The 72,089-nt window shown below is 40.6% G+C and overlaps 1 protein-coding gene across 1 annotated transcript; it reads left to right on the top strand.

The window, feature by feature from the left end:
- The first annotated feature begins 24,302 nt into the window (after positions 1-24,302).
- Positions 24,303-43,050, top strand: LOC113070359 (fibroin heavy chain). Its single transcript, XM_026243639.1, has 3 exons — positions 24,303-24,327; positions 33,622-33,654; positions 41,174-43,050. The coding sequence occupies exons 2-3, from the start codon at positions 33,648-33,650 to the stop codon at positions 43,048-43,050; spliced, it is 1,884 nt and encodes a 627-aa protein (XP_026099424.1). The 5' UTR covers positions 24,303-24,327; positions 33,622-33,647.
- The last annotated feature ends 29,039 nt before the right edge of the window (positions 43,051-72,089 follow it).

The raw sequence follows: 72,089 nt of genomic DNA, 5'->3' as shown, positions 1-72,089 counted from the left end.
GATAAACACAGGAGGACAGGAAAGCCCTCGTTTATTTTCCATTGTTACAAATGTACATTGTCCATGAAATAACTTAATAACCGGTACAGACCAATCCAATCAATCATGTTGAAGCAACGGTTTGCTCAGGTGGTTAATGGGTTAACCTAAAGGACCATGGAGGGAGTGGGGGGTTAGAGCAGGATAAGATTCTCCCCTGGTAAACCATTTACCCATTATTAAACATCAGGAACAGTTCCTACATTTTAAATAAATAGTTTATTGTAAATTATAAATTGCATACCACCTAACTGCCCATTCATTTTATTCTTTATTTTACTTTATTTTTTAAAAGGGACAATGCACATTTTCCCTTATTAGTCTTCAGATAGGTCTTTAAAATAAAATTTTCATAATTTTTAGCAAAATGATCTTATCTAAAGTCTAAGATCATATTGTAATGAGATATGTTTTACACAGTTTATTTTAAAGTATAAAAATATTTAATTGCTTTTCTTTTAAAGTTATTTTGTAGGTTTATATGTGTTCAGTTTAGTATTTGTGTGTGGATAAACAACCAGAGCCTGCAAACATATACCTGTCCACCGTATGGCGATGTGGATCTAGACTCCTGTGTTCGTGTGTGTGTGTGTGTGTGTGTGTGTGTGTGTGTGTGAAAGAGAGATTAAGTTTTTTAAAGGTCAAGGCTCAAAATACATCTATTTAACTTTACAGTTGTATAATAGACCAAGTGCTACTAAAGCAGAGGATAATTGCAATGGTAGGCTAGTAATAAAAGAAAACAATGAAATTATTAGGTTAAGAGAAATTGCATTTTATTAACAAGATTAATCAAAGGTTATGTTACAAAACATGGAGAACTATATACAAAACTAAAGCACAAATAGCAAATACATGCTTAAACAAAGGATTATTTTAGAGTTCAAACATATTCATTCAACCTGTTTCTCAAAGGCGGTGGAAAAATCGAATACCAGTATAAAAGTGTTAAATATACATTCAAGTTGATAAAGTTAGTGTTTTGACAGTGATCTCTGCCACCTTAGGGTGCCCAATATAACAAACAAGGAGCAATGTTACAACATGTGTCAATATACAAAACGAGAACGATGTCCTAAAGGTTTTTTTAATTTCTTTATTTAGCAAATACATGGTACACACGCACATGAATATGTATAGCCACTTGTGAGACACTGTGAACATCCACACTGGACAACGAGACAATTCTTGCGTTCTTGAGTTTTTCCTACATGAATGATCTCAGGCCTGATTGTTGAGAAGTACAGCTCCAAGCACTATGAAAAAAGACCAAAGAGATATTAAATGTAAGTCAATGTTGGTAGGCAATCATCAGTTTGTATGATGGTAAAACTCGAGGCACACTTGAGGTTGTATCCCTTTGTCTGCAGACCGCTGCTCTGTCACCCAGCTCAGTCATGTTCAGCCACTCTGCATCCTGGAAAATATAGAAAAGATGTTATTAACTAATGCATAGGTGTGCAAATATTAAAGTATATCACAAGTGTAAATCGTTAAAATAGATGGACGTACTATCAAACCTAAATACATTTTGCAAACACTTTATTTAAGGGTCTTTGTTACATACGTTACATGTACTTAGAACCTAGTAATGACAGTAAATAAAGCACAATTAAATGCAAAGAACCATCAACCAAATCCTACCCAAAAATGACTGATTTGTTTCTCTGTGTGTGTGTGTGTGTTTGTGTGTGAGAGAAATTTAATGTATCTTTTCTCTTCTCTCAAAATCATCGTCCAATCTCTGCATATGCTTTCTGTGAAGAAAGACGTGATACTTTATCTGTAATAGGACTCACCAGAGCACTTTCCAGATGCTGACTGTGTTTCTGGCTCAAAATGTGGCTAGTTGTCAGCATCTCGAGGAGCTCTGAGGAACAGAAGATGAGTGGAGGTATGTTCCTCACCACCAAGCCCATCCTAATCATTTCCACTAACAACATAAGAAAAGAAACAGTGAATACACACACATTTGATGGAATTTTGAGTATTGTACTGCAACAGGAAATGACAAAGCAGTGAGGCACACACCTGACACTTGGACCAGCATCTCCAAACATGTCCAGAATCTTCTTCCACACATGCACAGACGCAGAGAAGGGTAGTAACGGATTACATGTAATCTGGATTACGTAACCAGATTCCAAAACTCAAGTACTTGTAATTAGAGTAAACTACTTTTTAAAATACTCGTAATCAGACTAGTTACTTTTTATGGATTACATGAGTACATATTATTCACACAATGGTAATAAGTCGTTCACAAATCATTGATTCTCCTAAGTTTTTTTTTTTTAATGTTTATATTTTTTCCTAACAAACCTGCTGCTTATAAACGTTTGTAATTCTTCGAGTTTTCCCGTCGGAGAGGGTGAGGGGTGTCAGAATCGCGCACAGAAGAAATCGGCAACAAGATTAAAGGGAAATGTGATATTGATTTTATACATCAGTTAAATAAACAAGTAATATTAACTGACTTACATTTAAGAGACATTGTGGATTTTTACTTCATTTCAAACTAAAATAGTTCTAAGCAAAGCCAAAGCAGAACAGTCGCGCATCTCCAAGCAACCGTCTTTCGTTACTAAATGATTCATTTTTAAATGAGTCAATGCTTCAGTGAGCCATTTATAAAAACGTTCACTTGCTTCATTTATTGAATGAATCAGCTGTTTGAATGAATCGGTTGAATCAGTGATTCACTCATTAAGACAGTGACTTGTCACCACCTACTGGTGGTTTAATATCATATTTAAAAGTATCATTGTACTTTCCCAACATTTCATATTTTGTATGTCAAAAAAGTAAAACATTAATCTTATAACATAATTTATTCATTTGGACAGATGGAGTTTGTTGATACTGATTTCATTTTAATAACAATAACAACCATAATGTCTTATTATTATAACATAATGTATTGATCACATGTGAGAATTCAACGTAAATGTAGACATCTACATTTAATCAGTTTAGGAAAATATTTTCCTTTATAAAGTGAAAAGTGTAACAGCAATCAATTTAAGACCAATATCAAAAATATACTTAATAAAGTAACACCTGATAGAGCACTGATTAGACTGATTCAGAATAAATTACATTTGTGCCCAAAAAAAAAAAAAGAAAAAAAAAAAAAAATTCCTGGAAAAGTAACTTTTTTACTTGGACAAGTGAATTATTTTTTTACTTGTCCAAAGGACAAGCTTGTGTAAAAGCTTAATATTGAGTCCTGTATTAGCAATGTTATTGCTATGAGTTTCATCCGCTTTATTATAAATTTTTGTAATGTTGTTTTTGTTTTCCTCATTGTTACTTTGCACTTAAAATGGTTTGAGGTGTATAGAAATGTCATCGCTGTGTGAGTTTAGTCTTTTTCAAAATTCATGTTCGCAGTGTAGCTATATTGTTTGATGCTTTTCATTGATACAGTCTTATTCACTTCTAGTGTTTTTTTTTTTTTTTTTTTTTTTTTAGATTAAATATTTTACCTAGTAATGATATTGCTGTGAGTTTCATGTTTTTCTATATTGATTTTCTAAATTTACTTAATTATAAGTAAATATGCTTTAAAATCATAAGATGTGATTTTTTTTCAGTGTTACTAGCAAACTCTAACAGCAAGGTAACTTAGTGTTAGTATTTTGTAAGTATTAACTGTCCATATTGAACTTGAAAAATACCCTCTCTTTGCTGAATTACTGATGTTAAAGATAATATAATGAAAATATATTAAAATATGGTTAATGTACATACTTTGCAAAAAAAAAAAAAAAACACAAAACACAAAAATGTTTTACAAACTATTAGCTCCTGTATGAAATTTTACTAAATGGTGCAGGCAGTTTGGATACACACACAAACACTAACTAGGACTATCATATTAAAAAGCTTATTTTGAGCTAAATGGCAATGACGTCAGCACAAATAATAAATATTGTATGTATATACATATGATTCTCTATATATATGTGTGACGGAGTTAAAAAGAACATTAATTATGTTATTAATGGATGTTGAATTCCATGAAATTAGAGGATAAATTTAAATCTAAAGGTATTTTAGTGCCCCCTAGTGGTTAATGCCTTGCAGACATTCTTTATTTTGTCCTTGCATGCTTACCGTAGTTCAGCAGAAAATGGTTCACACTGCTGCAGGTAAGCGTGTTTCTCTTCTCTCCTGTTTATGGTGCTTTAAAAAAGTGATAAAAGTGTGTTTAATAAGAGTTTTTCAGATGTAAACGTTTGTAGTGATTATATCAACAAATGTGCATTGAGTTGGATGGGTTTATATGTCCGATGGATACTTCGTTGGGTACTTATCGTTGTGCCTCATTACTCATGCGGTGAAATTAACGTGCTACTGCTGATGCAACATCAGATAGCTTAATGGAATACACACAGTTATCCTCATTTTATGTTTTTCTTATTTCAGTGGTTTATGTCTGCAGTGTTATCACCCTGTCTAATAATACATTTTGATGTATTTCTCAGACACAAATATCATTGCTGCGGAGAATAAAAGAAAGAACAGACAACCAGAGTCTTGTGTGCGTCGTCCATTCAAAATTTGTGATGGTTGTGTGGGATGTGCTAAGGCCACATTGGGGACAACAATCGTTACACATGCATGTCTCTTCAGGTCTGTTCTCCTTGGCTACCTGCCATCATGAGTCTTCTTTACTGTTATTATCATCACTCTCTGTATCACCTAGATGTTTTCAGTTATTAATGTTCATTACAAAAATGAAAACAAAGGGACTCACCTTCTCCCTAAACAAACAATCCCTTGTGTTAGGCATTGAAAGCAGGCCTCTTGATCGGCCTGGACGTGACAGTAACCCGCGGCGAAATCCATCGTTTGCTTAGGTCTTTGTAAACGTCTAATCTAGCTGAAAAGAACGCTACATTGTTCATGGTTTTTGGTGCTGTTTTCGTTGAGATATTTGCCGAGAACCAGCGGGCCCAATTAAAAATGGTGGCCGCGCTTCAGAACGCGAGAGTGCTGCGTCTGTGTAATATTTCTAATACAACAGAAATAGTACATAGAATGCCGCATGCCTGAACGCAGGTTTCCCAGCATGCTTTGCATATGAATCTTCTTTCTGGAGTTTTTCTTGGCGTTTGTCACACAACGAAAAGGTGCATTACAGCGACCAACTGGTATGGAGTGTGGATCTGAATGACTACTTATTTTATTACAAACAAAATAAAACTAAACCGATTAAGACTCAAATATTCTCAATCATATTGATTATTCTAAGATAACGAAAAACGATTCCATAGCCCTTATCTCTTGAGTTTTTTCTAAGATTGACCACTGTGTGTGGTGTACAGCAGAATTTACTTGAAATACAGATGTACATTATAGTTTGTTTAGAATTTTTAGATTTTTAGAAGGTTTTAAAGTATATTTGTGTACCCAAGTTAATTATTATGTTTGCTCCAAAATTATATTGAACCGTACTTATTTTGATAATTACCATTTAGTATGTTTATTGTATATAGGTTTGTTTATTTGCATATCTGTTATAACAGCAGCTTTAGCAGGGCCTGACTCATTATCATTTCAATGGACTCTCTCTCTCTGCGTGTGTGTGTGAGAGAGAGAGAGAGAGAGAGAGAGTTTGGGGATGTATGCCTGCAGCAATAAAAATGAATTTCTGTATGCCTATATTTGAAAATGCTAGGCAGAAATACATACATAGACCTTTAAGAGGTCTGACCTCTGACCCCAGCACACAGGCCTGCCAAATTGATACACTATGGGGTTGGCCTGAATTGTTGAGCCTGGACTTGTGGAGCAGATGAAATTGTACTGTTAATTATGGTATTTATGCCCTTGTATTTTTGGTTGATCCCAGGGTAAAATTCCCCCGGCAATTGTTTACCTGGTTTTACCGAAGAGGGCAGATTTGCTGCTGACTCATAGGCCTGGATAAAGTGTATTTATTTACATTATGTTGTTATTGCACTACCTGTGTATGTAAATGTCTATTTGTTCCTTTTCATATGTAGCACATAATCAGTATGATGTTTGAAAAATCTATTTTCTACAACCTAATGTTGATCTGTTGGACAACATCGCTACACAAGTGCAGCAGTCGGACAGTGGAGCTCTTTGACTGAAGAAGATCTGACCAAGAAGGTTCTGGAGCTCTCTGAGGAGCTGAACAGAGGAACGCTGTGTCAGATTGTCACCTTTTTGGGCTAATGAAGCAGATGATAGTGAGATTAATATAGGCATGGAATAAATAAAAAACCCTGGGGAGAAGCTCTGGCCTCCTGGATACAGACACCCGGCCCTGCGGAGAGAAAAGCAGCGCAACCACGCTGTCATTGCTTCATTTTTGACATTGACAGCCATGATTGAGGGTGATGTGATTGTGAGGGATGGCCGGGGCATTTATATTGTGAGGAAATTCTTGGACTGGTGCAAGACGTGCGAAGGGCGAAAGCTTTTGCCAAAAAGAACGAATGTCATGAAGGCAAAGCAAGGCTTTGGAGGCTGTGATGATGATGGATGGCCTAACTCTTTCATTAATTGTAAAGATTTTTAAATATTTAAACATTAACATATAGTTAGTACAAGAGATTAGTTCAATAGTGTCATAGTTCCGACCGTAAACGATGCCGACCCGCGATCTGGCGGCGTTATTCCCATGACCCGCCGGGCAGCGTGCGGGAAACCACGAGTCTTTGGGTTCCTGGGGGAGTATGGTTGCAAAGCTGAAACTTAAAGGAATTGATGGAAGGGCACTACCCTAATTTGAATCAACACGGGAAACCTCACCCGGCCCGGACATGGAGAGGATTGACAGATTGATAGCTCTTTCTCGATTCTGTGGGTGGTGGTGCATGGGCGTTCTTAGTTGGTGGAGCGATTTGTCTGGTTCATTCTGATAACTAACGAGACTCTGGCTTGTTAAATAGTTACGCGGCCCCGTGCGGCCGGCGTTCAACTTCTTAAAGGGACAAGTAATACGCGAGATGGAGCAATAACAGGTCTGTGATACCCTTAGATGTCCAGGGCTGCACGTGTGCCACAATAGGCGGATCAGCGTGTGTCTACCCTGCGCCGAGAGGCCCGGGTAACCTGCTGAACCCCGCTCGTGATCGGGACTGGGGATTGAAACTATTTCCCATCAATGAGGAATTCCCAGTAAGCGCGGGTCATAAGCTCGCGTTGATTCAGTCCCTGCCTTTGTACACAACGGCCATCACTACTACCGATTGGATGGCAGTTCAAATTGATCATCAAACCCATCAAACCCAATAATAATCATTACAATAAACCCAATTCAGCCAGTATTTTCAGCGTTTAGCTCGGTAAGTATGCTCAACGGCTCTCAACCCTCCCTCCCTCCTCATTATAAGCATGAGCACATTACTGCGCACCTTCTGGTTGTCGTCTTCTTTGTTTCAGATCACTAAGGCTTTCTAATCTTAGCTGGCATGGACCTTACTGCTGAGAGACACTCATCTTCATAACCAGGCTACAGGATAGACGTACCACTGCCTCATCTACATGATTATTACTGTTTGCTTTAAAAACATTATTAAGAGTATTAATTGTCATGTATTTTTAGTCTGATGGTTCTGGGGGGTTAATGTTAAAGCTCTTGTATGTTCAATTATTCTGGGAGCAAGAACCCTCATAAGGAACCATACAGCCAAACATAAATTGTGTTCAATGAACTCAAGTAAACTTGCCAAACTTCCTGTCAGAACTAACCCTAGGGTTGTGGGTTTTTAGTCTTGGGCTGGCAATACCATGAACCCTTGAGCAAGGCACTGAACCCCCAACTGCTCCCCAGGTGCCGCAGCATAAATGATGACCACTGCTCCGGGTGTGTGTTCACGGTGTGTGTGTGATCATCACTCAGATCACTAGGATCAAGTCAGTTAGAAATACCAAGGGTTCACACAAAACAAGGGGAGTCCTCCTTTAGTTACTTTGCTGCCCGCAGTTGAATTCAGCTTCCAGAAGAGATCAGATGTGCTAAAACACTAGTCACATTTAAATCTAGACTAAAAACTCATCTGTTTAGCTGTGCTTTTATTGAATGAGCACTGTGCAATGTCAGAACTGATTGCACTGTATTTTATGTCAAATTTTAACTGCTTTAAATGAACTTTTAAAATTATTCAGAAATGTACTTAAAATTAAGTTCCCTGTTTTATTGTTGTGATTTTATTATGGTTATTTACTTCCTTTTATGTAAAGCACATTGAATTACCATTGTGTATGAAAAGTGCTATATAAATAATCTTACCTAGCCTTGCCTTGGTGTGTCTGGGACTGCCTTAAGGTGGCTAAGGTCTTATTTTACTGACTGCTCCCAGCAGACCCGGCTCCAGATATGAGATGAAAGGTGGGCCAAATTATATTCCAGGTGGGCCGGTCGGATTGGGGGGGGGGGGGGGGGTTCTTTAATGCTTTAATCTCACATGTCTATTTATATAGTTTTAATTTCATATATTTAAGGCAATTGTTAGGGTTGTTTGTTATTGTTGTGTTTGTTTTCTTCATTTTTTATGTTTTGTACATATTTTGGAACTATTTAGTAGTTCAGAACCTTGGATGCCAAAATTTCAATCACTTCATTCTGGATGGTTTTGGAAGTTTACTTCACATTTTGTGGGATACCTGATGTAATGTCAGCCAGGTATTTATCTTTTTCCAACGTGTATTAAAACAACTTGGCAAAAAGCCCCACAGCTATGCAATCTTACTCATTGTCACCAACCCTGCATTTATTTGATCCCACGTACTACAAACAGATGCAGGTAACAGAGTTTATTAGCCCACACTGGGCAAACAGGAAAAACAGAAGAATGGCTACTCCTCAGAGCAGAGCAAAAGAAACCTCTCAGCGGGGACCAGTCCAAGCGTCTTCTGTGACGCAACGTCAGATCTCATCCACCAGAGCATCGTTGGGGGACGCAGCGTCAAGTCACACCAAAATCCCTGAAGGAAAAGACAGAGTGCAGAGAGGAGCTGGGGGTCAGGTCTCAGAAGATCCAAAAGAGAGGTGAGGCAGGGACCGGAGGCAGAACCAGTCTAGACTGACAAGAGCAGTACCCGGGGAAAGAACACAAATCCAAAAACCCGACAAGGCAGGACTAGGCAGACAGGTTGAAACAATCACACTCGAAGCACAAAACAACCACAACGGTCTGACAAAAGACAGAGCACGAGAGGAACTAAAATAGAGGAGAGCTAATGAGGAAGGAGTGGCTACAGGTGTGACGGAACACAGGGAATTAAGGGTAATGAGTGGGAGGGGGAAGAAACACTGACAGCAGAACACATAAGCTGTCAAAACAAAACCCATGTGTTCTGAGACTAGACACACAGACAACAAGACAAAAATATAGCAACACAGACCTAAGTCATGACAGTACCCCCCCCTCCAGTAGCGCCACCAGGCGCAACCCGGAGGGTCTCACTTCGTCGCCGGCGGAAGTCCTCAATCAGAGTCTGGTCCAGAATATCCCGATCCGGAATCCAACTCCTCTCCTCAGGACCGTAGCCCTCCCAGTCCACTAGATACTGGAAACCCCGACCACGACGTCTAGCATCCAAAAGCTTTCTCACAGTGTAAACAGGAGTACCATCCACTAGACGAAGGGGGGGAGGGGGTATGGGGGAAGAGACAATGGGATTAAGGGGGGATCTAAACACAGGCCAACAGAACATTGATAGCCAACAGAACATTGAAAAGGAGACATACCCGTAGACGCCACCGGGAGGGAATTGTGGGCATATTCAACCCACGACAACTGCTGACTCCAGGAGCTCGGACTCTGTGATGCTAGGCAGCGGAGAGCACGCTCAAGATCCTGGTTGGCTCGCTCGGCCTGCCCATTGGTCTGGGGGTGGAAACCTGAAGACAGACTCGTAGAGGCCCTGATCTGTCTACAGAACTCTCTCCAAAACCGGGAGACGAATTGTGGTCCTCTGTCGGAGACCACATCAACCGGAAGACCATGGATCCGGAAGACGTGGTCCACGACCACCTGAGCTGTCTCCTTGGCGGAGGGGAGTTTGGGTAAGGGGATAAAATGGGCCGCCTTGGAGAAGCGGTCCACCACCGTCAGAATAACAGTGTTACCCCTCGACGGGGGAATGCCAGTGACGAAATCAAGGGCCAGATGTGCCAATGGACGAGAGGGAATGGGTAGAGGCTGTAACAGACCAACAGGAGACTGGTTAGAAGTCTTATTCTGAGCACAAACTGAGCAAGCCAACACAAACTGCCTGACATCTTGGGCCATGGATGGCCACCAAAATCGCTGACGGATGGGAGCCAGCGATCTCCGAACCCCTGGATGACAAGCAACTCTGGACTCATGACCCCACCGAAGGACCTCAGGACGCAGCGCAGCCGGTACAAACAACCGACCCCCCGGACACCCCCCTGGGACCTCCCCCTCCCGCACGGCCTCTCTTACCCGTCGTTCGACATCCCAAGAAAGGGACCCCACCACCACCTCTCTGGAGAGAATGGTACTGGGGCTCACCTCCTCACCGGGATTCTCGAAAAAACGAGAAAGGGCATCAGGTTTAACATTCTTTGATCCTGGCCGATACGAGAGGGAGAAATTAAACCACCCAAAAAAAAGTGCCCAGCGGGCCTGGCGGGCTTTCAACCTCTTGGCCGAACGGATATACTCCAAATTCTTGTGATCCGTCCAGACCAAGAAGGGCAACGCTGCGCCCTCCAACCAGTGGCGCCACTCCCCCAGGGCCAGCCTGACTGCCAGCAGCTCCCTGTTACCTATGTCATAGTTTCGCTCGGCTGGGCTCAGACGGTGAGAAAAGAAGGCGTAAGGATGCACCTTCCCATCCTTGGGGGACCGCTGGGACAGGACCGCGCCTACCCCGACATCAGAAGCATCCACCTCAACAATGAATTGCCGTTCCGGATCTGGGAGACAAAGAACAGGAGCAGAGATGAAACGGGACTTGAGAGCACCAAAGGCCTCCTGAGCTTGTACATTCCATATGAACGATACCTTAGGAGAGGTGAGTGCAGTTAAGGGTGCAGCAACCAGGCTAAAGTTCCTGATAAATCGCCTATAGAAGTTGGCGAACCCCAAGAACCGCTGCAACGCCTTCCGTGAGTCAGGGGTTGGCCAATCGGCCACGGCCCTTACCTTAGCGGAATCGGCCTTGATCCCCTCCGTCGAGATAATATGCCCCAGGAACGAAACCGACTTGGCATGGAACACGCACTTCTCCGCCTTGACGTACAGCTGGTTCTCCAGCAGCCGTTGTAGCACCTGACGGACATGTTGAGTGTGGACCTGCAATGAGGGAGAGAAGATGAGAATATCATCAAGGTACACAAAGACAAATCTGTTCACCATGTCTCTCAACACATCGTTCACCAGGGCCTGGAAGACAGCTGGGGCATTAGTAAGCCCAAAGGGTAGGACCCGGTATTCAAAGTGTCCCGTCGGGGTGTTAAATGCTGTCTTCCACTCATCCCCCTCACGTATACGGATCAAGTGGTAGGCATTACGGAGGTCTAGCTTGGTAAAGACCTTGGCTCCCTGTAACAACTCAAAGGCTGATGACATCAAAGGCAGAGGATACCGGTTTTTTACAGTGATGTCATTGAGGCCACGGTAGTCAATGCAGGGTCGCAGGGAGCCATCCTTCTTCTTAACAAAGAAGAACCCAGCCCCAGCAGGTGAGGAAGAGGGCCGGATGAGGCCGGCATTTAAGGAGTCCTGAATATACTTGTCCATGGCCTCCCTCTCAGGACTAGACAGGGAATACAAACGACCCTTGGGCGGAGAAGTGCCTGGGAGGAGGTTGATGGCACAGTCATACGGCCGATGAGGAGGCAGGGATGTGGCCCGGGACTTGCTGAAGACCTGACAAAGATCACGGTACCCCTCCGGGACCCCGGCAAGATCACCCTCCTCAACCTGAAAAACAGGAGACACAGAGCCAGGAGACAAAGCAGAACCAAGACAAGACACAAGACATGACTGACTCCAAGAGAACACAGAATTGCCGGACCAATCCACATGAGGGTTGTGCTGCACCAGCCACGGGTGCCCAAGGACAACAGGAGCACCCGGGGAATCTAGGAGGTACAACTCAATTACCTCACAGTGATTGCCGGACACAGTCAAACTTACAGGGGTAGTGGAATGGGTGATGGAAGAGATGAGGAGACCTTTTAGGGAGCGAACAGAAATAGGAGAAGGAAGAGGAATAGTAGGAATACCCCACCGTGCTGCAACAGAGGCATCCAGGAAGTTGCCCTCAGCACCAGAGTCAACAAGTGCAGAACAGGAATGAAAGGAGTCCTTGTGCTGTATCGAGACCTTTAACATGGTACGAGAGATGGGGGAGTCGACATGAGGAGTAGCACCCACCAGGATCCCCCGGACTACTGATGGGCTCTGGCTTTTAACGGGCACTGGATAGCTCGATGGCCCGGCTTCCCGCAGTACAGACACAGGCCCCGAATCAGACGATCCTGCTTCTCTTTAGGGGTGAGGCGAAGACGCCCCACTTGCATAGGCTCAGGGTCTGTTGACGGTGACAAGGAGGTGGAAGCACTACTAGGAACGCCCTCCACCAGCATCCAGGGGGACTGAGCACCACGCCGCTGATGTCTACGCTGAAGGCGCCCCTCCACACGGAGGGCCAGATCCACAAGGATGTCAAGACTCTGCGGTAGATCTTGAGTGGCGATCTCATCCTGGATGTCATCATCCAAACCTTCTGGAAACCTTGCACGCAACGCTGCCTCATTCCAGTCACAGGAGGCTGCCAGAGTTCTGAACTGGATGGAGTAATCGGTGACTGATTGCCTGCCCTGGCTCAACCGCGCTAACTGGGCAGCTGCCTCATCGCCCTGAGCAGAGCGGTCAAACAGTTTGATCATCTCTGCCCTGAAGTCCTGGAAAGTGGCACAGAATGGAGCACGGGCATCCCACACAGCTGTTGCCCAGTCCCGGGCCTTTCCTTTCAAGAGGGTGATCACGAATGCGACTTGGGACTCCTCAGTAACATAGCGCCGAGGCTGGAGGGCGAAGACCAGAGAACATTGGGACAGAAAGGCACGGCAGGAGTTAGGGTCCCCATCATATGGCGGTGGACAATTGGCATGGGGTTCAGGCTCAGCACGAGTAGCCGATCTGCTGGCCAAGGCTTCAAGCTGGAGCCTCTGAATCTGGAGATTGAGGTCCGCTACCTGGGCTGTGAGGCCCTCAACCTCCCTTGAGGTGGTGGTCAACTGGCTGGAATGCTGTCCCAGAAGAATGCCTTGTTGACTGACTGCGACTCTTACTTGGTCTGCACCTGCTGAATCCATCGTGGTCAGACCGTTCTATCAGGTATACGCGGGACTCAGATGCAGGTAACAGAGTTTATTAGCCCACACTGGGCAAACAGGAAAAACAGAAGAATGGCTACTCCTCAGAGCAGAGCAAAAGAAACCTCTCAGCGGGGACCAGTCCAAGCGTCTTCTGTGACGCAACGTCAGATCTCATCCACCAGAGCGTCGTTGGGGGACGCAGCGTCAAGTCACACCAAAATCCCTGAAGGAAAAAACAGAGAGTGCAGAGAGGAGCTGGGGGTCAGGTCTCAGAAGATCCAAAAGAGAGGTGAGGCAGGGACCGGAGGCAGAACCAGTCTAGACTGACAAGAGCAGTACCCGGGGAAAGAACACAAATCCAAAAACACGACAAGGCAGGACTAGGCAGACAGGTTGAAACAATCACACTCGAAGCACAAAACAATCACAACGGTCTGACAAAAGACAGAGCACGAGAGGAACTAAAATAGAGGAGAGCTAATGAGGAAGGAGTGGCTACAGGTGTGACGGAACACAGGGAATTAAGGGTAATGAGTGGGAGGGGGAAGAAACACTGACAGCAGAACACATGAGCTGTCAAAACAAAACCCATGTGTTCTGAGACTAGACACACAGACAACAAGACAAAAATATAGCAACACAGACCTAAGTCATGACAGTGTTTCCAAAAGTTTCAGTTCTTCTGTCAAAACAACTGTTTTCATATAGCGATAGCTGGACGGTGTTGTCCATATTAGGAGTTTCCTGATATGACTTTTTTTTTTTGTGCGAGAGTGCGCTCCGGCTTCGAGGATGAATGAAACACACACTGCAGGAGAGTTTAGCGCTTCTGGGTCCGAATAAAATATCAGGTCATGCGCAGACTATCCTGTCTCTTTGAGTTTAAATCTATATTTATTTACACCAGCTCTTTAAAACATCTATGCGAACACATTTGACTGAAGAGGTGCGGGGGACAAATTTCCATGATATTAAAAGTGGGGGGGACGCGTCCCCCTCGTAATCTACGCCCCGAACAAAAGAATGCATCGCGATCCACAGAATATTCAAGCCACTTATTGGGGTACTATAATGTGCTACCACTAACAGTTATAATACAATTAATTGGCTGTTACTGTCGTTTATTGCTTTATAATTCAGCACGTCCGTTTACCTCAAAGGTTGCGAAGCCTTGAGCTAAAATTGTCTGTCTCGTAGTGTTGCCAACTTCTTTCAATGGAAAGTAGCTAAACCGTGCTTGAAAAGTCACTAAATGCCGCTAGTTGACGTCATATGCGAATTAGCATATTCATGACGTAAGTGCGTCATATTATTTTGCCCTTTCTGTGCTCATGTACTGCATTTTAATGCAGCCAAAATTCTCAATAAAACGTTTTTCATTATTATATGTTAATGTTTCTGTTGTCCAACAATGGAATTAATATTATAATGACTGAAACGCGGTCCATTAGTACATACCAGGTCTCAAAGATGTTAATCTCTGCACTAAAATCCTATTCACGACATTGTCTAATGAAATCACATACACATAAGATTAAGACAATGGTAGTACTGTGATTTTGGCTATACTTGTATGAGTTGGAAGCAACAGAATATCTTTTTTTAACTGAAAGTGCTGCTCCTCTCTCCTCATTGAATAGAGCAGATGCAGAGAGAGAGAGAGGCGTGTGCGCACACTGGGAGAGAAAGAGAGAGAGAGAGAGAAAGCTCGTGCTGCAGTACCGGAGAGTCTCAGAGACTAAATAAGGTCTGTCAAAAAAAGTCGCTAGATTTGTCGCTAGTCGCTTTTTTGGAAAAAAGTCGCTGAGAGGGTCTGAAAAGTCACTAAATATAGCGACAAAGTCGCTAAGTTGGCAACACTGCTGTCTCGGAGGGAAAAAAAGAGGGGATTGGGCAGAAATTAGAAAAAAACGTATCTGGAGCTGAATTGAATATCGTGTGCTGCATTTTGAATGTTGTTGTTGCACTAGTATGTGTATGTGTTTGACCTGTAAATTTTTTTTAGTTTTCTCCCTTTTAACAAAACATCTGTATATCTGTTTAATTACTTTACTTTTTTAATACTTGAGTACAATTTAAAGTTTTACTTTTTTACCTTTACTCAAGTATGTTTTTGGCCAGATACTTGTACTTTTAATTGAGTAAAATTTTTCAGTAATTTACACTTTTGCTAGTAACTTTATAATCATGCTAACAACATGCTAGTAACATGCATATTCATACAGATTTTATGTATTATGAATCACCTTATTAAGTTATTTTTATGAGTTTTCACTCATTCATTCATCTGTTAATTACACATGTATTAATCATGTATTCTCCACATATATTATTGATTGTGTGACACAGCTGTATGAGACATGTATACGTGAGGACAGTATTAAGTCAGTCTCCTCTAGTGTGTTAGCTTGAGAGTACATCCCTGACCCCTTTCTGTGAATTTGTTCTTTACATGTTTTCTTAGTAATCAGAGTGCATCAATATTTGAAGACACATTGCTTTTGTATGCTTTGCAGACTGCAGAATGCTTCGTAGGCTTTGCAGGGGTTTTAGTAATGTGCAGGGTTACAGTTTTTCTCAAATGCTAAAACACATTTCACACATTTCGTTTCCTCCATGTTCCCCTATGTCTAAACACAACACCCTTTTCTAAAGCTACATAAACACAACCACACCTTCTCACTTCAAAACTCAAACTTTCACACCAAAAGAGCAGCTTGAAGCTTTCCAAAATGTAAACACTATACACATCATTTCACACTACAGCAAAACAATTGAAAAAACAATGCTCAATTTGTGAGAAGATTCTTTGTTTCATACAGTATTGTTCAAAATAATAGCAGTACAATGTGACTAACCAGAATAATCAAGGTTTTTCGTATATTTTTTTATTGCTACGTGGCAAACAAGTTACCAGTAGGTTCAGTAGATTCTCAGAAAACAAATGAGACCCAGCATTCATGATATGCACGCTCTTAAGGCTCCAATGTCTCCAATGCCTTAAAATGGAGAGCAAAACCAGAGAGACGTGGAAGAAAACGGGACAACCATCAAAATGGATAGAAGAATAACCAGAATGGCAAAGGCTCAGCCAATGATCACCTCCAGGATGATCAAAGACAGTCTGGAGTTACCTGTAAGTACTGTGACAGTTAGAAGACGTCTGTGTGAAGCTAATCTATTTTCAAGAATCCCCCGCAAAATCCCTCTGTTAAAAAAAAGGCATGTGCAGAAGAGGTTACAATTTGCCAAAGAACACATCAACTGGCCTAAAGAGAAATGGAGGAACATTTTGTGGACTGATGAGAGTAAAATTGTTCTTTTTGGGTCCAAGGGCCACAGGCAGTTTGTGAGACGACCCCCAAACTCTGAATTCAAGCCACAGTACACAGTGAAGACAGTGAAGCATGGAGGTGCAAGCATCATGATATGGGCATGTTTCTCCTACTATGGTGTTGGGCCTATTTATCGCATACCAGGGATCATGGATCAGTTTGCATATGTTAAAATACTTGAAGAGGTCATGTTGCCCTATGCTGAAGAGGACATGCCCTTGAAATGGTTGTTTCAACAAGACAATGACCCAAAACACACTAGTAAACGGGCAAAGTCTTGGTTTCAAACCAACAAAATTAATGTTATGGAGTGGCCAGCCCAATCTCCAGACCTTAATCCAATTGAGAACTTGTGGGGTGATATCAAAAATGCTGTTTCTGAAGCAAAACCAAGAAATGTGAATGAATTGTGGAATGTTGTTAAAGAATCATGGAGTGGAATAACAGCTGAGAGGTGCCACAAGTTGGTTGACTCCATGCCACACAGATGTCAAGCAGTTTTAAAAAACTGTGGTCATACAACTAAATATTAGTTTAGTGATTCACAGGATTGCTAAATCCCAGAAAAAAAAAATGTTTGTACAAAATAGTTTTGAGTTTGTACAGTCAAAGGTAGACACTGCTATTTTTTTGAACACACCCCTTTCAACTAATTGCCCAATTGCACAGCCTTAAGAGCGTGCATATCATGAATGCTGGGTCTTGTTTGTTTTCTGACAATCTACTGAACCTACTGGTAACTTGTTTGCCACGTAGCAATAAAAAATATACTAAAAACCTTGATTATTCTGGTTAGTCACATTGTACTGCTATTATTTTGAACAATACTGTAACTGCCAATACACATTTTTAGAAACTTTACATTAATGGATGTTCTTAGATCTCTGCAGAGGATTAGGCATTTAGATTTGTGAGTTTCATATGAAGAGTATAAATCTATAGTAAATTCTGCATTTACACTACTCTAACACAACTCAATGCAAAAACAGAATCTATTGAAAACAACAGTAGTCTTGAAAACATGATCAGGGTGTGAAGTTTTTTTTATTTACTTTATTCACACCACAATCACTGTGCGGCATCATGTCGCTGAGCTGCATCGGGCCACATCACCTCATCCACATCACAGGCTATATTGTCTCTTGCCAGGCACCACGGGAAAAACGCCCTGGAATGGCGAATCCATCCTTGGAAGGCCTCCACTGGGATGTCAACACAGGCCAGCTCCATTGCCCTTAGGAAGTTCTCTCTAGTGTATGGTTGTCTGGCAAACCTTCCATCTCCACGATGAGAAGAACTCCTCTATAGGGTTCAGGAAAGGGGAGTAGGGTGGCAGACAGATGTTTAAAAGGTGTTACTGTTGGTGGTTAACCACTCTCTGATTTGGTTTGTTTTGTGGAAGAGTACATTGTATGTATACTTACTTGCACATACTCGTAACGTAGGTCTTTGTGTCTCGCAGAGTTGCACTCAAAGGGAACCCTATAGACCTGTTTCATCCGCATCTTTTGGCACCGGAGAACTCGGTCTATTGTGGCCAAACTGACATCAATGCTCTCAAAGTTGACATTATCGGCAATGACTTTGTCTCTGATCTCCCGGAGTCTGATGAGGTTGTTCTCACAAACCATATCCACAATGAGGGTTTCTTGTGCCGCTGTAAATATGGCAACCCTCCCACCTCTATGTGGCATTCTTTCAACTCTAAAGAAAGAAACATGTTTTGTCAATTGACATGTTTTACAATACAGTAACAACTGATTTGAAACCAATAGACTACTTTCACAGGCTTGTAAAATTGTATTGTGACAAAGAAAGCAATAGAGTAAAATTCCTGTTGTGTTGTCTGAATGCCCTGATAATGGTGGCCACGGTGAACCTACTCAGTTTTGGACGGACTCGTAGTCCTGCTTCATGCCATGGACAATGACATGATCAATGACTGTTGCTCGCATATCGTCCATAATGATGGTGCAAGGTTGTCTTGTTCTCCCTCCTGGACCTTTTGCTCTTCCTCATTGGCCTGCTCCTCTTCCTCCACTGATTTAAACTCCTCTTCCTCGTTGGCCTGCTCCAACTTCTTCCATGGCCAGCTCTTCTCCCTCCTCTGACTCAAATTCCTTTTCCCCTGACTCTGCCTTCATCCATTGTGTTTGTTTGGAATCTTTAGCAAACTGTGTACTCTGAACTTGCTTTTATACATGTGGACACAGCATTAGCAACAAGTGTCTTCAATTTTGAGTTGTTGTGTGCAATGAATGACGCCAGGTGTGTTCATTGTGTTCAAATATTGCTGACTGTGGCAAGCATTTTGCATCACATGAGCTTTCATTTGAGAATATGAGCAGAGTTCTTTTGCAACTTGTGTTTTAGTAAAAGAAAATGTGTTAAGATTTATGAGAATGGAGGATTGTGTTTTGTGAATTGTGTCTTCATGTGAAATGTGTTTATGATATTGGAAAATGACGGCTAGATTTAGTAAATGTGTTTAGACAACTGGTCATTTGGTTTAGAGGATTGACTTTTGTGTTTTAGCATTTGAGAAAAACTGTAGTAATATCCTCATAATACCCTATGCATGGTTAGACATGACTAAACACAATTTGTAGAGGGCTTACTTTTCTATTATCTGATGTAGACTTCCTGACTTGGAGCTTCTTTACTTTCACACTACTCTTCACGTCTACTTCTCTTTCTCAAATCTTGCATTAACTATTTGGGGAAGTCGTGGCCTAGTGGTTAGAGAGTTTGACTCCTAACCATAGAGTTGTGGGTTCGAGTCTCCGGCTGACAATACCACGACTTAGGTGCCCTTGAGCAAGGCACTGAACCCCAAACTGCTTCCTGGGCGCCGCAGCATAAATGATGCTCACTGCTCCGTGTGTGTGTTCACTGCTGTGTGTGTGTGTGTTCACTGCTGTGTGTGTGTGCACTTTGGATGGGTTAAATGCAGAGCACAAATTCTGAGTATGGGTCACCATATGCTGTATGTCATGTTACTCACTTAGGTACCTCTCTATCCTATTGATTATTTGTATTTTAAAAATGTAGATATATCACTCTGACAGAGATTGGTATTCTAAATAGATCATTATTTTGAAATTAAGTAAATAGGTAAATAAACATCCTGGCATTTCCATTCTTAAAATTGCAAGTAAGGGTTGCCATGAGTTTGAAGCTCAAAAAAGTATATTCATCGAACACGGTTTTTCAGAAACTAGATAATTTACTTTATAAAGTATTAAATATAGATATATAGATAAGTTAAAACTGCTCACCTGAAGCTCTTATAACTTCCTTTTTTGCTGCTTCCTCTTTCCACATAAAAACTTGGGCTGCTGAAGTGTGATTAATCACACTCTTTTCGTTTAACACTATTGCACGCTGATGAAAAAAAGAGGAAGAATGTTAAGTCACAGACAATTCTGTCTCTAGAAAGGTAAGGAGGCTTATGTTCTTTTCTGTGATATCTATTGCATCTTTTTAGTTATATTGGCCATCCATGCTGGTTAAAGAAATATACTGTTGTTAATATGATTATTTATGTGTGTGATTATTTTTGATGGATGTTAGATTACAATATTTGTAATATTATTCAGTGTTTTGTGAATTCCATGTGGCAGAGCATTTGTAAGTGGCTGGGGTATATTTGTAGCGATAGTCAAAAATTCAATGTATGGGTCAAAATTATTGTTTTTCTTTTTGCCAAAAATCATTAGGGTATTAAGTAAAGATCATGTTCCATGAAGATATTTTGTAAATTTCCTAATGTAAATATATTAAAACGTTACTGAGAACTTAATTTGTACAACTTTAAAGGTGATTTTCTCAGTATTTTTTTGCACCCTCAGATTTTCAAATAGTTGTATCCAAATATTGTCTGATCCTAACAAACCATACAACCAGAGGTGTAAAATACTTGATTAATTTTACTTGATTACTGTTCTTCGGTATTATTTTGGGGGATTTGTACTTAACTCAAAGTATCTTTGAAACAATATGTAAAAAAAAAAAAAAAAAAAGCGCGTGTTCAGCTCACATTTATTTACATGTCCCCTCTGGTTTAATCATTTCTGACGCACCTACTGTAGTTACTGTAACTACACTATATTTGCTCTCACAGACACATTCACAATGGACCCGTATATCTTCTCCTCTTCTCTTTGTGCAGTCTGAATCAAAACATCGTCATGCGCTGGCGAACGTAAAGTTAGCCTACTGTTACCGGAAGATTACGGAATCAATTCGAAGTTGAATGGTTAACGTTAGTGTCATGAACACACCGCTGTCAATTTTAAGAAGAACCACCTTCAAACAAGTTAATATACGCTGTACATAACTTCATAACTTCCTTTCATTGACTGATTACACACTCCCCCCTGCCAAAGTTACGCGGTCATTATGTGGGAAACACTGCAGATATATTTAGAATAAAATAAACGCTAAAGTTATAGTTTGACCTCTTATTAACGTTAGCGCTCTTCCACTGATAAACATGGTATTAGCTTTGAGGCTAATCTAATATAGCAATGCATTAGTGGCTGTAAGTGATGTCATAGAATATTTAGAAGTGATAATGATAGGACCGTTAGCTAGAACTACCACACCGTTTTTATATATAGTGTATGAACTAAATTATTTCACATGACGAACTACAGACTCACCGTCAAAACTGTACAGTACATCTCCGTGGCTTGGCTGATCGCTTTCTTCCAGGCACGTCCAGGGGGGGGGGGCGTTGGGTGCTTGGGCACCTGCCGCTTTGCCCCTTGGTGCCCAAAGTGCCCTTTTGTCAAAGCAAAATTTTCTAAATTTTTTTTTTTTTTTGTCATTACATACCCTTTTGTGAATGCCTGCCTATGCCCAATCTAAATATTAGTAAAATTTCTGAATAATAATTTAGCTGACAATAAGATGACCCACATGATGACCTTTCACCTGACGACGACTGGGAAGATTTGTCATGCCGCGCGCGCATTTTTTAATTGCCAGAGGATATTTTCAACACCACGGAAGCTGGTAAGTGGTGTTTCATTCCCAGCGAAGTGATTTTTATTTTTATTTACTTATTATTATTTTACAAGAACGATTTAATGTGAGAACATGCAGATATGTTGTTTATATTGCGGTGTGTAGCCTGTAGTGTAGAAGTAACGTAAGCGTGCTGTTTGAGGGAGAATCGTTTCACAGGCATCAAGGGCAGAGCCGTCATGCCCAATCAAAGATTTCTGAGCAAAGTGGATTTTAAATGCAGCTTCCAAATTCAATGCTAAATTCAAATCTGTGTTCGCTGGCTGGCGCTGAGCCAAAGACAGACGCGTTCGTTTAACGCTTCATGATAACCAATCAGAAACGATTCTGTTGCGCTTATGAATGCAATGGCCAATCAGAGTCGTGCAGAAGAGTCGTCACTGAAATGCTGTGTTTTGTTCACTTGCTCGCTGACTGAATTATTTAGTGAATTCTCTCATCAGAAACAACAAAAGTGCAGATGTGCATAATGTAATGTAAAGTGCTTCAGTGATTTTAATGGGAGTTTTTGAGAGTGCCTGAACTCTGGCTAGACTGAATGAAAATGTTCTTTGATAATGTAAATTTTCTTTACTCTTTGTAAAATGAAAGTGTTAAAATAAGTAACTTACAATATTGTTATTAAAATTTACATTAAATGCAAATTCAGTCATATTGAAAATATTATATGGCACTTAAGTAAAAAGTCGGGGTATTATGTGTAGTTAATAGATTACACTACTTTCAAATAACAATCTATAAAGGTGCAAAACGCGTTTACTTACACGTTTGAGGATCGAGATATTTCCTGATATATTAAGCATGTTTAGAATTGTTTTGAATAAAAAGGAAAAATAAATAAAACATAATCCTATATCAGTTATACAGTGCTTTCGTTGCATGACTTATACCCCCCAATGTGCCCCCTCAAAAATCATGAATGCATGACGAGGGGTCTGGTCTTTTTTTGTTATTTGACTAAACTTTTATTATATTACAGTATTTTTTTTATTTCTTTACATGCAGAGTGCCTTAAAAATAATTATCACAACACCAGCCAACACCAGCAGCTGACATGGCACCCCAGACCATCACTGACTGTGGGTACTTGACACTGGACTTCAGGCATTTTGGCATTTCCTTCTCCCCAGTCTTCCTCCAGACTCTGGCACCTTGATTTCCGAATGACATGCAAAATTTGCTTTCATCCAAAAAAAGTACTTTGGACCACTGAGCAACAGTCCAGTGCTGCTTCTCTGTAGCCCATTTCCTGCACACGCCTGTGCACGGTGGCTCTGGATGTTTCTACTCCAGACTCAGTTCACTGCTTCCGCAGGTTCCCCAAGGTCTGGAATCGGTCCTTCTCCACAATCTTCCTCAGGGTCCGGTCACCTCTTCTTGTTGTGCAGCGTTTTTTGCCACACTTTTTCCTTCCCACAGACTTCCCACTGAGGTGCCTTGATACAGCACTCTGGGAACAGCCTATTCGTTCAGAAATCTCTTTCTGTGTCTTACCCTCTCACTTGAGGGTGTCAATGATGGCCTTCTGGACAGCCGTCAGGTCGGCAGTCTTACCCATGATTGCGGTTTTGAGTAATGAACCAGGCTGGGAGTTTTTATAAGCCTCAGGAATCTTTTGCAGGTGTTTAGAGTTAATTAGTTGATTCAGATGATTAGGTTAATAGCTCGTTTAGAGAACCTTTTCATGGTATGCTAATTTTTTGAGATTTTTTGAGATTTTTGGGTTTTCATGAGCTGTATGCCAAAATCATCAGTATTAAAACAATAAAAGACCTGAAATACTTCAGTTTGTCTGCAATGAATCTAAAATTTATGAAAGTTAAATTTTTATCATTACATTATGGAAAATAATGAACTTTATCACAATATGCTGATTTTTTGAGAAGGACCTGTAGATTACTGTAGCTATATGGGGGAAAAAAGTGTTCCACGTAGGAGACTAATTCAACATAGACCCACATGTAACAGTTATTTTACATTATTTTAGCTTTGATTTGAACAAAAACAATGTATCTTTGTGACGCAGTGGATATTCTCCAAAATGACACCAGGGTGATGTGGAGGAGACAAATGGTTGAAAAAATGTCAATTTTTGTTTTCTTTGCATACAAAAAATATTCTAGTGAAGAAACAAATCACTTTGACCAAGGAAAGCAATAACTTTGCCATATTATTCTTTCCAGTTGCCACAGCCATTCCATGTGCTGCACTTTATTTGTACTTTTTGTTTTATTAGTTTATTTATTAGAATTTGAAAGATAATAAGGATATTGTGATCTCTGATTTTAGTCCTTGAAATTAAAAGTAATGCTTGAAAAGTCCTTGAAAGTCCTGGAATTTCATTTTCCAGTTTCTGTACGAACCCTGTAATAATTCTGTTAAGAGAGGAAAAGCTATAAGGGGGAAAGACAGAGGTCCAAAAAAAAGTACTTACATTTTGCTAAGATGTTCATTTTAATGGTAGATATTCTGTCCATCAAACAGACGTGGAGGTTGCTCCAACATAACCAGGCATCCAACCAATCACCAGGAGGGTTTTCCCAAAAGACTTCATCCAAACGACAGATCTGCAACCAATCAGTGAGTGAGTGAGGTGACATTCAGCCAAGTATGGTGACCCATACTCAGAATTTGTGCTCTACATTTAACCCATCCGAAGTGCACACACACAGAGCAGTGAACACACACACACACTGTGAACACACACCCAGAGCAGTGGACAGCCATTTATGCTGCTGTGCCCGGGGAGCAGTTGGGGGTTCGATGCCTTGCTCAAGGGCACCTAAGTCGTGGTATTGAGGGTAAAGAGAGAACTGTACATGCACTCCCCCCACCCACAATTCCTGCTAGCCCATGACTCTAACTCACAACCCTTTGATTGGGAGTCCGACTCTCTAACCATTAGGCCACGACTTCCCCAATCAGAGGCACCGGGATTCACTGAGACAAGACAACAAGCAAAGCTACAACTCTTCTCAACCCCAGCTTTTCAGCACAAATGCAAGTAAAAAAAAAAAACTTAATTTCTTGCTGTAAAAGGTGCGAATTGATCTTAAGAATCAATTTATTGCCAAGTATGCTTACGCATACAAGGAATTTGTTTTAGTGACATAAGCTTCCAGTACACAGAGACAACAACACACAGAAAAAAAAAAAAAAAAAAAGATTTACAAATTGGCAAATAAATAAGTGTATAAACAATTGTGCTATAAATGATAATGGAATAGGATTGAGTGAGATGCAGGAATGTTCTAGGATGGAGGGTTAACAAATAAATATAAGGATATTGCACGTTTATAAGCATAAGTAGAGAACATTTAACTGTTCATGAGGTAGATTGACTGGGGGAAGAAACTGTTCTTGTGCCTTGCTGTTCTGGTGTTTGCGGCTCTGAGGCGCCGGCCAGATGGCAAAAGTTCAAAGATGGTGTGACTTGGATGTGAGGGATCCAGAGTGATTTTCTGAGCCCTTTTCCTCACTCTGGATGTATACAGTTCTTGAAGGGTGGGCAGGGGAGCACCAATAATCCTTTCAGCAGTCTGAACAGTTCTCTGTAGTCTTCTGATGTCTGATTTTGTTGCTGAACCAAACCAGACAGTTATTGAAGTACAGAGGACAGACTCAATGACGGCCAAGTAGAACTGTTTTAGCAGCTCCTGTGGCAGGTTAAACTTCCTCAGCTGGCGAAGGAAGTACAACCTTTGCTGGGCCTTTTTAACAATGGAGTCAATGTGATTGTCCCACTTCAGGTCCTGAGAGATGGTGGTTCCCAGGAATCTGAATGACTCCACTGCAGTCACAGTGCTGTTCATGATGGTGAGTGGGGAAAGTGCAGGTGGGTTTCTCCTAAAGTCCATGATCATCTCCACTGTTTTGAGCATGTTCAGCTCCAGGTTGTTAAGACTGCACCAGACAGCCAGCTGCTCAACCTCTTGTCTGTAAGCAGACTCATCACCGTCCTGGATGAGGCCGATGACTGTAGTGTCGTCTGCAAACTTTAGGAGCTTGACAGAGGGGTCTTTAGAGGTGCAGTCGTTGGTGTACAGGGAGAAGAGCAGAGAGGAGAGACCACATCCCTGAGGGGCACCAGTGTTGGTGGAGCAGCTGTTTGATGTGTATTTCCCCAGTCTCACTAACTGTTGCCTATCTGTCAGAAAGCTGGTGATCCACTGACAGATAGAGCTAGGAACAGAGAGGTGGGTCAGTTTGGTCTGAAGGGCTGTTGGGATGATGGTGTTGAATGCCGAACTAAAGTCCACAAATAGAATCCTCACATAAGTCCCTGTTTTGTCCAGATGTTGCAGGATGAAGTGCAATCCCATGTTGATTGCATCATCCACGGACCTGTTTGCTCAGTAAGCAAACTGCAGGGGGTCCAGTAAGGGTCCAGTGATGTCCTTCAGATAAGCCAGAACCAGTTTTTCAAACGACTTGATGACGACAGACGTTAGAGCCACAGGTCTGTAGTCGTTAAGTTCTGCTATCTTGGGTTTCTTTGGGATGGGGATGATGGTGGAGCGTTTGAAGCAGGAAGGCACTTCACACAACTCCAGGGATCTGTTGAAGATCTGTGAAAAGATGGGGGCCAGCTGGTCAGCACAGATTTTCAGACAGGCTGGTGTAACGCCATCTGGGCCTGGTGCTTTTCTTCTTTTGTTCTTCTTGAAGACCTGGCGCACATCATCTTCACAGATTTGAAGAGCAGTAGGTGTGGAACGGGGGATTGCAGGATGTGTTAATGGTTGTGCAGGGAGATGGTCAGAATGGGTGATGGGGGTTTCAAATCTGCAATTAAACTCATTCAGGTCGTTAGCAAGTCGTTGATTAGCCTCAGTGCAAGGGGATGGTGTCTTGTAGTTCGTGATGGCTCTTAGACCTCTCCACACTGAAGTTGAGTCGTTGGAAGTAAACTGGTCTTCCAACTTTTTAGCGTAGGTCTTTTTAGCCGCTTTGAACTCTTTGTTTAGTGTGTTCCTGGCCTGATTGTACAAGACCCTGTCCCCATTTCTGTAGGCATCCTCTTTGGCCTGACGAAGATGTCTGAGTTTTACTGTAAACCATGGCTTATCGTTGTTGAATGTTAAATAAGTCCTGGTAGGAATGCATATATCCTCACAGAAACTAATATAGGATGTTACTGTCTCTGTGAGTTCATCCAGATCGGCGGTAGCAGCTTCAAAAACACTCCAATCAGTGAGGTCAAAACAAGATTGTAAATCCTGCTCTGTTTCGCTGGTCCATCTCTTCACAGTCTTTACTACAGGTTTAGCAGATTTTAGTTTCTGCCTGTAGGATGGTATAAGATTAACCAGACAGTGATCAGAACGTCCCAAAGCTGCTCGTGGAACAGAGTGATATGCATCCTTTATTGTGGTGTAGCAGTGATCCAATATATTACTGTCTCTGGTGGGACATGTAACATGTTGTCTGTATTTTGGCAGTTCACGGGAAAGATTGGCTTTGTTAAAGTCCCCAAGAATGATTAAAACAGAGTCCGGGTGTTGTTGTTCTGTGTCTGTGATCTGATCAGCAAGTTTCTGTAAAGCTGAGCTCACATGCGCTTGCGGAGGGATGTAAACACTGACCAGAATGAACGAGTGAAACTCCCGCGGCGAATAGAACGGCTTACAGTTGACAAACTGCATTTCTAGATCAGGACAGCACATCTTCTTTAACACAGTTACATCTCTACACCACCGCTCATTGATGTAAAAGCATGTCCCGCCGCCGCGCGATTTCCCAGTTGATTCTGATTCGCGAACCGCTCTGAACAGCTGGAAGCCCGGCAGATGGAACGTGCTGTCAGGTATGGCGTCATTCAGCCAGGTTTCCGTGAAACACAGAGCAGCAGAGTGAGAGAAATCCTTATTTGTCCGAGAGAGCAGAAGCAGTTCGTCTGGTAGAGAGCGGAGATTTGCCAGATGGATGCTAGGCAACGGCGTTCGAAATCCGCGCTTCCTGAGTCTGACGAGCGCTCCCGCTCGCTTCCCCCGTCTGCGCGTCCTGAAGCGCTTGATCAGCGCCGCCGCTCCTCCGATAACAACGTTCAGTAAAACGTCTGAATAATTTAAATCCGGTAAAAGATCTTGTGGTGTGTTCTGCCGAATGTTCAGCAGTTCATCCCTGGTGAAACTGATCGTGTTTGTTAAACAAAAAACAGGAAAAACGAACAAAAACAGCACAAACACTGGAGAGCCAAGCACTGAAGCAGCCATCTGCGGCGCCATCAAGTCCATAAGCATTAAAGATTAGATAAATATCTGCTTTTATTATTTTCTTAGTTTTTTTCTTAATCTAAAAACTAATAACTAAATTTAATAGACTCTGGGGCTTCATTCAAATTCCATTTATCCTCCTCCTCTGTAACTGTGTGTGTGTGTTCATTAGAGTAGTTCCATGTTATAGCAGTTAATAAATAAACTTTTATTTAATTTACATTTATTTTCTTGTTTGGTGTATTTTAAAGTAAAATTTTGCCCTGATCACGTTATCTTGCTCAAAATGAACTAAATACTAGATCCTTTGCTATCTAGCTCGTAGCTTATAAATTCAAATTTTTGTTTGTCTTCTTGTGGCGGAGTGTTCGTTTTATAATGGGCATAAATTTGAAAGTTCACACCAGGGAAAGAGAGTTGCTTCACCCCCAGAATGCAGACCTAAACTCTGGCCCGCTAAGATACCCGACTACGCCACCCCAGAGGCAAATTTACTGGGGAATCGCCTGATAAGATTAACTTTAAAGCACACAGGTTCGGTTGCGGCTGAGATAAGACCAGAGACAGATGAAATACAAAATTTATTTTTATTTGGACACTATTAATAAATGTATTTAAATATGCAAATCAAAATACACACGAACACACACACATACAATTCGGCCTCCACTCCAGGGCTGGGGACTACTCGCTCATTCTCTGAAAATGACACAGCTAACACTCGTGCACTCACACTTCAGACCACAAATGTGGAACACTGCAATCGGAAGAGACCACCACCAAACAGAGAGAGAGACTCGTCCACACAGACACGAATCCTGATCACCCCAACAACTGGAGAGGAAGCAGAATTACACATTAAACATACAATCAAATATACACACTCACATACATTCTTATAAAACTTGAGTACTCAATGAATTAAGAACAATTAAACACACCTATGGTTACCATCAAATAATAAACCACTACACTGAAACGGTGAATGCAAGAAAAAAAAAATACAAATTCACAACTCTAATTAAACCAAAGAAAACATTCAATTAACAACCAGTTCACAGAAACTTGGTTGACAACAAAATTATAAATTCAGAAAAGAAGAAAAACAAATCTATGACAAAAGAATAATAAATGTTTTAAAGGAATGGATAGCCTCACATAAACAGAACAAGAAAGCAAAAATAAGCAAAAGTAGTTCAAATTATATCGCGTTTACACCACTCAAAAAGAAACCAGATCGAGATAATGACTGCTGAATGGTTAAACCATTTGATGCCTCAAAGCGAGAGTAACGTAGGCCATCGTATCGAATCTGCGGCATGCCAGACTAAGGGACAGCTGATGTTGCAAGCGTCCAGCTTTAAACAGAAATAAACACAATACCACAGCAGCACGGGAATGCAGTTTGTGGTAGATTATGCATCCGTTCCGGCCGTCGAGCCAGCAAAGCACCGTGAGACGAGAGTCGATAACGTGACCATATGCAACACCACTGAAAAACAATGAGTGGTCACAAAATCCCAGACGAGAAACCCACTGCAATGTTTCGCCCTCAGTCTGTAAACGGTTTAAACTACTTGCAATGCACAGGGCATTTAAACTCCAGTACGTAAAATCGATCGGGTATCACATGCGTTATACCACAGGCTTCCCCAGTCCACACAAACAAACACTCCCGCGACACACCGGAAATGGATGACGTCACCCGTGACGATGAGACGCACCGTACTACCATACCTAAGGCTATCTTTATAGACGGTTTCATCGGGCGCACGCGCCTGGACCTAAGTTAACTTCCGGTCTGTGTTGTGTATATCGGTCTGGCTGCGGTGCCATCTACAAACGCAGTTAAAGCCAAGGTGATGAGTAGACTGAAGTTGGGCTCAGGTGGCTGTGCTGCGGGATGTATTTCCCATACATTTATTTATTTTTGGAGACTCGCCACAATTTTAAAACTGATCGATTTTCAAAAAGGCTTCGTTAAATAAACGAGTAACGTAACGTTACGTAACGTACTGCACGTTTAATAATAATAATTCCTTACATTTATGTTTAAATATCAAAACGAGGCACGGGTGTTTTTATATCGCTGTATTTCTGAAGGAAGACTTGCATGTTATATGCCTGATAAAGCAGCGTGTGAGCGTAGCTCTGCTTTGTTTACAGCTGTTACTGGGGAAACCTCTATTTCTCGCGCTTTATGTCTATGCTTTAAAACATCTCCTGCTGGCAAATAATGAATTAGCATTTTCATTAAGTCCGCCTGATCAACACAGAAAACACATTTCTTTTGTTAACAAAAAATATCTACTCTAGAGGGACTTGGCTGTTGTTATTGATTCTATTTGGAGTCTACCGGAAGTTAAGTTAGGTCCACAAAAGCGCTCACGCGCATTAACGTTTGTTTATGTTGATGCCGTTGAAACCGTTTATAGGCCACGTAAAATAAGGCATGCCCCAGAGAGAGATTTATCATTGGCTACATTCTCATTGGCCACAAAGTAGTATAGACAGAATGGTTAAGATATACTGATTTTAACGTTCGCTGGACCAACCGTTGATGTATAAGTTAATCAAATTTGGAATCAGTTCATTCAAATTGATTCAAATCTTAAGACTCGATTCCCCTATAAAATAACTAAAATTCCCTACATTACTCATACTGCAATTGGGTCCTCCTCCTATATCCCACCCTGATAATAATGAATGAACAGCGGTCTCTTCCACCCTCAATACACATGGCTAAAGTGCCCTTGAGCAAGGCACTGAACCCCCAGTTGCTTCCCGGGTGCTGGATATAGCTGCCCACGTTCCAGGTGTGTGTTCACTTTACTTGGATGGGTTAAATGCAGAGCACCAATTCCAAGTATGGGTTATCATAGTATGCAAATGTCACGACTTTCACTTCTTTTTTTTCTTTTTTTATATTCACTGAAAAATTTACCTTTTAATAATGAGGTATTCAGTCTTCACCTGCTCAACCATATATGTAAGACTATTTGGAGCATGATCTGAAATTGTAATACTATCAGTAGAGGGGTTCAGTATCTTATGGTTAATATAATTATTTGTGAGAAACATGTCTTCTTGAGTATGATTTATGATGTGAAGAGTAATATGTATATTCATATCATATCCATCTGGGGCTGTTATTGTTGTCTTGTGGGTAGAGGAAAGGCCTTTCCTAATAATAATTGAGACCCCTCTCTTTTTAGAGTTAAATAAACTAATGAAGCAAAATTTTGACTTTAAAGTCAGCTACTTTTAGATTAATCTTGTCAGCACACACAAAAGCAACACAAGGAGAATAGACAAGAGACAGTTTGATACAGGGGCGCTGCACAAGATCCCGGGCCCTATGCATAGGCAGTCCTAATGCGAACTTGGATTTCTGATGCCAGAGTCTTAAAGGGTTAGTTCGCCCAAAAATGAAAATTATGTCATTAATAACTCACCCTTATGCTGTTCCAAACATGTAAGACCTTCTTTTATCTTAAGAACACAGTTTAAGATATTTTAGATTTAGTCCGAGAGCTCTCAGTCCCTCCATTGAAGCTGTGTGTACGGTCTACTGTCCATGTCCAGAAAGGTAAGAAAAACATCATCAAAGTAGTCCATGTGACATCAGAGGGTCCGTTAGAATATTTTGAAGCATCGAAAATACATTTTGGTCCAAAAATAGCAAAAACAACGACTTTATTCAGCATTGTCTTCTCTTCCGTGTCTGTTGTGAGAGAGAGTTCAAATCAAAACAGTCTGGATATCCGGTTCGCAAACGAATCATTCAGTTCACCAAATCAAACTGAATCGTTTTAAATGGTTTGCATATCTAATACGCATTAATCCACAAATGACTTAAGATGTTAACTTTTTTTTAATGTGGCTGACACTTCCTCTGAGTTCAAACAAACCAATATCCCGGAGTAATTCATTTACTCAAGCAGTACACTGACTGAACTGATGTGAAGATGAACACCGAGCCAAGCCAGATAACCAACAATAGACTGAATCGTTCACGAGTGGAGAACCGGTTGCATCGGTGTTCGGACCACCAGTAGTTCTTTCGGACAGTTCAATTCAATAAACCGGTTGAGGAAAACGGTTCACCGGTTCATTTGCGCTCGACGTAATGGCGTCATTTGCCCTTGATTCAAGCCTTCGGTTTACCCGCGCTCATAAGACTAGCACAGAATCAGTTTAGAATCAATCACCAAAAGAATCAGTTCAGTTCAGACGCTCTGTGTGTCGGTCTGCTTCACGCTGAATCACACATGCGCAGTATCATCAGCTCCTCGGTTCACGACTCGGACGCGTCTGACAGAAACGGTTCTTGACTTGTGAACGAGTCAATGTTTTGTTCGTTATCTGGCTCGGCTCGGTGTTCATCTTCAGTTCTCTCTTCACATCAGTTCAGTCAGTGACTGTTTGAGTAAATGAATTACTCCGGTATATTGGTTTGTTTTAACTCAGAGGGAGTGTCAGCCCCATTAAAAAAAGTTAACAGCTTAAGTCATTTGTGGATTAATGCGTATTAGAGATGCGAACCGTTTAAAACGATTCAGTTCGATTTGGTGAACTGAATGATTCGTTCGCGAACCGGATATGCAGACTACTTTGATTTGAAGTATCTCTCACACAGACATGGAAGAGAAGGCAATGCTGAATAAAGTCGTCGTTTTTTCTATTTTTGGACCAAAATGTATTTTCGATGCTTCAAAATATTCTAACGGACCCTCTGATGTCACATGGACTACTTTGATGATGTTCTTCTTACCTTTCTGGACATGGACAGTAGACCGTACACACAGCTTCAATGGAGGGACTGAGAGCTCTCGGACTAAATCTGAAATATCTTAAACTGTGTTCCGAAGATAAAAGGAGGTCTTACATGTTTGGAACATCATAAGGGTGAGTTATTAATGACATAATTTTCATTTTTGGGTGAACTAACCCTTTAATTTCTACCGCTGAGCCACAGGAGGTAGTTGAACTCAATAGTCAGATGCCTGCTTAACTTAGCTCAGAAGAGTTTATTCAACAAAAACAGCAAAAGGGAACAAAATGTCCTTTGTTTTAAGTAAGGTTACAAAACAGAAAAATCTTCAGACCACAAAGGGTCAAAGAGTGTAAAATAGGCTCCAAAACAAAAACTCTAGCAAAACTAATCACAGGAAAACAATTCAAAAAGACTTTCAAAGAATAGATCTTGGAACTACAGCAGCAACTTGCTTAGGAACAATAATAACCAAGCAAAAAAGCAAAGGAAGTGATCAGCTTAAATAGACAGCCCAGAATGAGAAACATGTGCAAACAATAACACTGATTATGAAAGGCACAATGTTGACGTTAGGGTACATTGGGGACCTCTAATGGCCAAAACAACACATTGAAAAACAAAAGCTCTGACACCCCCAGTCCGATGCCCCTGACTACATATATATGCAGTTGTGACATCATCAGTGTAGGCATTTGGTAGACAAAGTAATATTTGGGAAAAGAAATTCAAAATAATTTCATCCAGTCACATGTTCCCTGGGAAATATGCATATGACACAACCAAACTCTACTATTTGAGCTAAAGAAATTAAAATTTTTGTAATTAAATGAAGATGTAGAAAGGGTATATCTAATGCCGTCCATATTATTTCTTTCATTTCAGAGATTATATAAGTGGACAAAACAACAATGGGAGGTAAGGAATTACAGAGTCAAACGTTAACACTGTTTTAATGTAATATTTTATTTAAACTTTAAGACAAATGGTTGGGTAATTGCAAATATGAGAAATGCAGATAAAGTTTCCAAAATGTAAAGCTACACGTTTTCAGATATATAAATGCGTTTACTGTATTTGGGGGAATTCTTCAAGAAACTGCTGTTGCATGCCTTGGTAATTAAACAGGTTATTCCAGTACTCCCTGCATGCAAATGAAGGGAGAACTCTGAATGCCACCTCTCTCGTCGCTTATTAAGTGGGGCTCATGGAGGACATTGGAAAAGATCTGTGTTATTGCAGATCTCAACCTGAGAGTCAAAAACATGGACTTAGAAGCAGTTGGTGAGAAATGCTCTCTTGCTGGGACTTTTGAGACTGTCAGAGAGAAAATGATTTATTGGATGCCCCGCTTGATCCAAAGTACTTTTCTGAGCCTCAGTTAATGCTATGTGCCAGTATTGTGATTTAGAAAAAAGGAGGGTGACGCTTTCCAAAGTTGCCTCCCCCATATGGGCCAAGAGGGCACACACTTTTTTCAGCTTCACAGTCTGGCTTGGAAACTGATTGTGTAAGGAATTAAACATTTTCATTGTTGGGCAACACATGTCTAAAGATTAATGAATGTAAGGCAGATCTCCTGTCCAGTAAGAATGACTTTACATGAAGAAAAGACACTCCACCTTCAAGTTGTGGGTCAGCTCTGGAAGAAATTAAGCTGTGCTGCCACAGATCTCATTGTGGAGATCATTGACAGAGATCATCCAGCTACTCTGCAGCCTGATTTGACCTCTCCCACTGTGCAAGGCCCTCCTTTCACAAGTGGGTGGGAAATATTTTAATAGGCCTGGTTGCTCTCTGGGCCATGAAAGGCTAAACTTGAGTGCAAATGGGTTGCCTCTGAGGGTGATTTCCTTTAGTATGCTCCGCATATGATATGAAATGGAATGTGTTTGAGCAATGGTGCACACTCAGATACATTGTGCTTTTTCTCTGTTCTGTCACTGGGTGTGTTCAAGATCTTTAAGATAAGCACAGTGGCTTTACTATCTGTTAGGGATGCAACAATACAATTGTTTCAGAACCAATCTATTCCGATACAGAAAATTGTGAGTATCTGTCCATACCAATCCAATCCAATACCAGCTAGGGATGTAATGATTACTGGTTTGATGATAAATCATGATAAAATTCCCCACGGTTAGTATTACCGTTTAATTTTTTAAATATCATTAAAACCATATTAGATTACCGCGATTTGAACAACTGGTGATAAATTAATAGTGTCCAGCATAAAGTACAGTTTTCAGTAACAGTTTCAGGTGCACAGCAGAGTAGTTTTGTTTTGAGTCAAAACAGGGTAGAAACACTGGGAGGTTGTAAAAGAGTGCTGAGGGAAATTTTCAAATGAATATTTGAATTAATTTATTGTATGAATGTACCTCTGAAGGTTTTGACTGACTTCAGAAACGATTTAATGTTATTTTGTTTTCATCTTTGCTCCATGTAATAGCTTACCTAAAGCAGCGGTTCTCAATTCCAGTCCTCATGCCCCCTGCTCTGCACATTTAGTATGTTTATTTTATGGCTTCAGACATTTGTTCTATTCAAACGTAAGTGCCCTGTGAAGTGGACATCACAGGATATTCCGCCATGACTCCAGTTCGAAGCCAACGTACTGTAGGCTATATGTTCCATTCAAAGTGCATTGAAGTGTACGAGACAGAGTATCTGAGTGGAGCAATGTGATTTTGTCTGGAGCTATGAGCAGATTTTCTGAAAGTCGGAGCGTTGAGGTTTTCACTCACATAATGTAGCTTGCACATAATGTAGCTTACAGATCACGCCGTACATTCAGGAATGAAGAAACACTGAAAATGTACAGCATTATCACGTTATGGTAAGGATGGCGCCATGGAAGAAACAGGGTCTGGGTCCAAATGCAGGGAAAATGATCTTTTAATGAACAAAAAGGCAAAAACAAAACAGAAACAAACCACGGGGACAAGAGCAGACGCAGCAAAAATGCAAAACACAAGACTATGAACACTTAAAAATCACAATTAACAATACAGCCAGGCAGAGTGGTGGGTGAGACAAAAATATATAGTCAGTGACAATGGGCAACGGGTGTGTGTGTGAGTGGGTGAACAGGTGTGCGGAGTGAACCAGGTGTGTAGAGTGAAGGTGAATGAGTCCGAGAGAATTCAAGTGGCGCCCTCTGGTGGTGAGGAGGAGGAACACCAGGTCCTGACTCATGACAGTCCCGGTCCCGGTTCGTGTGCTGGAGGGGGACCAGGGGACAGAGGCAGTGCCGGTGGGGTGGGAACCCAGGGCAGAACCAGGATCGTGAGGGGACACCATCGCCTCTGGTGCTTTCTGAGCGGCCACCCCCGCGTCTGGGAATCGTGAGCGGCCACCTCTACCTCAGGAGAATTGTGAGTGGCCACCGCCGCCTTGGGGGCTTTGTGAGCGGCCACCTCCGCCTCGGGACAAATGTGAGCAGCCACCTCCGCCTCGGTAGAAATGTGAGCGGCCACCTCCGTCTCAGGAGAAATGTGAGCGGCCACCACCGCCTCGGGGGACTCGGGAGAATCATGAGTGGTCACCTCCGCCTCGGGAGAATCCAGAGCAGCTACTGGCACTTCTCATCTATGTAAGATCACACATGTAAACACTCCTGTGTGTTCGTTCTGTGTGTTTGGCTCTGAAAAGCCCCGCATTCATGAATCTATTGCTCTCACGAAAAGAGTCTTTCACGTTTTGATGCTTTATAATGTTTCTGTGTCTTTTGTGGGGCTCAACAATAACACAGAATAGTATACGCTCAATATCAGATTTGGATCAGTCTCTTCTGACTAGGGCTGTTTTTATATATGACCAGCTGTTGAGAAAACGCGCTCCCATGGACACTCAGGTACTTCATTGCCAGCTGCGCAAGGTGGGGGGTATTACTGCCAATCTTCCACCACAAAAGTGGGTCGCTGTCAGCTGGCAATGGTGGCTCCTTTTCATAACTCAGCACCTCCTGCGGTCGCTTTCGACGTCACTGGGTCTTATAGGCACGTAAAATTTCTGGTATTTTCTGTCTGCATTTCGGAATTCTTTTACTTTTTCTGCTTGTTTGTGGGTTTTGTTACATCTATTTTTTAATTGTTTAATTCTTTTAAAATTAATAGTGTACATATTTGGTTAAAATCGATTCCCTACTTTCATTTTCAAAACTTTTTTTGGTTGGTCCGATCGATTGTGCAATCGATTTTCGAACCAAAAGTGACAGTCCTACTTCTGACCAATACCCGATCCGCAGAAAATGACAGAATCGGAGCTGATACTGATCCAGAGTATCAGATCTATGCATCCATACTAGAGCTGTAGTCAAGTCCAGCTTTGTTGAGTCCAAGTCAAGTCCAAGTCCAGGAATAGTCGAGACCGAGTCAAGACCGAGTCCAAAGAGGTTCGAGTCCAAGTCAAGTCCAAGTCAAAAAGTTTTGAGTCCAAGTCAAGACCGAAAAAAGGGTCCTCTTCAAGACCACATACTTTACTGATAATGTTTGTGATGCGAGTGACAGCATATCTCCTATTCTAAGAAAATAATTGTAAATAATTTTTTGTAATGATCAAAAAGCATGTGCCCATGTGCAAAGTAACAACTCTGTAGGACAGGGGTCTCCAAACTAGATCCTGGATGGCCAATGTCCTGAAAAGTTTAGCTCCAACTGGCCTGAAAGATTAGTGTGTCTAGTTAGAGCTTGATTAGCTGGTTCAAGTGTGTATAATTATTTTTTTAAAGCTAACAGGGTAGTTACACAAGATCCCAGGCCCTTTGCATAGGCAGTCCTGATGGGCCCCCATGCCCCCAACACATGAAAGTATCCAGGTAAAATAAAATATATTTCAGATTCATACTTTTCAAGGGCCCTCTCTTCCTCTTCTCTACCCCCAGTCCGACCCTGGGAGCTAAACTGTAAAGGACACTGGCCCTCTAGAACAGAGTTTGGTGCTGCAAGGTCAAATTATTTTTATGTATTTTTTTTTTTTTTCATTTTATTTACTTAATAATGCTGCTTTTGCTGGAATTATGTCTGTGGTCAAAAATTACAATGAATGATGCCTTGGCACACGCAAAGCTCGGGATATGACAAATGAGCTCAGCAAGGCTATGGGATACGTTTGGCTCTACTGGGCATGCGCACATAAATACAGTGACATTTTTTGTCATACTGTACAGGGCTTGCATAGACTAGGCTACTCGGCGCTGTCGGAAAGAATCAACTACTCCAGCATGCATTAACCATAATGCATACAAAGTGTTTGCAAGTACGACGTGAATTTTATAATTACAATATTACGTGGAGCTGTTACTATATGACCTTATCTATGTTGCTTGTAAAAATAAAATATGTAATGTAATAATTAGGATTGTGCCTGAAGCCGAATACCTTATTTGGAACGGCAAGGATAATGGCTTAAAAAACGAATAACGGACAAGGAATAATTCTGCCTGAATACTCGGCTAAAGCTGACAGAGTCTGGTGTTTGCTAGATAACAGGTGAGCCAGGGCATCAGCGCCAGAAGTGAATGAATGTAAACTTTATGAGTGAAAAGAGCGCAAATCAAACACCGCATTGTTGTCGCTTCTCTGTGCATCTCTCAGAAATCAGAGCGTTGCGAAAGTAATTTTACCTAAAATAATACATCATTCACCTTATAGTATTTGTATATATTTAAAAGTCAATGATTTAAAGCTTAGGCCACGATATGAGACGAATGAATGGAATAAGCACAGCGCGCTCACCGATCAAACAGCTGCGCTGCGCGTCTCAGTCTCTCAAAAACCAAACCAGTTCTATCTCAAGAGTAGGCTAATAATCAGCTTAGATACGGATACATTGTCTACTTGTTTGCATCTTTATTTTTTGCTGGTTTGCGCGGCACACACACATCTGTTTAGTGAAGTTCACTAACATTAAGACTCGCTTACAGTTCTGCGTAATGATAATGTGCGCATTGAATGGATTCAGTCGTGTTCAAATGATCACTAAACATTTGTCATGCTATCTCTCTGCTTGCATGATAAATATTATTTTAGTATTTAATAATTATTTTAGTTTAACACGACACAGCCTAGCTACTTGTTCAGTGATAACTACGAAAGAAATATAAAAAGTCATAACGGTCTTATCAAGTAGGCTTAACTGTACGATGTTGTCTCCGACTGCAGATACGAAAAATTTTGTGATTGTAACAGATACAAATAGCTACTGGCTGTTACATGAAAATTTAAATATGTAATGTCATAATTATAAAGTTTTTAAAATTAACATATGTAATTGTTGCATAAGGCTATACATTAATAAGCGTTTATTGATTAAAAAAACTATTTAATGTGTTTTTCATTTACAATACCCACGAGTAGTCGAGTAACACAAGCATTTTTAATTAAAAAAATAAACTAGTAGAAATCTCTTGCAACCCCTATATACTGTACAACAATAGCTAGTATTTCATTATTGTAAAGGTGTAGACGTAAATAAAACACAATCTAACAGGTAGAAAATTAAATTAGGAACATCTAAACTTTTCAGGTCGCAGTGCACCGCTGGTCATGCACATCCTTTCCCGGAACAATACTGAAAGCTAAGGCAAGATGGAGAAATAGATGATCATAGTTGTACAAGGAAAGCCATTTTTTAAATGAATCTATTATCAGAGAACTGAAAGGGATGTTTAGTGCTGGAAATCCATTTATTCTTTGCTGAAACTTCTGTGTTTTCATGGAGAGCGGGTCATGGTTGCCCAGCAACAGCAGACGCCACTGGAGCGCAAGCGCAGGCCACAGAGTGCTTCGGAAATAACGAGAGCGGCGCGCCTAGCGTTTTCCACACGTTTTCCGTTTGCTACATCGTGCAAATGTGGTTTTGTTTTGAAGGAGAAATGTTTAATTTTATTTTTTTGCTGGACTCGGTCGAGACCAACTACAAGACTTGACGAGTCCAATGGCCAAGTCCGAGTGCAAATGCAACGAGTCCGAGACAAGTCCGAGACGACAGAAAAATGTCTCGAGTCCGGACTTGAGTCCAAGACCGGACTCGAGTACTACAGCCCTAATCCATACTATCTGTAAGGTTAATCTTGCTGCCATTTCTATATGTCATGCAGGGATTGAAAATAATACTGTGGATCAACACCCATTCATATGCACATTTATGAAGGGTGCTCAGCCTTTGAGTTTCAAAGCTGCTGATTCCACTGTGGGATCCTGGATCTGGTCATTAAATCTCTGTCTCAGCCTCCATTTAAACCAGTAGAGAAAACTGATTTGAAGCTCCTTTTGCTAACGTCTAATTTATTACTAGCTCTTACAGTTGCAAAAACAGGTTAATGATTTTCATGCTTTGTCAGTTCATTGCTCTTGTATGCAATTATTTTAAATACAACAGATGAATGATTGAAATAGACTTTTAGGTTATTCACGTAACCCCAGATCTCTGATAACATGAGTGAGGCATCTCACCACACTTCCCTTCTTGCAGTTTCATGGAGGAAAGATATGCTGAGAATAAAGTAGGGAATGTTACACAGTTATTCACATTAGGGGTCTTGCATCACTGTTGTGATTGGTCAGTCAATTGACAGACATTGTATTAATGGTGCATCCAGGACTGGCCTTGCCTGAGGCAATTTCCACTGTGAGATACCTCACTATGTGCGTTTTCATGGACACTTTTTTGCTTCCATCAGAATGAATTAATTCTTATTGACGAATCTGAACGTAGTGTTTACATGAACGCTGAATAAAGTGATCCGGTTGATATGCGCGTTTACATGTTTCAAGCTTCTGATCGGATTTTCTGTTTCGACATGCGCACACTGCATGAATATACAGAGTTTCCTGCTGCTGTTTTAAAAACCACACATGATATTTATCTATTTCGGGTGCTGCTTAACGTTACTTAAAAAAAAAAAAGTTCCCCTTCCCACATCCAAAACTAGTCGTCTGTTGATGAAAGTCTTAAACAAGGACTAGTGGGATGTTGTCCTGTTCATTATGCCATTTCTACATCACTGCACATTCGCAGGACTTTCCAGTTTTGGTTTTCAATCCGATCAAGTGTTTACATGTCCTCTCGCTTGGATTACAAAAGGAATAAAACACACCTTATAATCCAATGAAAATTTTAGTCGGATCTGGCCAATTCAATCCAATTGACGTGTTTACATGTGACTTTTTTTATTTTGTTTGTGCTTCTAGTCCTATTATGATCGGATTAGTAGTGTCCATGTTAACACAGCTACTAATGTTATCTTTATTGACCTAAATATTATGCTGCCTACAGCCTGAGTTAGCTGGATATACTTTAGCATCCTTTAGCATTCAAACTTTTTTTGGGTGAATTATCAGTTTGAATTGGACTTTTGAAGGCATCTGAAAAATGTAATCAAAACAAAATAATAATAATTTTCTTTATAAACATTCATCTTTTTTTCAAACAGCCAGTGAGTCCAAGCCCGAGATAAAGATTATCCTTGCTGGGAAAACAGGAGTTGGAAAAAGCAGCACTGGCAATACAATTCTTAAAAAACAAATTTTCCAAAGTGAATCTTCACCTGTTTCAAAAACCAAAGATTCTACCACTGGAAATGGGATGGTTTATAATAGAAAGATTAAAGTTATTGACACACCTGGAATCTTAAGCACAAGTGATGATGAGGAGAAAGTCAAAGAACAGCTAATTAGAGCACTTCTCGACTGTGCTCCAGGGCCTTTTGTCGTGGTTTTTGTTTTGAAAGTTGAAAGATACACATCACAAGAAAGAGAGATCGAGACAAAAATATGGGAATATTTTAAAGATATTGATTCTAAACAAGCATTGGTTTTGTTCACTCATGGTGCACAACTAGAAGGTCAAACCATTGAGGAATTTGTGAAGAAAAGTCCAAGGCTACAGGAATATGTTGAAAAATGTGAAGGTCGTTGTCATGTCATTGATAGCAGATATTGGAAAAAATCTTTGTGGGGATACAAGAGCAACAGGTTTCAAGTGAAAAAGCTGCTGGATACCATAGACAAAATGAGAAAAGAGAATGAGTGCTACACCAATGAGCTGCTTCTGATATTAGATGAAGAAATTAAAAAAGAGACTGAATTAACTGATCCAAATTTGTCTCAACAAGAGAGAGAAGAAAGAGCTAGAATGGAAGTTTTTAAAAAGCTTTGTATTAGGTTTGCAGGAGTGGCGACAGGAACACTGGTTGGTGCCATTTTGGGCATCGCTACTCCAGTGGCAGCCCTTGTGGGTATAATGAAAGGAGTGACAAACATCTCAACAACTGCAGAGGAAGTAGAAAAGGAACCATTATTAGAGTCAGATGAAGCAACAGCAGGGGAGATAAAAGTAACAGCAGCAGCAGTATTAGGAGCCACGGCAGCTGCAGCAGGAGCCACAGCAGCATCAGTAGGAGCAGCAGCAGGAGCCACAGCAGCATCAGTAGGAGCAGCAGCAGGAGCCACAGCAGCATCAGTAGGAGCAGCCGCTGCAGCAGGAGCCACAGCAGCATCAGTAGGAGCAGCCGCTGCAGCAGGAGCCACAGCAGCATCAGTAGGAGCTGCAGCAGGAGCCACAGCAGCATCAGTAGGAGCAGCAGCTGTAGCAGGAGCCACGGCAGTATCAGTAGGAGCTGCAGCAGGAGCCACAGCAGCATCAGTAGGAGCAGCAGCTGTAGCAGGAGCCACAGCAGCATCAGTAGGAGCAGCATCAGTAGTAGCAACAGCATCAGTAGGAGCAGCATCAGTAGGAGCTGCAGCATCAGTAGGAGCAGCAGCTGCAGCAGGAGCCACAGCAGCATCAGTAGGAGCAGCAGCTGCAGCAGGAGCCACAGCAGCATCAGTAGGAGCAGCAGCTGCAGCAGGAGCCACAGCAGCATCAGTAGGAGCAGCAGCATCAGTAGGAGCAGCAGCTGCAGCAGGAGCCACAGCAGCATCAGTAGGAGCAGCAGCATCAGTATCTGCAGTAGGAGCAGCAGCTGCAGCAGGTGCCACAGCAGCAGTGGAAGCAGGGGTTGCTGCAGGAGCAGCAGCTGGAGCAACAGCAGCAGCAGGAGGAGCAGTAGCGGCGGAGGCAGGAGTTGCTGCAGGAGCTAGCATTGGAGTTGCAGCTGGTTCAGGTATTGCTGTGGGTGCTGTCTTTGGAGCTGCTGCTCTTGCAGGAGCGATTGGAGGAGGAATCACTGGATACAAAGCAGTAGATAATGCTGATTCTGTGGTTGATGCCATTAAGATTGCAGCCAAAGCTAACTATGAGAATGTAAAAGGGGTTTATAAAAAGGCAGAGGAACTGCCTACTAAAGTTCATGAGAAGTTAAGAAGATGACTCGAGGAAGGAAGCTCATTAGAATTCCTGTCAAGTGAACAAAACGATAAATGAATATATTTTCTACATGACACATTAAAAAAAAGAAAATGAATAATAAAAATAAAAAAATCAGATTAAGGTAAAATATATATACAGGTCCTTCTAAACAAATTTGCATATTGTGATAAAGTTAATTATTTTCCATAATGTAATGATAAAAATTAAACTTTCATATATTTTAGATTCATTGCACACCAACTGAAATATTTTAGGTCTCTTATTGTTTTAATACTGATGATTTTGGCATACAGCTTTTAAAAAAAAGGACTGGACTTAAGGCATTTCCTTCTCCCCAGTCTTCCTCCAGACTCTGGCACCTTGTTTTCCGAATGACATGCAAAATTTGCTTTCATCCGAAAAAAGTACTTTGGACCACTGAGCAACAGTCCAGTGCTGCTTCTCTGTAGCCCATTTCCTGCACACGCCTGTGCACGGTGGCTCTGGATGTTTCTACTCCAGACTCAGTCCACTGCTTCTGCAGGTCCCCCAAGGTCTGGAATCGGTCCTTCTCCACAATCTTCCTCAGGGTCTCGACACCTCTTCTCGTTGTGCAGCGTTTTTTGCCACACTTTTTCCTTCCCACAGACTTCCCACTGAGGTGCCTTGATACAGCACTCTGGGAACAGGCTATTCGTTCAGAAATGTCTTTCTGTGTCTTACCCTCTCGCTTGAGGGTGTCAATGATGGCCTTCTGGACAGCCGTCAGGTCGGCAGTCTTACCCATGATTGCGGTTTTGAGTAATGAACCAGGCTGGAAGTTTTTATGAGCCTCAGGAATCTTTTGCAGGTGTTTAGAGTTAATTAGTTGATTCAGATGATTAGGTTAATAGCTCGTTTAGAGAACCTTTTCATGATATGCTAATTTTTTGAGATAGGAATTTTGGGTTTTCATGAGCTGTATACCAAAATCATCAGTATTAAAACATTAAAAGAACTGAAATATTTCAGTTTGTGTGCAATGAATCTAAAATATATGAAAGTTTCCATTACATTACGGAAAATAATGAACTTTTCCACAATATGCTAATTTTTGAGAAGGACCTGTGTATATGTATATATATATATATATATATATATATATATATATATATATATATATATATATATATTTAGGTTTGGTTTTGCTTATGCTCATAAAAAGAGAATGTATTGATTTATACTATAAAGTTTATACTACATATCTTATTTCATAAACATTTTTATAAAGCACATTTAAACACAATATGAATTGACACAAAAGTGCCATGCAGAATGACAAAGCAAACCTATCCAATTATTTTTTTAATTATTTCGAAAAACTAAAATACGACTTTTTAAAGGGGGGGTGAAATGCTCGTTTTCACTCAATCTCCTGTTAATCTTGAGTACCTATAGAGTAGTACTGCATCCTTCATAACTCCAAAAAGTCTTTAGTTTTATTATATTCATAAGAGAAAGATAGTCTGTACCGATTTTTCCCGGAAAAACACGAGCGGCTGGAGGCGTGACGTGTGGGCGGAGCTAAAGAATCACGAGCGCCAGTAGGCTTTTGCGTTGAGAGCGTTTGGAAGCTGTGACACCGTGAGGAAAAAAACATCCAAAACAAACCATGGCTAACAGTCAGATTCAGCCGTTTATTTATGATCCAGAATCAGATCCGAGGCTGAAACTGAACGAGAGCAGCAGCAGCAACGACTCGCTCCGAGCGGGGCTCGAACCCGGGTCTCCGGCATGGGAGGCGGACGCACTAACAAGGAGGCAGAGATATTTGAAGCAGTTTTACTCACCGCCTGCGGTTCCAACACACGATCGTAGCCCTTTTTCGTTGGGATTGCATCATCCTTAAGAAATAAACGATACGCAAATTTGTCGTCAAACTGGGCATTGTTTGTAAAACAAGCATCTTCGAAATGCAGGGAACAAACACAAACACTTTCACAACTCCGTTGATGCTCTGTAAAAATAAACTCCATCCACTGGTCCCTTAATGCTGTTTCTCTTTTGGTAATCTGTGCAGGGTTGTCTTGCCCTGGCAACCAAAAACACACTTCTTTTGTGACATTTCGCGACGCTCTCGCTCTGATCAGTGAAGTCTGTTGTGCTCTCAGTGCTCTGCTATACGGGAGCGCGCTCTTCCGGCAGAAGTGCCTCAGGACCCATATAAGGAAATTCCGCTCCATCTAACGTCACACAGAGCCATACTCGAAAAAAACTTTCCGAAACTTGTGACAAAAGTTTCGCATGGGAATCCAACTCTTTAACAGTGTAAAAAACATGCATGAAATAGCATTTCACCCCCCCCCCTTTAAGTAGTTTTAAAATGTCCAAAGAAGGTAAAGACCTCACATAATAAGGGAGACTATTACAAAGCCGTGTTCTAGCCACAGGAGAGGCCTGATTACCATTTGATTTGTAATAACACTGTGGCACAGCTAAGAGAAAGGGATAAGAAGATCTAATTGCCATAGAAGGATAATATGTCTGAAGAAGATCAATAGTATATCTTGGTACATGGCCAGCTAACACATTACATACTAAGATAAGAATTTTTAAATAAACCCTGAATTTAACAGGATGCATGTGGAGCAAAGTTTAAATAGGGAAGAAGATATGGTCCCGCTTTTCAAACGCAATCGAAAATCTCCCAACCAAATAAAGACAATTAAAACTTTTTTAAATGTTGTTTCATTTTCATCTTATTCTTTTTTTAATCTTTTTATGTAATTTCATTTTCTTTTTCGTTTTTGTCTAGGCTTTCAAACATACTTTATGATTATATCAGTACATCACACTTTTAGCTCTATTAATTATCTTACATAATACAATTGCAGTTAATTAATTGTATTTTGTTTCTTTACATCTGTGGTGTGTGGGATGTATTACTGAAATGTAATTCTAACCTTACTGAGCCTGTGGGCTAAACTGATTTAGCATGTGCTTTAATAACTAATTAATTACTAATGACTTAAAGTTTGTTGATTTGTTTAATTCAGTTGTAATCTGTGTTGCTTTTAGCATTGTGGAAAAATAATTTGTCTTTAATAAACTCTTTCACTTGACTTTGACTCTCTGTTTCATCCTCATATTGGTCTACCCTGGACTCAAAAGGTCCATCTTTGACATTTCCTGGAAGGTCTGTAGAAAAAGTCGCCACTTTCAATTGTTCTTAATAACATTCAAAATGTTCTAAAACTAAAAGCAATATTTATGACTCACATCAGTAAGTTAGTTTACATGATGTTTGGTAGATTCCCAATTTAGGAATGGGGTCCACCAATCACAATATTCCCAATCGTGTCTCATTAGGTAACTGTAAAAATGAACCAGGTAAATTAAAGATTGATTTTGATGATCTACTGGTTGAAGGCCTCCAAAGAGACTGACAAAAAAAAAAAAAAAATCAAACGTCGAGAGAAGCAGAAGAGGAGATCAACTGATGGAGCAGCAGGAAATTGTTTTTAGGATAAGAAGAATTATTCAACTTATGCGAAAACAAGAAGACATGAACAAGAAGATAATGAGAATGATGAGAGAAATTATTGACTTGGTTAACTTTAATTTGGAGTTGCAGTCTCTTACAAATGATATCAAGGCCATGAGATTGCAATCCTCTGTTACAAAACCAGAAAAGCCTTAAAAGGTAACAGTGAGATATACAATTTGTTAGACAGAAACTTTAAAAGGCAGTAATAAGAAATGTACAATGTTAACATTTGCTCAACAGTTGAAACTGTCATGTATACTTGCTTTTTACTAATAGAATGATGATTGTGAATAGCTACTTAGTCTACACCTTAAGATTTTGTAACTGCTTAGAGAAAGATTAATTTGCTTTAATGAAGAGAAAATAAAGGAGCAATTACTTAATGTATGTGTGCTGAAGAGGGGTTGCCAAAAAAGGAAATGTCATACTTCCTGTATCCATAGCAACCTGAATGTGAGTGTGTGTATGCGGATGTGTTAATGTTTTTCACCAAAAAAGGCATCCGGAAGAAATGATGTATTGTTTTTGAGACTATATAATGTTACACTCTTAAAAGAAATGGTTCTATTTAGAATCAAAAATGGTTCTATCACCCGCTTCATATATGGAACTCCAAAATGGTTCTATATAGAACCACTTTAATGGGTTCCATAAAAAGAACCCCAAATGGTTATTTGAATCCAAGTTGATGGTTCTATATCGAACCATTTAAGGGTTCTTTATTATTAAACAAGTTAAAATTATTATTGAATAAGAAAATATAAACAATCCAGAAAATTCAAAATGTTTACATTTATTCAACTGATTATACAAAAATATTGACAGCAAATTTCACATTTTACATTTAAGATGTTTAATTGCATTTAACCATTTAATTTGAATTATTTCATTTAAGCATTTTCACTTTGCAATAAACATACATAAGCTTGTTTATGTACATATACAGTACTTCACTTTTACATATACCTATGAAATGAGGAAAAGCACATATTTTTGAATAAAAGTCATTGTGTGCTTAATGTCAACCGGGTATTGCACATTAAAGAGAAAATAGACTGCAAATAGGCATTCCACAGCCTGTGTCATGTCAATGTCTGCCTCTCTTATGATGTTCACATTGTCCATTATAATGCTGACGCTTTCAGCCTTGAGGGAATCAGGAGAGCCGTTAAACACTATGGTTGGTGTAGCACCTTTGGGTTCCTGTAAAACAAACCATTTCACCTTTTGAGTGCTTTTCACCAATTAACAGAAGTCATCAAATAGACTTAAAAATTACCCCATAATTTACTTACCAACAAACCAACCAAAGTATATGACTGTTTCTCCAGTTTAACACAATCTGAGATACATTTAATAATAAAAAGCTTTGTAATATGTTTGAATGTCAACATTGCTGATGACTGAAGAACATTCAACATGCTACCACGTCAGTTCCACTTTGATTACTTTGAATCTCATCGGTTCTTTCGTTCTTTTAACGAATGACATAACACAGATATGACAGCTAAGCACGTGACACGCAAGAACCAACAAGACTCATAATTATTGATGTGAAGCTGTCTTGGCAAATATAATCTTTTTATTTCATTAACGTACCATTTTGCTTTAGAAGACAAGTATTAACCCCTGGAGTTGTACAGATTTCTTTTATGATTTAAATAGGTGTGCTATTCAATGACATTACAAAGCAGTGCAAACCGTACAAAGTTTATGATTAAGGAAGAGAGTGAGTAAATTATAGGGTAAATGTAAATTTTTTTAAATGGTTACAAATTTGGCATTAGAATGAGTAAACTGACTAAGATTTTTATATTTGCATGAACAGTTCCTTTAATTTAAGTCAAGTGCATCAAATGTTAATGAAACTACAGAAGACTATACTTACAATATCTACACAGTAGAGGAAGCTGGCGTTTTCTTAAAATAGTGCTGGCAATAAAATGAGTGCAGCATTCCTTACGAGACCTACAAACAGATACAAACTATTGTATATCAGGTACAGAAGTCAATTAAATGGATAGTTTACCCAAAAATGAAAATTCTGTCATCATTCACTCACTCTTGTCATTTTAAACATATATAGCTTTCTTTCTTCAGCATAACACAAAAAAATTAATTTTGAAGAATGTTGGTAACCGAACAATGCTGGTACTCATTCACTTCTATTATATGGACACCAAACCAATGGGCACCGTCATTGTTCGGTTACCATCCTTCTTCAAAATATCTTCTTGTGTGTTCTGAAGAAGAAAGTCATAAAGATTTGAAATGACAAGAGGTGAGTAAAGGATGACAATTTTTATTTGGGGGTAAACTATTCCTTTAATATTTGCATTATTTTAATACATGTTTTCACTTATACAATTTATAGTAGCTACAACCTTTACATTGACAATGTAAAGAGGTGTATCACCCCAACTCCACCATATGAGCCAATCACATCCACACTCCACTCCAGAGCTAGTCCCACTCCAGCCCACCCCCGCATTCAAGCTATTCTGTCAGAGACTAGACAAAGCACCCAATCTCAAACAAGACCTGCACGTGAAAGGAGAAGACAAGGAGTTACTGAAGTTGAGCAACAGCTGCTGGACATCATCTCCATTCCAACTTCAAATGTCCCCCCTCATGTCCCTACTGCGCAAGAGGAGATGTACTATTTTGCTCTGAGTTTGGTGCCAAGCCAAAAAGGCTGTCATGTGAGGCACAGGCCCAAGCCCAAAATCTTTTTTTGACATTTCTCACAGAACTGGAGGACAGACAGCTGGCACAGATGAACACCCCAGGCCCTATAAGAGGAAGCCACTCTTCCACCTCCACTGCATTTCACCCTTACAGCCCAAAACTCCAAGCCCGGGCCCAATATCATCCTGTTCCCCCCCAAGATCACCCTCCCAGGACACTTTTGGAGAATCTGCCTGACCCTTTACCCCACAGCTACCACAATTTGTAAATAATAGCATTAAATGTAAATAGTCAGTTGAATATTAACATTATGTGGAATAATGTATCTGTTTTAGTGTAAAGAATAGTTTTTTGTTATTTAAACGTTTATAATGTTCAATTCTTTATTAAAAAAAACTGTCTTTTGTTCTTTTATTATACAGAGAATAAAAAGCCTACCTGAGTGTAATGGCAAGCCTCTGCTTGGGCTCAATAGGATCACGGAAATTGGTTTTCTGCCGCCACGCTTCTTGGACGCTTCAGACACGCGACGCTCACGCCACGCAGCCAGTGTGTCACCGGCCTAAAGCCCACCCTGATTTACATGAAACACTACCTGCAACTTTTAGAAACGCAAGCGCAGAACGTGGAAACAAGAGCAAAGGGGAAAAGACCACAAGCACGAGAAGGGTCTTGCTGCAGACTTGCACTTGCACTCTCAGACACTTGTGCTTCCGCCAGCGACGTCACTTGCAGTCTTTATTTATTTATTTTTTTTTTTTGTTCTATTTATTTATGAGTTTTTGTTTGAATCTCTCAACATTTTACAACAATAGCCAGGTGGTTAAGACAAGACTAAATTACAATGTCACTTGCAATCGCTACTTGCACGTGTATAGGCGTACTACTATTCACAGTCTTTCGTTAAGCGTTTTCCTCCTGTAGAAAAAAACAAACACTTAATATGGCATAATGTTAGGATACGTTAAGTTCAATTAAAAGACCAAATTTGATATATAGTTATTATTTAATGTACAATAAGGCAAGCAGATGGCTATGAACACAATGTGAATGCTTAATGTGGCCTAATAACAGACTGAGATGATAAAGACAATTCAGTAGACCTAGCCTATATGTCTTGTTGACTCAACGTATATACAGAACTGAATCGTTTTAAACGGTTCGCATGTCTAATACGCATTAATCCACAAATGACTTAAGCTGTTAACTTTTTTAATGTGGCTGACACTCCCTCTGAGTTAAAACAAACCAATATCCCGGAGTAATTCATTTACTCAAGCAGTACACTGACTGAACTGATGATGTTTTTCTTACCTTTCTGGACATGGACAGTAGACCGTACACACAGCTTCAATGGAGGGACTGAGAGCTCTCGGACTAAATCTAAAATATCTTAAACTGTGTCCTGAAGATAAGTTTGTCAACTTATTGTCAACTTATACTTACCCTAAACATTCCCTAACAGTCTACTCTGAGAGTTAGTAGACATGTACTTACAAATAATGAGATTTAGTTGACATGTAGTTGATGCGAAGTTACAAGGTTACTCATAGTTAGTATAATGTCTAATAAAGTGTAACCATGTGTGGCGATTGGCATCAGGTACTGTAAGGAACTGCAACAATTATATAATGCTCAATAACGCCACCCGGTATATACCGGGAAATACCAGCCCCAAGGCAGGGGGCGCACAGGTACGTTACCAAAACAAAATGGGTGAGCAAAGAGACATAGGCCTGGGAGTACAAAAGATGAAGAGGCTTTATTCAATTACAAGATTTAAAAATCAATACATTTACCATCAAGGGCTAAATATTCACGTGTCAAAAGAAAGAAAAAAAAAGAATAAACACTTTACAGCACTTCGATAAATAAATAAAACAAATACAACATAAGACAAATACACAAGAAAGCTTAAGGCAGGGAGATGGCTTGCTATGACCCTCAAATCACACACACACACCCACTCTGGTTAGGTAAGGTCACACAATAAACAGCACTCAACGTGAACCCCATTAAACAGCCGCTAAACCCCTCCTCCATACACTTTCTTTAGGACAGAAAGAAAAACAATAAAAACAAACAGGAAACAGTCAGTTCACAAACAAAACAAGCGAGGCCATGATCGCTCGCACACAAGCAGGGCAAGCGAGACACAGCCACACTCTAACTCTCCTCTCACTCTTCAGAGAGGGATCGTCCAGGCTTGCTACAGAAAAAGTTCACTCCAACGAAAAGACGACCGGAATAAGCCCAGGCAAGGCAGCAGTGCGTCACATCAAACGCGCGTCCCGTCTCATAATATAGAGGTGAAACCCTTGATCCTGTCACTCAATCTGTCGAACATGAGACAGAACAATTACTAATACAGCAAAGAGAAACTAAAAGGCGAACCATACGAATGGCTCTCATACATACCGGAAGATGTTCATAACACGGTACTATGCGCAGATAACATGCAGTGGTTTGTTCATTGACAAGCTCAAAGCCAGGGGCAGCCTACACACAGCAGCAGAACACAGAGGCAGCACTCCAGATACTCTCCCATTCATAAATGCCAACTTCCGTAAAAGGGCGGTATGGGTGACAACGCATACCAAGTGACAAAAACTTCCTCTTTTTATATCGTGACAGCAGACTGCTGATAGGCTCAATGTTTTCACATGACACTGGCCAATAATCAACATGGGTAACACTTTGCCCTGCTACACATGTGTTGTTATGTCTTAACGCTGCAATAAAATTGCCTTCAGGAAATGAGATAAATACAGTGCTTTTTTACATGCATTTACAGAATCTGATTTATCAGCACTTTAAAGTTTTAGACTGATTTAAAAGCATAATTCCTCTCAAATATTTATAGCGATTCAGAATAAATGACCAGGACACAATTTCACATGCTTTAATTTGTTACAGCGACCTCATATAATAAATAGTTTATCCTTAATCCTTAGATATTTAAAAGAGCAATAGCTAAAACTGATTAGAACATATATTCAAACTAGATCATGTTCAAACTACTCTTTTGGTTTCATTGAAATTCAGAAAGACATTTGAACAAATAAATGCACTTACCAGCCATTAACACACACACTAAGAGTAAAATAAAGACCTCCATTTTACAAAAGTCACAGAAGACTGATCATGCAGACATAAAAGCTTTTGTCTGTAAATGCAAAAGTAAAACTGTGTTCTTGTGAAACTGAAAGCTGTTTGTCAGTACATACTTCTTTTGATGACATACCCAAGTAAAATTCCCAGAAAACAGGTTATACAACATGGGAAAGTTTTCTCAAAATATTGTGGATTAACTTTCCGTTCCAAAATCTGTTGTAACTTTAAGAGTTAAAAAATGTTTAAGTGTGAAGTGTTATAAATAAATAGCCTATTAAGTCTAGGAACTAAATATTTGATACTGTGATAAACACCATAGCGTTGTCGTCAGAGAACAGGAAAGCCCAAAATGTTAATATTTTTCAGTAAAATGATTTTATCTAAAGTCTAAGATCATATTGTAATGAGATATGTTTTACACAGTTTATTTTAAAGTATAAAAATATTTAATTGCTTTTCTTTTAAAGTTATTTTGTAGGTTTATATGTGTTCAGTTTACTGTTTGTGTGTGGATAAACAACCAGAGCCTGCAAACATATACCTGTCCACCGTATGGCGATGTGGATCTAGACTCCTGTGTTCGTGTATGTGTGTGTGTGTGTGTGTGTGTGTGTGTGTGTGTGTGTGTGAAAGAGAGATTGAGTTTTTTAAAGGTCAAGGCTCAAAATACATCTATTTAACTTTACAGTTGTATAATAGACCAAGTGCTACTAAAACAGAGGATAATTGCAATGGTAGGCTAGTAATAAAAGAAAACATAACAAATACATGCTTAAACAAAGGATTATTTTAGAGTTCAGACATATTCATTAAACTTGTTTCTCAAAGTGAACAAAGGCGTTTGAAAAATCGTATACCAGTATAAAAATGTTAAATATACATTCAAGTTAATAAAGTTAGTGTCTTTGAACAGTTAGAAAACATTTAAACAGTGATCTCTGCCACCTTAGAGTGCCCAATATAACAAACAAGGAGCAATGTTACAACATGTGTCAATATACAAAATTAGAACGATGTCCTAAAGGTTTTTTTATTTCTTTATTTAGCAAATACATGGTACACAAGCACATGGATCTGTATAGGCACTTGCTAGACGACGAGACAATTCTTGCAGTTTTTCCTACCTGAATGATCTCAGGGTTTGTATGATGGTAAAACTCGAGGCACACTTGAGGTTGTATCCCTTTGTCTGCAGACCGCTGCTCTGTCACCCAGCTCAGTCATGTTCAGCCACTCTGCATCCTGGAAAATATAGAAAAGATGTTATTAACTAATGCATAGGTGTGCAAATATTAAAGTATATCACAAGTGTAAATTGTTAAAATAGATGGACGTACTATCAAACCTAAATACATTTTGGAAACACTTTATTTAACAGTGTCTTTGTTACATATGTTACATGTATTTAGAACCTAGTAATGACAGTTAATAAAGCATAATTAAATGCAAATAAACATGAACCAAATCCTTTTTTTTCAAAAATGACTGATTTGTTTCTCTGTGTGTGTGTGTGTGTTTGTGTTCGTGTGTTTGTGTGAGAGACATTTAAGGTATCTTATTTTCTTGTCTCAAAATCATGTCCAATCTCTGCATATGTTTCTGTGAAGAAAGATGTGATACTTTATCTGTAATAGGATTCACCAGAGCACTTTCCAGATGCTGACTTCTGTTTCTGGCTAGGTTCTGCAGGCAGTTTGGATACACACACAAACACTAACTAGAACTATCAAATTAAAGAGTTCATTTTGAGCTAAATTGCAATGACATCAGCACAAATAATAAATATTGTATGTATATACATATGATTCTCTATATATATGTGTGACGGAGTTAAAAAGAACATTAATTATGTTATTAATGGATGTTGAATTACATTAAATTAGAGGGTAAATTTAAATCTAAAGGTATTTTAGTGCCCCCTAGTGGTTAATGCCTTGCAGACATTCTTTATTTTGTCCTTGCATGCTTACCGTAGTTGGTAATGGTTCATACTGCTGCGGGAAAGCATGTTTCTCTTCTCTCCTGTTTATGGTGTTTTAAAAAAGTGATAAAAGTGTGTTTAATAAGAGTTTTTCAGATGTAAATCACGTTTGTAGTGATTATATCAACAAATGTGCATTGAGTTGGATGGGTTTATATGTCCGATGGATACTTCGTTGGGTACTTATCGTTGTGCCTCGTTACTCATGCGGTGAAATTAACGTGCTACTGCTGATGCAACATCAGATAGCTTAATGGAATACACACAGTTATCCTCATTTTATGTTTTTCTTATTTCAGTGGTTTATGTCTGCAGTGTTATCACCCTGTCTAATAATACATTTTGATGTATTTCTCAGACACAAATATCATTGCTGCGGAGAATAAAAGAAAGAACAGACAACCAGAGTCTTGTGTGCGTCGTCCATTCAAAATTTGTGACGGTTGTGCTAAGGCCACATTGGGGACAACAATTGTTACACAATAAGGCTGTCAACGAATATTCTAAATTCGAATATATATTCGAACAGTTAAAAAAAAAAAAACGAATTTCAAAGGTGAAAATTAACATTCGAATAAAAAGAAAATTTGGAAAAAACGCCTGCGGTAGAGGCGTTGTTGTCTGCTTCGCGAGTTGGTGCGCTAGCGCCTGAGGGTTCAGGGACAGGTCACAGGAGTCGCACTGTCTGGCACAGCATCACTGCTGAAAGTTTACGCTTCTTCATGGAAGATGGTAGCAAGTGCAGAGCCCAACTCAACTTCAGTAGAGAAAGCGAGGTAAAATTGTTGACCCGCGAGATAAAGTTGTATGCAAGCTATTTAATATACAGTTAGCATACCATTCGACCAACATGAGGTCACATCTCAAAAATGTGCACCCAAATGAGCATGGCATAATGTGTGGAACTCGAGCTAAACAGTCACGTCTTGACACTTTGCACCTCGTTACTTTGCATCGCCCGCCACAAGCTCTTTGACTGCAACACGACAAGACGCCATAACGGATAAATAGATTTCGTTCATTTGTAAGGACATGAGAGCGATCAGTATCGTGGATGGGGAAGGCTTCGGGGAGTTCTGTCAAGCAATGGATCCGAGGTTTGATTATTTATCGTTTCATGTCAAGGAAAAGTTCCATGTTTACCACAGCACAGCTCACTCAGAGCATTCAATGTCAGTTCTATATGCTGTAAAACTTCAATTAATATCAATAATATTAGTTTCAATCGCTGAATAAAGTCTGCTATATTTGGCACAACAGTCGCGACCTTAAATTGCTTGCACAAAACTTTTGATCAGCACTCAAAATGTGTTTGTTCATTTAAACCGTTATGCGCAGAGAACATGAGGGTGAGAGAGCGTGAGGTCTGCAGTCTTGGCCATTAGTTGATTTCCTTGTTTTTGTGTAGGTAATACGTTGTCAAATATGTTTAATTTTAAATAGACTACCTATTCAAGAAGTTATTATTATTTTGTATTATTTTGTCCTGTTATTGACGTAATGCGCGTCATTGACGACAGGCGCAACTAGATGTTCGAATAGTTCGAATATTCGTGTTTTATTAGAGGAAATATTCGAACGTCATTTTTGAGCAATTTTGACAACCCTATTACACAGGCATGTCTCATCAGGCCTGTTCTCCTTAGCTACCATGTGTTGTCTTTACTGTTATTATCATCACTCTCTGTATCACCTAGATGTTTTCAGTTATTAATGTTCATTACAAAAATGAAAACAAAGGGACTCACCTTCTCCCTAAACAAACAATCTTTTGTGTTAGGAGTTGAAAGCAGGCCTCTTGATCGGCCTGGACGCGACAGTAACCCGCGGCGAAATCCGTCATTGGCTTAGCTCTTTGGAAACGCAGGTTTCCCAGCATGCTTTGCATATGAATCTTCTTTCTGGAGTTTTTCTTGGCGTTTGTCACACAACGAAAAGGTGCATTACAGCGACCAACTGGTATGGAGTGTGGATCTGAATGACTACTTATTTTATTACAAACAAAATATAACTAAACCGATTAAGACTCAAATCTTCTCAATCATATTGATTATTTTAAGATAACGAAAAACGATTCCATAGCCCTCATCTCTTGAGTTTTTTCTAAGAATTTACATACGGTTGGAAGAGTAATAATAAATATTCTCACAAATTATAAAACTTTGCATACTTAATTGTATGTACATCAGCGTGTAGTGTAGTATTGTGTGTGTGGTGTACAGCAGGATTTACTTGAAATACAGACATACATTATATAGTTTTTTAGAATTTTTAGGCAAACCTAAGGTTTTAAAGTATATTTGTATACCCAAATTAATTATTATGTTTGCTCCAAAATTGTATTGAACCATAATTATTTTGTTAATTACCTTTCAGTATGTTTATTGTATACAGTTTTGTGTATTTGTATTTCTGTTGTCCACTAAAATAAAACAGCAACTTTGGCAGGGCATGACTCATTAGCATTTCAATGGACTCTCTGTGTGTGTGTGTGTGTGTGTGTGAGAGAGAGAGAGAGAGAGAGAGAGAGCGAGAGAGAGTTTGGGGATGTATGCCTGGAGCAATAAAAATGAATTTTTGTATGCCTATATTTGAAAATGCTGGGCAGAAATACATACATTGACCTTTAAGAGCTCTGACCTCTGACCCCAGGCGGACAGGCCTGCCAAATTGATACACTGTGATGCTGATCAGTAGCTGAAAGAGTTGGCCTGAATTGTTGAGCCTGAATTGTGGGGCAGAGGAAATGGGTAACATATAGCCCACATTCAGGCCTTTCACTGGTGTTTTGTATTGCAATAAAGTCAAAAATCATATTAAAGGTGAGTATGAAATATTTATTTTTATAAAAAAAAAAAAAAATCAGTCATCCTCCCCTTCGTCGTCTGCAAAGTACTGGAGATAAAAAATTGTTTTAAAAAAATCAAACAAATAATTACCACCAGAATTGCAACTAGAGAGTTTAACAGACTACACTGAATATATCCAATACCTCGATAGCATCATCATTTGACTCTTGGCGAGGGATATTGGGGATGTCAGGTGGAGGTGGTGGAGGAGGAGGAATATCACCTCCTCATTATGATTTCTTCAGATGATGATTGGTTTTCGCTGTCCTGCAAAATAACACAATACAACATCTGTCCAACTGCACATTATACGATAAACTAGGTCTAATACAGATGCACTGTTTAATGACAAGTGTACTCACGGTCCTGCTTATAAGACTAGTGGATGCCCTAGGGAAGAAAAAAAACATGGAAAAATAAATTAAATGTGAATTATTACAACAAGCTTTAATTTGTGACAAATCAAGTTAATGAATATTTAGATTTGGGCAGATTAAGCATTTTAGATCAATATTATTTCTACTTACCAAACTCCCACTTCCACAGGAAGTCTCTACCCCACTGTCACTGGTCACTCTGTTTCCCATCTTGTCGTCTGAATTTTTTTTTCTATAATATTATATATTTATATGTAATACATACCAAAAACTGAGATCTGACGGGCGGACAGGCCTGCTAAATTTAATACACTGTGATGCTGATCAGTAGCTGAAAGGGTTTGCCTGAATAGTTGAGCCTGGGCTGGTGGGGCAGAGTAAATTCTACTCTGTTAATTATGGTATTTATGCCCTTGTATTTTTGGTTGATCCCAGGGTAAAATTATTGTTAACCTGGTTTTACCGAACAGGGCAGATTTGCTGCTGACTCATAGGCCTGGATAAAGTGTATTTATTTACATTATGTTGTTATTGCACTACCTGTGTATGTAAATGTCTATTTGTTCCTTTTCATATGTAGCACATAATCAGTATAATGTTTGAAAAATCTATTTTCTACAACCTAATGTTGATCTGTTGGACAACATCGCTACACAAGTGCAGCAGTCGGACAGTGGAGCTCTTTGACTGAAGAAGATCTGACCAAGAAGGTTCTGGAGCTCTCTGAGGAGCTGAACAGAGGAACGCTGTGTCAGATTGTCACCTTTTTGGGCTAATGAAGCAGATGATAGTGAGATTAATATAGGCATGGAATAAATAAAAAACCCCGGGGAGAAGCTCTGGTCTCCTGGATACAGACACCCGGCCCTGCGGAGAGAAAAGCAGCGCAACCACGCTGTCATTGCTTCATTTTTGTTCTTGTTTAAGGTTCTGTGGTTGACATGTTCTTTTAACTTCTGCTATTTTAATTTCTTCTTTTTTTCACAGTCTCTGCAATTTCATCAGTTTTGTTCTTGTTGACATTCTATTTATTGTTAATTTTTAAGCTGTGCTTTGTTGTATATAGTTCCTTCATGTTCACAGAATAAAATGTGCTACAGATGTTCCCTCTTTCATTAATTGCAAAGATTTTTAAACAATGCCGACCCACGATCCGGCGGCGTTATTCCCATGACCCGCTGGGCAGTGTGCGGGAAACCACGAGTCTTTGGATTCCGAGGGGAGTATGGTTGCAAAGCTGAAACTTAAAGGAATTGACGGAAGGGCACCACCAGGAGTGGAGCCTGCGGCTTAATTTGCCTCAACATGGGAAACCTCACCCGGCCCGGACACGGAGAGGATTGACAGATTGATAGCTCTTTCTCGATTCTGTGGGTGGTGGTGCATGGGCGTTCTTAGTTGGTGGAGCGATTTGTCTGGTTCATTCTGATAACTAACGAGACTCTGGCTTGTTAAATAGTTACGCGGCCCCGTGCGGCCGGCGTTCAACTTCTTAGAGGGTTCTACAAGTGGCGTTTAGCCACGCAAGATGGAGCAATAACAGGTCTGTGATGCCCTTAGATGTCCATGGCTGCACGTGTGCCACAATAGGCGGATCAGCGTGTGTCTACCCTGCTCTGAGAGGTGCGGGTAACCTGCTGAACCCGTGATCGGGACTGGGGATTGAAACTATTTCCCATCAATGAGGAATTCCCAGTAAGCGCGGGTCATAAGCTCGCGTTGATTCAGTCCCTGCCTTTGTATACAACGGCCATCGCTACTACCGATTGGATGGCAGTTCAAATTGTAGCCCTGAATACCCCCTTTCCATCAAACCTAAACACAATAATAATCAATACAATAAACCTAATTCAGCCAGTATTTTCAGCGTTAAGCTCTGAATGACCTCAACAAGGCCTACTTGCTTATGCATCCTTTGTGCTTTATTATGAAAATGGCCATATTGGCACTTTCCTGTTTTTTTTAACAGAAAATGAGAAAATGGCAACCAAGTGTTGGCGTATTTTCATGCAGCATACGTGATGTGGTCAATCCTAAAACATAAAAATCAAAAAAAATAAAAACAAGGTCCTGAGAATGAAGCAAAGGCGCTCAGGTAGGGGCACCACGGCCAACAATCGTTTAGCCAAGCCTTAAAAATGAGCCATATTCAGCATTCGCCCGACCCTTAGACACAAACCTTTGGTTTCCACACCCTTGGGCGTACGGTTTCCATTTGGCATTATTAAATATGCAGCACATATGCAGCATATACAGGGTTGACCCCAAAAAAAATGTTAAATCGAAAAATATAGCTCGTCTGAATCGTGATGAGAAATCATACGCCAATCTGTGAAAATCAACTTCGGGTGTAAAAGGTGGGTCATCCTGTTGAGTTGTAGAGGTAATATTCAAAATGAATGTTACTTATTAAATTATAATATTAATAAACATATAGTTTCACTTTAAAGTAAAATATACTTAACGGGAGTTTTCATGGTCAATTACACGTGGTTTCTTAATTTTGTCTCTTCCTATAGGTGCATACGCTTGTCAAAATAATGATTCGGCATTAAATGTTAGTACAATGCACTCACAATTCTGTTTACGATGTGAGGACATGATAGTAAAATGCATGTTTTCAAAATAGAGCCGAATTTCAAAGTTACTGCAGACAGTCACTGATTATAATGGCTTCTATAGTATTTTGTCACACTGCTTGCGTCCAGTGTAGACTAGTTATCTATCATGTTAATTTGCAGGTCATGTCAGAAATTTGTTTGTTTAGATAAATAGCTATATTCTGTAAGTTTGACTCGTGTGCAATAATTTTCTCCAAAATATAATAATTTTGAGCTTTCTGATTGGAACTTTCACTTGTTAGCAACCTCCTTCCAAATATATTGTGAGGACTGAGCAGTAAAGACTGCATTTATCTCCCATTGTGTGCAATGTGATGCATAATAAAAAAATAATAATTATGCTTTATTAATTCAATGCCACAAGAACAATGAGTATTACACATTCACATGACCAAATTAGCTGCCAGAGAAAAAGAAAGGAAGAAAATTACATTAATTTCAATAACATTACATGTTTTTAGTTAGGGTTTTTTTTTTTTTTTTTTTTTTTTTTTTTTTTGCTTCAAGAGATTTATATATAATTTAAAGTCATTTATAAAATGTGGGGCAAAACAATTGGTCTACATTAAGCCCAATTATTATGTATATGGTATTTTTATTATAATATAAACAAACTTATATGTCTTTTACAAAATGTTAAGTTTTCTGTATAAAAAAAAGCACATCAAATATACAAATTTCTATCATATACTTCATTTTTTAATCAATGTAGAATTCCAAATCCTTCCAAAATAATTTAATAACATTAAAAAAAGATGGAAAATATATGAACAAAATTCACATTTGTGTTAAATATTAAGCTTTGTTCTCTCGTTAACCCAGCTGAGTTCGGACAAACACTTCCTGTTTACTTTACAGATTGTAGTGGTACATACAGCTCCATAACTTCACAATGGAGCGGTTCATAGAGTTTTTTTTAACTTGGAGAAATAGTCAGTGCATGCTTATTACAGCACGGTTTTGGGACATACTTAAACGCTTAAACACTGTGTGTCGAGAGCCGTGGGAACAGAGCGAGGCGGTGGATAACCTGCGCCATTCACCGGTCTAGAGTCCCGTGTAGGACCTTTCGAAGGATAAAAGTAGGACTGATGACAGTGTTGGACGAGAGAGGACCAGGCTCGGACTTTATTTTGTGTTTTGGTTCTTTTTGTGTGCGACAGTTTTCCATGAGTAGGGGCTGTCGTGATCTTTTAGGTATATTTTTTTATTAAAGTTCTGATTAAATGTTCGCCAGTCCATGCCTCCTTCTTCCCGTGACTATGAACATTTGATACACACTGGATGACTTAATTCAGTACACTGATTACACACCATACTATTAAAGCAGACAGACAAGCAGAATAACCCAGAATATGAACGTAACCCAGTAAACTGTATTTTAAGTATAGGCTATCCCTCCTAAAAAGAAAACACTTTATTAATGGACTAAGACAGTGGTATAAAATGCCGAATTCGGGATACAGTTTATTAATAAATTATACATGAAAGAAAGTAAGCCCAGAAAAACAGACACATTCTCTTCCCTTTAAGAAAACAAAGAGTTTTATTTTAAACTTGGACTCAAGTTCAAATACAGTCAGCTTTGCTTATAGTTTAAGACATGGTTTTGGGACATACTAAAACACTTAATGTGGATGTAGCTACTATAACAGTGACACTGGAGGCTCAATTCGGTAAGGCCTAATAAATACTATTAATGCTAATTACAACTGCAATATTAATAACCTTATTAATAGCTACCAGTAAAGAAAATAGCCATAATACAACGTTTTTCCCCCATTTAAAACCATCAGGCTATAGAAAGGCTATATGCTTAACGGAGGCTAATGGACAAAGACAGTATAGCTAAAGCCAAAATATGGTAAACAGTTTATTAATAAATATAGCCTATTATGCAAAGGAAAGCAGACAATCCCAGAATAGCTAGAAACAAGCCAATACCTAATGTAAAGTGAAACTGAAAGTATGGCCTCACGTACCGCTCTCATTCATCACAAATCCAAATGTTTCCATATTCGCAATGTATTTGAAGCTAGACCATTATTGATTCAATTAACTGGGCTCTGTACATTCCAATATCGACGGGACAAAAGTCATAATGAACAAAAATGTGCTGCACTGGAGTGGGCCAGGGCTCACGATACAGCAGGCATAATACAGATTAATTAAATTGACTGTGTAATGTTATATCTGTATTGGGGAATCTTTTTTTTTAATAATGAACAGGACACACTTGTAATGAATATGTGCAGATGAGGTGTGGCCCACTGAAAATCTTCAAACTGAATATTTTGTAAATGTTCATTAATGTTATCCATAGTTTTTTGTGGCTTTTTTTTATATAATAAGTATTGGTTCTGGCACCGTTAGGCACCGGTACCTTTTTAAAAGTATTGAAATGGCACCGGTATCGTAAAAAACCCAATCCATACCCAACTCTATGACGATAAACGGATTCAGAAATGACTTTTAAAACACCTAGGAGGCACTACAGAGCCATTGGGGACAACCTGAACTTAAGTGTCTTTAGTACAAACCTGATTCTCAAAAAGTTGGGACACTGTACAAATTGTGAATAAAAACAGAATGCAGTGATGTGGAAGTTTCAAATTTCATATTTTATTCAGAATACAACATTGATGACATATCCAATGTTTAAACTGAGAAAATGTATCATTTTAAGGGAAAAATAAGTTGATTTTAAATTTCATGGCATCAACATCTCAAAAATGTTGGGACAAGGCCATGTTTACCACTGTGTGGCATCCCCTTTTCGTTTTATAACAGTCTGCAAACGTCTGGGGACTGAGGAGACAAGTTGCTTAAGTTTAGGAATAATTTTTCTCTGGGAAACTCGTTTCTGATATTGCTTCACTAGTTTTCGCCACAGCATTGGGAGAATTAGAGATCCTCTGCCCATCTTGACTTCTGAGAGACAATACCACTCTGAGAGGCTCTTTTTATACCAAATCATGTTGCCAATTGACCTAGTAAGTTGCAAATTGGTCCTCCAGCTGTTCCTTATATGTAGATTTAACTTTTCTGACCTCTTATTGCAACCTGTCCCAACTTTTTTGGAATGTGTATGTCACGGGATGACGGGCAGGGAGGAACTATTGTCCAGGGAAATGTTTCCGGTTGGGGGCTGTTTTGGTGTGACACCGGGCCGGTTCCGGGGTTTCCTCCCATGGATTTTGTCTAGACGCCGCGATGTAATGAAGGGATGAGTTGCAGCTGTGCAATGGGAGGGAAGTTGACAGCGATTGGGACGCAGACTGATCAGGGGAATATAAAATGGACATTGTGATCGGAAGAGGAGGTAGGATGAAGCGGAGAGGACCAAGCGGGAAAGACAGAGCAGGAAGGACTAGCACAGCGGGAAGGTGGAACTCTAGTTGCAGCATTTTGGGGGAATTGGAATATCGAATCCACAGCGTGAACTGGATGAGGATTGGAGAGCGGCTGAACACCCTTATCATCTATACAGCAGTTAAGTGCCTCTTGGATATTCTTCTGTGAAGCCCTTTTGTCTTTCATATTTGTGGATACAATTGCCAGTGGATAGCTTTTCTAAATTAGTTAAAGACATGGATTGAAATCTCTTAATAATATTCCTCGCAGTGTCAGAGATTTAAGCTTTAGATGGTAGAAGATGCCGGCGGCGACCGGGAAGCATGAGCTGTATTCGCTGTGAGTTTGCTGTGGACTGCAGTGCCTAGTGTGAAGTGAACACGTGAGATTCTTTGTGGTGATCAGTTGTATGCACGAGTGTGGGTGGATAATTCTGCTGTCTGCTCTGAAGGGAAGCCGCTGTGTGTGAAGATCTCGTACTACTGGCTGTTCCTTATACTGTTGTCGTATTGTTAAGAGTGGCCGTGGAGGGAGGCGATTTGATCATTGTCTGTTCTAAGTTCTGCTGTTTTATCCTGAAGATAAACTGCTGTGAAAAGTCTCTTGTTACAAGTTGTTCCCTAGTCTGCCGCTGCCCTCTTGGAGGAGAAGCTGTTGGTCTGTCGTTGCCCTTTCTGATGAGAAGCCGTTGGTCCATTGTAGTCCATGTTGAAAAGAAAGCCACTGGGTGCAGCTTTTTTACCACTTTTTTACAACATTCCGGTATCTGCTGGCACATTCTGGAAAAGAAACCGCTGGGTGAGGTATTCTATCATTGTCTGTTCCATAGTCCGCTGTTATACTCTGGAGATAAGCTGTTGTGTGGAAGCTCCTCATTAAAGACTGTCACATTATCTGCTGTCCGCTGTGAAGAGAAGCCGCTGAGTGAAACCATCTCACCACCGAACATTCCACTATTTGTTGGCACACTTGGAAAGGAAACCGCTGGGTGAAGTATTCTACCATTGTTTGTTCTGCTGTCATACTCTGGGGATAATAGACTGGCATACTATCTGCCGCCCACTTCGAAGGGAAGCCGCTGAGTGAAACCATGTCACCACTGAATGTCTTACCATCTGCTGGCACACTCTGGAAGAGAGATCACTGGGTGAAGTATTTTACCATTGTCTGCCCATATTCTGCTGCTATACTCTGGAGATAAGCTGTTGTGTGGAAGCTCTTCATTATAGACTGTCACCTATCCGCCGTTCGCATTGAAGAGAAGTCGCTGAGCGAAACCATCCTTACACTGCATGTCCTACCATCCGCTGGCACACTCTGGGATAAGAAACCGCTGGGTGAAGTATCCTACTCTTGTCTGTTCCATATTCTGTTGTTGAACTCCGGATATAAACTGCTGTATGGAAGCTCCTCGTTATAGACTGTCACTATACCTGCCATCCGCTTCAAAGAAAGACCGCTGAGTGAAACCATCTTACCCTTGAACGGCCCACTACCTGCTGGCATATTCTGAAAGGAAACCGCTGGGTGAGGTATTTTATCTTTTGTATGTTACATATTCAGTTGTCATCCTCTGCAGATACGCAGTTGGGTAGAAGTCCCTTAATACAGTCTGTCACATCACCTGTTGTCCAGCTGGTGTATAGAAAGAACTGCTGTGTGTTCGTTTGTCACTGTTGTGCAGGGATTAGTCATTGATTGTCCTGAGGAGGAATTGTTACTTACATTGAAGGCTTGGGAGGGACTTGCGGAGTGGAGATCTTGAAGTTTTATCTGTGCTGCTATCTGCCCTGTTGAAGGATTGAGAGGCTTCCCATTCGGTTATCTGTTGGGTTGAGACCATCGTGCCAAAAGCCCCCACTACTAAACCGAAGAAACAGAGTGGGAACTCCTTCAACTTGTGTTTTAGTATTTAGGGTCTTAACTTAATAAAATTTAACTTTTATACTTACATGGTTGTCCGTCTGTGGTGTCTCTGGGTAAACTCCTTGAGGTGGTACATTTAGTGGGGGTCAGGAACCCGCCTGTGACAACTTGGCGTAGTCGGCAGGGTTCCGCCAGGAGTTGAGTGACCAGAGACCCACGATGGCAGATGAAGACTTGCCGGCAGTCCGGCCTCCGGTTATGCCTGTTTTTGTGGGCGCCCCTTGGGCCCAGAAGTATGGAGGACCAGGATCAGTGTGGAGTTTGGCAGAGTGGAAGGCCCAGGTGGAGTATCTGGTGGGACTACAGGGGTTGAGTGCTTCGCAGAAAACCCAGTTTGTGCTGAATTCACTTGAAGGTGAGGCCAACAGGGAAGTACAGTATTGTTCAAAATAATAGCAGTACAATGTGACTAACCAGAATAATCAAGGTTTTTAGTATATTTTTTATTGCTACGTGGCAAACAAGTTACCAGTAGGTTCAGTAGATTGTCAGAAAACAAACAAGACCCAGCATTCATGATATGCATGCTCTTAAGGCTGTGCAATTGGGCAATTAGTTGAAAGGGGTGTGTTCAAAAAAATAGCAGTGTCTACCTTTGACTGTACAAACTCAAAACTATTTTGTACAAACATTTTTTTTTTCTGGGATTTAGCAATCCTGTGAATCACTAAACTAATATTTAGTTGTATGACCACAGTTTTTTAAAACTGCTTGACATCTGTGTGGCATGGAGTCAACCAACTTGTGGCACCTCTCAGCTGTTATTCCACTCCATGATTCTTTAACAACATTCCACAATTATTTCACAATTCTTGGTTTTGCTTCAGAAACAGCATTTTTGATATCACCCCACAAGTTCTCAATTGGATTAAGGTCTGGAGATTGGGCTGGCCACTCCATAACATTAATTTTGTTGGTTTGGAACCAAGACTTTGCCCGTTTACTAGTGTGTTTTGGGTCATTGTCTTGTTGAAACAACCATTTCAAGGGCATGTCCTCTTCAGCATAGGGCAACATGACCTCTTCAAGTATTTTAACATATGCAAACTGATCCATGATCCCTGGTATGCGATAAATAGGCCCAACACCATAGTAGGAGAAACATGCCCATATCATGATGCTTGCACCTCCATGCTTCACTGTCTTCACTGTGTACTGTGGCTTGAATTCAGAGTTTGGGGGTCGTCTCACAAACTGCCTGTGGCCCTTGGACCCAAAAAGAACAATTTTACTCTCATCAGTCCACAAAATGTTCCTCCATTTCTCTTTAGGCCAGTTGATGTGTTCTTTGGCAAATTGTAACCTCTTCTGCACATGCCTTTTTTTAAACAGAGGGACTTTGCGGGGGATTCTTGAAAATAGATTAGCTTCACACAGACGTCTTCTAACTGTCACAGTACTTACAGGTAACTCCAGACTGTCTTTGATCATCCTGGAGGTGATCATTGGCTGAGCCTTTGCCATTCTGGTTATTCTTCTATCCATTTTGATGGTTGTCTTCTGTTTTCGTCCACGTCTCTCTGGTTTTGCTCTCCATTTTAAGGCATTGGAGATCATTTTAGCTGAACAGCCTATCATTTTTTGCACCTCTTTATAGGTTTTCCCCTCTCTAATCAACTTTTTAATCAAAGTACGCTGTTCTTCTGAACAATGTCTTGAACGACCCATTTTCCTCAGCTTTCAAATGCATGTTCAACAAGTGTTGGCTTCATCCTTAAATAGGGGCCACCTGATTCACACCTGTTTCTTCACAAAATTGATGACCTCAGTGATTGAATGCCACACTGCTATTTTTTTGAACACACCCCTTTCAACTAATTCAACTAATTGCCCAATTGCACAGCCTTAAGAGCGTGCATATCATGAATGCTGGGTCTCATTTGTTTTCTGAGAATCTACTGAACCTACTGGTAACTTGTTTGCCACATAGCAATAAAAAATATACGAAAAACCTTGATTATTCTGGTTAGTCACATTGTACTGCTATTATTTTGAACAATAATGTACAAGCCGCACCTGAAGCAACTCGAGGTACCGCCCAAGCAATCTTCGATTTGCTGGCTGGGCAATACGGTGATGCCACCCCGGTGGCTGTCCTGAGAGCTCAGTTCTTTAATTTTAAACAAGGACCCCGGCAGACTCTGTGGGCCTTTGCCTTGCGACTACGAGAGCTGTTTGCTAGGTTGAAGGGGCAACGTGATCATGGCCTAGGGGAGGAAGAGACTTTGTCGCGAGATCAGTTCCTTCTGGGACTCCGTGAGTTTACGTGTACAGCTTTGCCGGTACAGCTTTTGCGTGGGCTGACGTCTGAAGGACTGTGGCAAGAGGCCTTGGCCCTGGAATCGGATCATGCAGAGATGGTTGATCCCTCAGTGTGTATGGCCACTAGTGGGAGTTGTGCCCCTACATCTTCGGAAGTCTCCGATTGGAAACAGACTTTGCGGATGGAACGGAGTTGTCTAGAACTCTTTTGGAGGAGCTGCGTAGGGGGCGGCCCCACCCCCCGACCTAGCCCCGGGAACGTTCCTATTCCAATGGAGGTTGAGAGCTGGGACGACATCCTGCCAGGCCAACTGGTTTGAGGTTTCAGTGGGATGAACAGGGACGGCCATGGTTTGCAAGGGGGTTTTTAGAGTCTCCGGCCACTGTAGGTCAAGTGGCCGGGGCCCCATCAACGGACCCTTCTTTGTTGTTAGTTCCTAGAGACGGTTTGATGGGGCATTGCCCAACCGTGGAGGTCCAAGTACATGGCGTCCAGTTCCGGTGCCTGGTAAATACTGGCTCCCAACTCACCTTGTTTTCCGAAAGCTTGTCTAAAGAGCTCTCTGATGCCTGTCAACTGCAGGGAATGGAAGCCCCGTGGCTCACTCTGAGAGGGGCGAATGGCCTGGATATCCCCTATGTTGGATACTTGGTAACTGATTTTAAGATTCATGGAATTACTGTACCACAAAAAGGGGTTGTGGTTGTTCGAGACCATTGTCTGGGGGTACATTGAGAACTTCTGGGCATGAATGTTTTTACAGATTGTTGGGAAGAAGTGTTTCATGTCAGACCAGCTCGAACCACTCCTATGGCGGAAAGGAGAGAAAGGGAGAGGACCGTGGCAGATTGTCGTAGGATCCAGATGGCCGGTTCTCGGGGGATCGGGAAGGATACTGGCCGGATGGCCTGTCGATATGCCCTTTCTGTCCCGGCAAGGAGCGAAGCTGTTGATTGGGCCTGGTTACCCGTTTGGTTTTATGGACCAGAGGATTGAGTCTTGGTGGAGCCTCATTGGGACTGTCAGAGTGTGGAAGTGGACTTCCGGTGGCCCGTGGAAGCCGTGTTTCAGTGAGGGTATGGAATGTGAACCCCTACCCCGTTACCCTCTATTGCCATCAGCGGTTGGTCCGAGTTAGCTCGGTGGGACCTTACCAGGTGAGGGAAGGCGGAGAAGTAAATTTTTGTCAAGTTCCACAGTGCTTGAGGTGGCCAACATTTGATGGGGATAAAGACAGAGAAATGGGGAAAATCTGTGACTTTGACTGTAAATGCTACACGAGGAGAAAGGTAGCCAGAAGCCAGAAGATTCTTTAGCTGCAGAAAAAGAGTGGCAGGACATACAAATTATTGGACATTTAGAAGCAAACAGATGCACAGTGCAAACTTTGGAGATGGTTACTTATTTCATTGAAGGCAACAAGATCTGCAAGAATACTTTTCTGTTTCTTATGGGGTGAATTTCCATAAACATCAAAGTTTGTTCTTTTGTGTTCATTCTAAGAACACATACACATTATCTCATGTTTAGTCCATGTTAAGACCTTACGTTAGTTACTTGCATTTACGCGTTACGTTAAGTGTTTCCCGCGTGAGGTAATTTTTTGTTGTACGTTGCCATGGTGTTCACGCGTGCACAAAACTACTACGGTACCTCAGCATTTCACAGACGCACTGTGAAATGACTGGTTACATGAGCCTAAGCTCTTTTCAATAAAATCCATGCAAAAGTTAATATCAGATCATTTTAGAATACAGTATAGGATGTACCGAATATTCTTCAGTTTTATGCAAAACAGAAATATGACGAATAGAATATCAGACCTCTGTCATATGGCCAAAAATAAATAAATTGTATTTTTTAAATAAAATCATTTAAAATAAATCATTTTTATAAAAGTCAAAAAAGATAAATTACTGACATTTACAATGCACATTATCCTTTATTATTAATAGTATGCAGTCAAATTTTTCCCATTGTGTCTGTCTTTGCTATGCAAACATGCAGCCTTACGGGGGGGGGGGCTTTACAGGGGGTATAGCTTATGTAAATGAGATGTAATTAGATGTAAATGAGCCCTATTGTCACTCCCAGCAGTGAGAACAGGTGAGAACTGCACAATCTTTGAAGGCTGTTTTCTGCTTTTTGAGCTTTTTTGAGTAACTACCTTCAAATGTCCACAACTTCTCCAAATATTATCAGATTTCCATGTGTTACACATCGTTGGAAAGCTTGGAAACTACACTTTCAGAATCTGTGAATAACTAAAAATGCCCCAGAACCGACTTGTGTCTCTACTTTCCGTGATTGGTCACATATGAGTGATGAGATGACTACTTTCACAGGTAAAAAACACTCAGGAGTTTCCGGGCATTTGGATGGATCAAAAATACATGACAAAGAATCGGGTTTGATATTCTTGGAACACGGGCGGTATGATAGAGAAGAGTCAAATCGGGCAAAAAAAAAAAGTGCCCACCGAGCCTGCCTGGAGTCTTAATTTTTATGATCGGTCCAGACAATGAAAGACTAAGTTTTAACACTAAGTTTTAGTCTTCCAGACTAAGACAATGCCCGAAGTGAAGCGGCTCTTGAGGTTGGTAAATACAGCTGAGGCTGTAGACAGCTGTATTAGACCACCTGAACGTAGTTCTGGGGGAAGTCAAGGCGGTCAGAGGTGAAACTAGTTGGCTGAAATTGCGAATGAAACGCAGATGAAAATAGGCGAACCCCAGAAACCGCTGTAGGGCCTTACGGGAATCTGGACTTGGCTAATTTATCACAGCCTTAACCATGTCAGGATCCATACATATTCCCTCAAAAGAGACGATGTAACCTAAGAAGGAAACATACTTTGCATGAAATACGCATTTCTCCGCCTTGACAAAAAGCCCATTCTCTAGTAACCTCTGAAGCACATATACAAATTGACAATTGTAGGGAGGTATATTACAAAATGCAGTTATGTATGTACATGTGTATTATGTGCAAAATTTAAGTGTATACTAAGTATGTGTGTTAGATAAATAAAGTGTATGTGTATATAAATATAAAGTGTAGTGTGTTCGCAGTTATTATCAGCTGTTCATAAGATGGATTGCCTGAGGGAAGAAACTGGTCCTGTGTCTGGTCGTTCTGGAGCTCAGTGCTCTGTAGCATCGACCAGATGGCAACAGTTCAAAGAGGGAGTGTGCTGGATGTGAGGGGTCCAGAGTGATTTTGACAGCCCTTTTTCTCACTCTGGATAAGTACAGTTCTTGAATAGAAGGGAGGGTTGTACCGATGATTCGCTCAGCAGTCCGGACTACCCTCTGTAGTCTTCTGAGGTCAGATTTAGAAGCTGAGCTGAACCAGACAGTTACTGAAGTGCAGAGGATGGATTCGATGATGGTGGAGTAGAACTGTTTCTGCAGCTCATGTGGCAGGTTAAACTTCCTCAGCTGGCGAAGGAAGTACAACCTTTGCTTGGCCTTTTCCACAATGGAGTCAATGTGAATGTCCCACTTCAGGTCCTGAGAGATAGTGGTGCCCAGGAACCTGAATGACTCCACTGCAGTCACAGGGCTGTTCATGATGGTGAGTGGGGGGAGTGCAGGGGGGTTTCTCCTGAAGTCCACGATCTTCTCCACTGTTTTGAGGGTGTTAAGCTCCAGGTTGTTGAGAGTGCACCAGACAGCCAGCTCTTTTACCTCCTGTCTGTAAGCAGACTCGTCACCGTCCTGAATGAGGCAGATGAGTGTGGTGTTGTCTGCAAACTTCAGGAGCTTGACAGAGGGGTCCTTAGATGTGCAATCATTAGTGTACAGGGAGAAGAGCAGTGGGGAGAGAACGCAGCCCTGCGGAGCTCCGGTGCTGATTGTACGGGTGCTGGATGTGTATTTTCCCAATCTCACTAGCTGCTGCCTGTCTGTCAGGAAGCTGTTGATCCACTGACAGATGGAGGTGAGCACGGAGAGATGAGATAGTTTGGGCAGGAGGAGGTTTGGGATGATCGTGTTGAAGGCCGAGCTGAAGTCCACAAACAGGATCCTCACATAAGTCCCCGGTCTGTCTAGGTTTTGCAGAACATAATGCAGTCCGATGTTTACTGCATCGTCCACAGACCTGTTTGCTCTGTAGGCAAACTGAAGAGGATCCAGCAAGGGCCCAGTGATGTCCTTCAGGTGGCCCAGCACCAGTTTCTCAAATGACTTCATGACTACAGACGTTAGAGCCACAGGCCTGTAGTCATTTAGTCCTGTAATTTTGGTTTTCTTAGGGATGGGGATGATGGTGGAGCGTTTGAAGCATGAAGGGACTTCGCACAACTCCAGCGATCTGTTGAAAATCCGTGTGAAGATGGGGGCCAGCTGGTCAGCACA

This window comes from Carassius auratus, unplaced genomic scaffold (assembly GCF_003368295.1).
Source record: "Carassius auratus strain Wakin unplaced genomic scaffold, ASM336829v1 scaf_tig00003761, whole genome shotgun sequence".
NCBI classification, from domain to species: domain Eukaryota; kingdom Metazoa; phylum Chordata; class Actinopteri; order Cypriniformes; family Cyprinidae; genus Carassius; species Carassius auratus.
This window is presented reverse-complemented; position numbering and strand designations above follow the sequence as displayed.